Below are 72,089 nucleotides of genomic sequence, written 5' to 3'. Positions count from 1 at the left end.
AGTCCGGCGTTGGAGCTTGGACACAGTCTGGCGTTGGAGCTTGGATATATTTCGGCATTGGAGCTAGGATACATTTCGGCGTTGGAGCTCGAAAGCAGTCCAGCATTGGTGCTCGGCTGCAAAAAATACCTCGAATGCAATCCGGCGTTAGAACTCGGACGCAAGAGGACACTGCCTCCCGGGAACAACTTCAAACCCGAGGTGTGGCATAAAAATAACAAGGCATTGATAAAGGCCGGAAACTTAAAGGGGCTCCTCGGATACCCGACGTGTAAACTCGTCGAATGCATTTAGGCAATCCTCAAGATCGAAGATGAGAAGATTTGTTGAACCAGTTTTCAAGACCGACAACTGAAGATGAAGAACAGTTCGGAAGAATCGAGGAGCGTCCCTAACTTGAAGACCGGTTCAGGGGGCTACTGATGGTGTCCTGGACTAGGGGGTACTCACCACGTCATCTCCCGGTCTGTTAGATTGGGCCGAGGACCCCCATGGCCGTATACTCATGGGCCAGTTCGGACAGTTGCCGCATACATGGAAGATTCCACAAGACTTGGTGATCAAGACAAGGACTCCTCCCCACATCCGTATTCGGCTAGGACTCTTGTTATCCTAGGCCTCTGGTGCATTATATAAACCGAAGCCAGGCTAGTCGATAGATATATACAGACAATCATACCATAGGCTAGCTTCTAGGGTTTAGCCTCTCCGATCTCGTGGTAGATCAACTCTTGTACTACCCATATCATCAATACAATCAATAGGAGTAGGGTTTTACCTCCATCGAGAGGGCCCAAACCTGGGTAAAAACATTGTGTCCCTTGTCTCCTGTTACTATCCGCCTAGACGCACAGTTCGGGACCCCCTACCCGAGATCCGCCGGTTTTGACACCGACAATAATCCTCACAATATGCATCCTAGTCAATGCCTTTATAAGTTTGAAAACCATATTAGAAAACAAGATCACTTCAATACAAATGTTATGAAACAATTGAAATATAATTCTGATATGATAGCTCGCTTGAGTGACTTGTTATTTAGAATCCCAAATGATGTTAGAGGTGTTGGAAAACATGCTTCTATGGTTCAAACTCAATTAGAACAAGTTGCTAAATCTCAAAGAGAATTGCTTGATGAAATGAATCATAATATGAATGACTTTGCTGTTAGAGTTGCAACTAGAGGAGGTAAAATGACTCAGGAACCACTTTATCCCGAGGGACACCCTAAAACAATTGAACAAGATTCACAAAGAGCTAACACTAGTGCACCTAGTCCTTATAGGAAGAAAAATAAAAAGAAAAATGATAAGACTTTGCACACTCCTAGTGAACCTGAAATAGAGAAACCTCCTGATAATGATAATGAAATTTCTATCTCTGATGCTGAAACTCAATCTGGCAATGAACACTCACCTACTGATAATGAAAAAGTTAATGATGAGATTCATGAAGACTCTCAACCAACGAATGATAAAGAACCAGATAATGATGTTGAGATAGAACCACATGCTGATCTTGATAACCCACAGGCTAAAAATAAAAGATATGACAAAAGAGACTTTGTGGCTAGAAAACACGGTAAAGAAAGAGAACTGTGGGTTCAAAAACCTATGCCTTTTCCACCCAAGTCAACTAAAAAGAATGATGATAAAGAATTTGAACGCTTTGTTGAAATGCCGAGGCCAGTCTTTTTGCGTACTTGCTTGACTGATATCTTGAAAATGCCTCCTTATGCAAAATATATGGAAGACATCATCACAAATAAGAGAAAAATACCGGAAGATGAAATCTCCACTATGCTTGCTAATTACACTTTTAAAGATGGAGTACCTAAAAAACTTGGAGATCCGGGAATACCAACTATACCTTGCTCTATAAAAAGAATTATGTCAAAATTGCTTTGTGTAATTTAGGAGTTGGTGTTAGTGTTATGCTCTTCTCTTTATATAAAAGACTTGACTTGAATAAACTCACACCTACTGAAATATCTTTGCAAATGGCTGATAAATCAACTGCCATACCTATCGGTATCTATGAGGATGTGCCCGTTGTCGTTGCTAATGTTACTATTTTGACTGACTTTGTTATACTTAAGATGCCCGAGGATGACAACATGTAGATTATCCTTGGTAGACGCTTCTTCAATACTGCAGGGGCTGTTATTGATTGCAATAAAAGCAATGTCACTTTTCATATTAATGGTAATGAGCATACGGTGCACTTTTCGAAGAAACAATTCCAAGTGAATGGTATTAATGTTATTAAAAAATCTCCAAAAATCACTATTGGAAGTTTTCAAATACCTCTACCTACTGTCAAAAAGAAATCTATAATGCTTATTGTTGGGGAAATGCATATCCCCATTGAGGTAACTTAGTGATTTACGAAAGTTCTTCGGTTTCATGCTAATCGAAAGTGGTTGTTAATGAGACTTGATCAACCTTATTAATGGATCATTTTTGAACGGTATGAAGTTGATGAATTTAGTAAGCACTACTTTTTGTCCCTACTTTTTATTCTCTGTTTTTATTAGTTTAATAAAATAAAATGCCATGTTTTGTCTATTTTCTGAATTTCCCGTGCAATAAAAAAATGACCCAAAATAGAAGTTCTCAGAATGTCCTAAAAATTTAATACGATTTTTTCTGAATATTTGAGAATTTTTGGTGCAATAAACATCACAGGGAGGTGCACCAGGTGGGCACAACCCACCTGGGCGCGCCAGCACCCCCAGACGCGCCCTAGTTGGTTGTGGTCCCCACGTGGGCCCCCTCACTTACCTCTTCATACCACATCATCTGTTACCTCCAGAAAAATCCCCGTTGCTCTCTTTCCCGTGTTCTTGAGATCAAACCCACGGATTTCAATCTCTTTGCTCGAAGCTCCATTTCTGAAACTGCAATTAGTTTTTGTTTTAGTGGCTTATACTTTGAATAATTAGCTACTCTTGCTGTTGTTGTAGATATGCTTGCATGTTGAGTTCTTAATGTTCTAAGTAGTTTGAATGCTTGCTATGGCTTCTATGTATCCCTATGAGTAGTTGCTATCAATCTTACAAAGTTTTGTTGACAAATTTTTGTCATTCCAAAATTTTTATTTTTAGCAAATTGTACGCGGACATGAATATCTTCAGGAAGTTTGGCTCTAAGAAGAACTCGAAGGGTGTTATTGGGGAGTCTTCTGACAATGATCTCCACCCTTGGAGGTTGGCGAAAGTATGGCCGTGCGAATGGCCGCACACCTCGTTCCTGCAAGAGGCTGGAATTCTTGAGGAGTTCATGCAATATATTGCTAATTCTGGCCTCACCGACTTCATGGCAGATGAGTGTGACCAGCACCACATCCTTTCAAACATCTTTGTTGAGAGCTTTAATTTCTTGCCTAGAAATAATCCTCCTGAAGTGAGCTTTGATTTATATGCTGAAAACCATCAGATACCACTTACTGAGTTTTGTGACATAAGCATGATCCCGTCTGATGGGAGCTTGGCTGAGCCTAGGCCGGCCGAGTTTGAGGCCTTTTATTGCACTCTGACAGTGGATGATGAGAGAGGGGTGTCAGCCATCACCGTCGTTGGCTTACATTTTCCCACTGTTTGTTACTTTACACTTTTTATTACCAAATGCTTGCTTGCTAGGGAGAAGGTGGGTGCACTTAGTTCACCAGACCTTACTGTTTTACGTCGTGCACTGGAGGGCGACAACACGCATAGCTTGGGAGCTATTGTGGCTCGTCGCCTCCATCTTAATAAATCTAAAGAAAAAATACATGGTGGGATTTTTGCCACTCGTTTAGCACCTCATTCGAGGTAGCGATACACCCTCATGATTACCCTATGACTAAGGTTTACCTAGATCGTGCAGCCATGGATCACCATCACTTTCTTGCACATGATCGTCCTGACATTGCCATTCCCTACAACTTGGACTATAGTGTTGAAACTTGTGATGTTATTCCATTTCCTGCTCCTACTTTGTTTCATTCTGTTGCCAGGGGCGGATACCGAATAATGCTTGCACACATCATCGCCTACTGGAACACTCACGCTGCTGCAGAGGCTGCGGAGGCACCTCCATAGTGGGATTAATGGATGCCCGCTCCTCAAAAGTGGGATGAGTGGATGCCTACTCCTTAGGATCCATACTACCTTCCAAGCTACTGATCGACTACCAACTTAGGCCAAAATCCTAAGCTTGGGGGAGTACGTGTCTCTCACCGAATTTACATTCATGTCCACTTATTCCAATTGTCGGTGTTCACACTTTTTCATTGTATCATCCATGCTTAGATTCATTTTCTTGCTTTCTTATTGTGTGTTTGAAAAACTTTAGAAAAACCAAAAATATTAGTTGTAGTTAATTTACTTTCTATGCATGCTTCGTAGTAGTACTAAAAAGAAAATCCAAAAAGATTTCCTTGTTCTTCTTTTGCTTGTTGGGAGCTTTCCCGTGTAAATAGTTTTTCTTGTTTTTGCTTTTCCCTTTATTTGCTTGCTAAATAAAACCAAAAACTCCAAAAATATTTCAGTGTGTTTCTCTAAATTCATTTTCTTTTATTCGAGTTGTACCTATGAGAAGACCACGATGAAAATGTTGAGTGTCTCTCATTTGAATAATTGTTGAACTAATAGAGAGCCCATTTTACCTTGTCTTCTCCTGTTGAATAAAATGTTTTGCATATTCCAGCTTAGTCCATGGCACTCTTGCACTATTATTATTTTCATATCATTCGGTCGTGCAAGTGAAAGGCAATAATGACGACAATCAATGAAATGGCGGTGGCAAAGAGAAACGGGTATGAACTCGACATGTTCTGTTTGTGTAAATATGTTTAACCTAGTATCCATGATTCAGCCCATTATGATTAAACATGATTGCAATTTCAATTAGAGATTATAGTTTCTCATGCCATGCATAAGTAGTTGGGAGTTAATAATGATTTATCTTGGATATCAACATAGTGTCAAGATGATTGTGATGTAGTATGATGATATGGTATCCTCCTCTGAATGTTCAAGTGGCTTTACTTGGTACATGTTCATGCATGTAGTTGAATCAAAACCAACATAGCCTCTATAATGTTTATGTTCATGGTGTTCATATCCTACTTATGCTAGTGTCCAATGTTACTTTTGCATAATGCATGGTTATGATTGTTGTTGCTCTCTAGCTGGCCGCTTCTCAATCTAAATTGCTAGCCTTCGCCTGTACTAAGTGGGGACGCTGCTTGTACATCAAAACCTTGAACCCAAAGTTATTCCAGATGAGTCCACCATACCTACCTATATGCGGTATTACCCTGCCGTCCTAAGTAAATGTGCATGTGCCACCTCTAAAAACTTCTAAAGATTATACGTTTTGTGTGCTTGGATCGTTCATAGAACGACAGGGGGTGGTCGATATCTTCCATGCTAAGTGGGTTATTCTCAGGTCGAGTGTTTATTCACTCGCCATCGCACGAGAAAATGGGCGGTAATAGGGATTCCCAGTCCTGAACTAAAAAATGCAAATAATTAAACAAAACTCCCCTGGGACTATTGTTGGTTTGGACGGAACCCGTTGTTTCGGACAAGCCGTGGAGTGTGATCGTTGGTGGAGGAGGAGTAAACCTTTACTTTTATCGCTTGGGAACTACCACTAGCGAGCTTAGCATGAAAGATGTTGATAACTGATGGACGCGGAGTAAATGAGAAAGGTGCATGTCTCAAAATATAATTTATCTCTGTTTTAAAAACTGAGCTCTGGAACCTCTACAAATCACTGCTTCCCTCTGTGAAGGGCTATCTATTTACTTTTATGTTGTGTCATTACCTTCTAAAACAAGCGCCGGAAACTGAGTAGAGCACATTGGTCATGATTTATGCATTGTGTGTAGCAAATGTTGGGTGCATCATGACTGGATCTTTTCTACCATGAATTACAATGTTTAGTCACTGCTTGAACTTTGGAGGTGCTCTGCATTTATGTTTTGCGGTCTCAGAAAGGGCTAGCAAGATACTATTATTGTCATATTATATCATTGTTGTTTTGACAACGTGTTGCCGTTTGAGGTATCTTATTATTGCTCGCTAGCTGATTATGTCATAGATATGAGTCATTTTAATCTTTAAGAGTTATTGTCAACATGGTTAGTCATAATGTTGGCTAAAAACCTAGGTGTTGTTTAAGCTTATTTATGCAAACAAGAGCAAAAGAGTTCATAAAAGTTTTTCTTTCTCACTTTCAGTTTATCAACTGAATTGCTTGAGGACAAGCAAAGGTTTAAGCTTGAGGGAGTTGATACGTCTCCAACATATCTTCTTTTTCTCACGCTTTTCCTCTTGTTTTGGACTCAAATTTTCATGATTTGAATGAAACTAACCCCGGACTGACGTTGTTTTCAGCAGAACTAGCATGGTGTTGTTTTTGTGCAGAAATAAAAGTTCTCGGAATGGAACGAAACTTTGCGAGGATTTTTTACATCAATAATAAGAATTTCTGGAGCCAAGACCTACCGGAGAGGGGCCCTTGGGTAGGCACAACCCACCAGGGTGCGCCCCCCTCTCCTGGCGCACCCAGGTGGGTTGTACCCACCTGGTGGCCCCGTAGACCTGAACCCTGGCACTAAATTCTTATTTTCAGAGAAAAAATATGGGAGAAAGAATTATCACGATCCACGAGACGGAGCCGCCGCCAAGCCTTGTTCTTCCTCAGGAGGGAAAATATGGAATCCGTTTGGGGCTCTGGAGAGGGGGGTCTTCGTTCTTCGTCATCACCAACCCTTCTCCATCGCCAATTCTATGATGCTCCCCACCGGGAGTGAGTAATTCCTTCGTAGGCTCGCTGGTCGGTGAGGAGTTGGGTGAGATTCATCATGTAATCGAGTTTGTTTTGTTAGGGACTGTTCCCTAGTATCCACTATGTTCTTAGATTGATGTTGCTATGACTTTGCTATGCTTAATGCTTGTCACTTTGGGCCCGGGTGCCATGATTTCAGATCTGAACCGTTTATGAATTCATCATCATATCTATGTTCTAGATCCGATCTTGCAAGTTATAGTCACCTACTACGTGTTATGATCCGGCAACCTCGGTGTGACAATAACCGGGCCCACTCCCGGTGATGACCGTAGTTTGAGGAGTTCATGTATTCACTATGTGTTAATGCTTTGTTCCATTTCTCTATTAAAAGGAGCTCTTAATATCCCTTAGTTTCCAATATGGACCCCACTGCCACGGGAGGGTAGGACAAAAGATTTTGTGCAAGTTCTTTTAATAAATCATGTATGACTATTTACGGAATACATGCCTACATTATATCGATGAACTTGAGCTAGTGTCGTATCGCCCTAGGTTATAACTGTCACATGATGAATATCATCCAACATGTCACCGATCCAATGCCTACGAACTTCTCATTATTGTTTCTGCTAAGTTACTACTGCTATTGTCATTGTTACACTTGCTACAAAAGTACTGCTATCACTGTTACTGTTACTATTGCCGTTGCTACTACTATCAAAACTATCAAACTACTTTGCTACTGATCACTTTGTTGTAGATAATTAATCTCCAAGTGTGGTTGAATTCACAATTCAGCTGCTAATACCTTCAAATATTATTTGGCTCCGCTTGTGTCGAATCTATAAATTTGGGTTGAATACTCTACCCTCGAAAACTGTTGTGATCCCCTATACTCGTGGGTTATCAGGTGCATTGCACCGGGTGCACCTAGCACTTCCATTTATTTTTGAAATATAAATAACTCCAAAAAATAGAAAATGTTTAAAACTTTAGAAAATCATATAAAATAATATATAAGTAATGTGAAAATAATTTATATATGAAAGTTGCTCAAAACAATATATCAAATCTGAATATGCTATCCATTCATCTCTCTCATGCCTTTGAACATGGATCCTTCCCCTCTGATTCATCTGTCCGAAAAATGCCAAACGTCGGGAAAACATTCCCAGATGTTTTCCTGCTTCGTCTATATCGTGTAGCACTGGGTCACCCCTAGAACTGCATATTGTCATGTCATGCATCGTGATGCATCTGTTTGCTTTTATATTTATTGTTCTTCACCTGCTTCTCTCCGATAGACATCGAGACTAACGCTGCAATCTATGACTACACCCCTAACGTTTAGCCACTCTGAGGAGAGCTTCCAAGCAAGAAAAAACCCCTTGATCATTCCTATATCGCTCATTCCTTCTCTCTCATGCTTGCATTAATTTTGCTATTGTTGTTTGTTTGTACCTATTCTGATGCATGCTCTGATTTTGTAACCTGCTATTGTTACCTACCTGCTTATCCTATATGCTTAGTATAGGTTGGTTAGTGATCCACCAGTGACCCCTACCTTGTCCCTGTTTACCCCACTTTATGACTGAATGCTCTCTGACTATGGTGCCAGAAAAGCTCCTGTCTGCTAGGACTACGTCGGTATTTCCACAAAGAGGAAGGGATGATGCAGCACAGCGATGGTAGGTATTTCCCTCAGTGAAGAAACCAAGGTTATTGAACCAGTAGGAGAACCAAGAAACACAACATAAACAACACCTCACACAAATAACAACACCTCACAACCCGATGTGTAAAAGGGGTTGCCAATCCCTTTCGGGTAATGATGCCAGAAATTTGTAGTAGATTGAAATAATAGATCGCAAATAAAATAAAGTGCAACAAGGTATTTTTGTATTTTTGGTAATACATATGAATAAAAATGCAAAGGAAAAGTAGATCGCAAGCAAATATATGAGGAAGAAGACTCGGGGGGCGTAGGTTTCACTAGTGGCTTCTCTCAAGAAAGATAGCAAACGGTGGGTAAACAAATTACTGTTGGGCAATTGATAGAACCTCAAATAATTATGATGATATCCAGGCAATGAACATTAAATAGGCATCCCGTCCAAGATTAGTAGACCGACTCCTGCCTACATCTACTACTATTACTCAACACATCGACCGCTATCCAGCATGCATCTAGTGTATTAAGTTCATGGGAAAACGGAGTAATGCAATTAGAACAATGACATGATGTAGACAAGATCTGTTTATCTATTGCGTATATATAGATCCCATCTTTTTATACTTAGTAGCAACAATACATACGTGTCGGTTCCCTTTCTGTCACTGGGATCAAGACAAAAAAAGTAACGAATGGGGTATAAAGATAGGGGTAAATAGAGAAGACAAAAAAGTAAGAAAGTCTCACATCGATGCGGCTAACCAACGGGCTATGGAGATGCCCATCAATCGATATAAACGTGAGGAGTAGGGATTGCCATGCAACGAATGCACTAAGCGCTATAAGTGTATGAAAGCTCAATATGTAAACTAAGTGGGTGTGCATCTAATCCTACAATGAAAAATTCCCACTAGTATATGAAAGTGACAACATAGGAGACTCTCCATATGAAAAACATGGTGCTACTTTGAAGCACAAGTCTGCTAGAGGATATTAACAATGCCCTTCTCTCTTTGTTTATTTTTATTATTATTATTTTCTTTTTCTTTTTTTTTCTCTCTCATTGTCCGGAGCCTCATCCCAACTTGTGGGGGAATCATAGTCTCCATAATCCTTTCCTCACTGGGGCACTGCTCTAAAAATGAATAATGATGATCATCACACTTCTATTTACTTATAACACAAAAAGAAATAAAAATTACAACTCGATACCTATGACAAAGTATGACTCTATATGAATGCCTCTGCCATGTACCAAGATGTGCAATGATCTAGCGTACCATGTATGAAAAATGATGAACGTTGGCTGAGCCACAACTACTATGTCAGCTATATGATCATGCAAAGCAATACGACAGTGAATGCTCAAGCCATCAAACGGAAGCGGTGGAAGTTGTATGGCAATATATCTCGGAATGGCCATGGAAAAGCCATAATAGGTAGGTATGGTGGTTGTTTGGAGGAAGATATAATAAGTCTTATGTGTGATAGAGTGTATCATATCACAGGGTTTGGATGCACCTGTGAAGTTTGCACCATGTCTCGATATGAGAAAGGGCAATGCACGGTACCGTAGAGGCTAGCAAATTGCGAAAAGGTAAGAGTGCGTATAATCCATGGACTCACATTAGTCATAAAGAACTCATATACTTATTGCAAAAGTTTATTAGCCCTCGAAGCAAAGTACTACTATGCATGCCCCTAGGGGGATAGATTGGCAGGAAAAGACCATCGCTCGTCCCCGACCGCCACTCATAAGGAAGACAATCAATAATAAATCATGCTCCAACATCATAGCATAACGAGAGACTATACGTGCATGCTTCGGGAATCACAAAACTTAACACCAATATTCTTACATAATTACTCATCAAGATGACTCACATATCACATCATCATATCTCAAAACTATTACTAAGAATCAAGTTTATTTTGTCCAATGATCTTCATGTCATTTTCTTTTTCTTTATCCTTCTTGGATATGTATCACTTTGGGACTAATTTTCATGTATTGCTTTTCATAAGCTCAAACAAATATAAGTGAAGATCATGAGAATAACAAATTTTCCTTCTCTCAAAATAATTGAAGTGAAGCAAGAGATAATTTCTTCAAAAATACTAAGCACACCATGCTCAAAAAGATATAAGTGAAGCACTAGAGCAAGTCCTAGCTCATAAAAGATTTAAGTGAAGCATAGAGAGCAATTCTAACAAGTCATGACATAATTTTGGCTCTCTCAAATAGGTGAGTCCAGCAAGGGATCAAGACTTAAAAAACAACAAAACAAGCAAAGACTCATTTCATAAAAGACGCTCCAAGCAAAACACATAGTATTTGACGAATAAAAATATAGTTTCGAGTAAAATACCGATGATCGTTAGAAGAAAGAGGGGAGGCCACTCAGGGGCATCCCCAAGCTTAGTTGGTTGCTCATTTTTGGATAATAGCTTGGGATGCCAGGGCATCCCCAAGATTAGGCTCTTCCACTCCTTATTCCTTCATCCATCATAAGATAACCCAAAACTTGAAAACTTCAATCACACAAAACTCAACAAAACCTTCGTGAGTTCCGTTAGTATAAGAATAATAAATCACTATTCTTGTATCAAACCAATTCATATTTTGTTCTTGTATTATATCTACTGTATTCCAAATTTTCTATGGCAAAAACTCATCAAAAAACGTAGAGCCATGAAAATAAGCACAGAACACAAAGAAAACAGAATCTGTCAAAACAGAACAGTGTGTAGCAATCTGATTATTTCGAATACTTATGTAACTCAAAAAATTCTGAAAAATTAGGACGGCCTGAGAAATTTGTATATTGATCTATTGCAAGTGGAATGGTTATTTTATTGCTCTCTGGTAAAAAAATGAAAATGATTTTCGTGAGTGCAAAAGTTTCTGTTTTTTCAGCAAGATCAAACAACTATCACCCAAGAAGATCCTAATGGCTTTACTTGGCACAAACACTAATTAAAACATAAAAACACAATCATAACAGTAGCATAATTGTGCTAACACTCAAAAACAGGAAGCAAAAATAAAAAATAAAAATTATTCATTGGGTTGCCTCCCAACAAGCGCTATAGTTTACGCACTTAGCTAGGCATAAAGCAAGGATCTAAGTTTTGTCTTCCAAAGTCTTAGCAACTTTTGTCCTTAGGACACGGCACCTTTTCAATAGCATCAACTTTAGCTTTATCAACTTCAATACCTCTTTCAGAAATTTTATGCCCCAACAGAATACCTTCATTAACCATAAAGTGGTACTTCTCCCAATTCAAGACAAGATTAGTTTCTTCACATCTCTGCAAAACTCGATCAAGGTTGCTTAAGTAATCATCAAAAGAAGTTCCATACACGGAGAAATCATCCATGAAAACCTCAACAATCTTTTCACAAAAGTCAGAGAATATAGCAGTCATACATCTTTGAAAGGTAGCAGGTGCATTACATAAACCAAAAGGCATACGTCTATAAGCAAAGGTACCGAAAGGGCAAGTAAAAGTGGTCTTTTCCTGATCCTCTTTTGACACAGGTATTTGAGAGAAACCAGAATAACCGTCTAGAAAGCAAAAATGTGTATGTTTGGATAATCTTTCTAGCATTTGATCAATAAAAGGTAAAGGGTAATGATCCTTTCTAGTAGCTTTATTTAATTTGCGGAAATCAATTACCATTCTATAACCTGTAACAATTCTTTGTGGGATCAATTCGTCTTTATCATTAGGAACAACAGTAATACCTCCCTTCTTAAGGACACAATGGACATGACTTACCCACTGACTATCAGGAACAAGATAAATTATACCTGCCTCCACAAGCTTTATTATTTCATTTCTTACCACCTCTTTCATCTTAGGATTTAACCGTCGTTGGTGATCAACAACCGGTTTAGCATCTTTCTCCAATTTTATTTTGTGCTGGCATAGAGTGGGACTAATGCCCTTAAGATCATCAAGAGTATATCCAATAGCAGTACGGTGCTTCTTTAGAGTTTTCAATGATTTCTCTTCTTCCTACTCTGAAAGGTTAGGACTAATAATAACAGGATATATCTTCTTTTCATCAAGATAAGCATATTTAAGAGTACCAGGTAATGATTTAAGCTCAAACACAGGATCACCCTTGGGTGGAGGAGCATACCCTAGAATTTCAACAGGCAAGTTTTGTTTCAAAATAGATCCATGTTTAAAGAATAATTCATATATTTCCCTTCTTTCATTCATAAACATATCATTTCCATGGTCTAGCAAATATTGTTCTAAAGGATCATTAGGAGGCACGACAATAGAAGCAAGCCAATAATTTCATCTTCACTAGGCAATTCTTTATCATGGGGTTGTCTACGAAATTTAGAAAAATTAAAATCATGAGACACATCCCCTAAACCAACAGTAACAATATCCTTTTTGTAGTCTATCTTAGCATTAACAGTATTCAAGAAGGGTCTACCAAATATAATGGGACAAAGGTCATCTAGTGGGGGAGCAAGAAAAAGAAAATCAGTAGGATATTTAATTTTCCCACACAAGACTTCAACATCTCTAACAATCCCAACTGGTGAAATAGTATCTGTATTGGCAAGCTTAATAGTAACATCAATATCTTCTATCTCAGCAGGTGCAATATCATGCATAATTTCTTTATCACATATGCCATGATATGGTATTTCACTGACACTAGCACCCATATCACATAAGCCACGATAACAGTGATCTCCTATTTTAACAGAAACAACAGGCATGCCAACAACAGGTCTATGTTTATTTTTAGTATCAGGTCTAGCAATTCTAGTAGCTTCATCGCAGAAGTAAATAACATGCCCATCAATATTATCGACCAAGAAATCCTTAACCATAGCAATACTAGGTTCAACTTTAATTTGCTCAGAGGGTGTAGGTGTTTTAGCATTACTCTTACGAACCACAGTTGAAGCTTTAGCATGATCCTTTATTCTAACAGGGAAAGGTGGTTTCTCAATATAAGTTGTAGGAACAATAGGATCAACATTATAAGTGATAGTATTTTCTTCAACTTTAATAGGTTTGACTACTTTTACTTCAATGTGAGGATGATATTTAAACCACTTCTCCTTAGGGAGATCAACATGAGTAGCAAATGATTCATAGAAAGAAGCTACTATCTCAGAGTCAAGTCCATATTTAGTGCTAAATTCACGAAAAGCATCGGTATCCATAAAAGATTTAAGACAATCAAACTTAGGTGTTATACCTGACTCCTTACCTTCATCGAGTTCCAAATCTTCAGAGTTGCATTTAATTCTTTCCAATAAATCCCATCTGAATTCAATAGTCTTCATCATAAAAGAACCAGTACAAGAAGTATCGAGCATGGAGCGATTATTGAGAGAAAGACGAGCATAAAAGTTTTGAATAATAATTTCTCTTGAGAGCTAATGATTGGGGCATGAATATAACATTGACTTAAGCCTCCCCCAAGCTTGAGCGATACTATATCCTTCGCGAGGCCAAAATTATCTATATAATTACGATCACGATGAACCAAATGCATAGGATAAAACTTTTGATGAAATTCCAATTTCAATCGGTTGTAGTTCCACGATCCAATATCATCGCATAGCGTAAACCATGTCAACGCCTTTCCCTTCAAAGATAAAGGGAATACCTTCATCTTGATAACATCCTCGGGCAGACCTGCAAGCTTAAATAATCCACAAACTTCATCCACATAGATTGGGTGCATATCGATATGTAGTGTTCCATCTCCTATAAAAGGATTAGCTAGCAGTTTTTCTATCATACCCGAAGGAATTTCAAAGTAAACATTTTCAGTAGGTTCAGTAGGTCAAGGAGCAACTCTTTGCTCTACTGGTCGGGGTGAAGATACCTCGAACAAGCCCCTCAAAGGATTATTTTCCATAGCAACAAGTGACAGTAAATTTCAGCACACTATATAAATTTTTCTTACCAAATTCCACCTACCAAAGGCACTTCACTCCCCGGCAACGGCACTAGAAAAGAGTCTTGATGACCCACAAGTATAGGGGATCTATCGTAGTCCTTTAGATAAGTAAGAGTGTCGAACCCAACGAGGAGCAGAAGGAAATGACAAGCAGTTTTCAGTAAGGTATTCTCTGCAAGCACTGAAATTATCGGTAACAGATAGTTTTGTGATAAGGTAATTCGTAACAGGAAACAAGTAACAAAAGTAAACAAGGTGCAGCAAGGTGGCCCAATCCTTTTTGTAGAAAAGGACAAGCCTGGACAAACTCTTATATAAAGGAAAGCGCTCCCAAGGATACATGGGAATTATCGTCAAGCTAGTTTTCATCATGCTCATATGATTCACGTTCGTTACTTTGATAATTTTTTATGTGGGTGGACCGGTGCTTGGGTACTGCCCTTCCTTGGAACAGAATCTCACTTATGATTAACACCCCCCCGCCCCCTCGCAAGAATTCGCAACTACGAAAGAAGAATTAAGGTAAACCTAACCATAGCATGAAACATATGGATCCAAATCAACCCCTTACGAAGCAACACATAAACTAGGGTTTAAGCTTCTGTCACTCTAGCAACCCATCATCTACTTATTACTTCCCAATGCCTTCCCCTAGGCCCAAACAATGGTGAAGTGTCATGTAGTCGACGTTCACATAACACCTCTAGAGGAAAGACAACATACATCTCATCAAAATATCGAACGAATACCAAATTCACATGACTACTTGTAACAAGACTTCTCCCATGTCCTCAGGAACAAACGTAACTACTCACAAATCATATTCATGTTCATAATCAGAGGGGTATTAATGTGCATAAAGGATCTGAACATATAATCTTCCACCGAATAAACCAACTACCATCAACTACAAGGAGTAATCAACACTACTAGCAACCCCCAGGTACCAATCTGAGGTTTTGAGACAAAAATCGGATACGGGAGATGAACTAGGGTTTGAGAGGAGATGGTGCTGGTGAAGGTGTTGATGGAGATTGACCCCCTCCCGATGAGAGGATCGATGGTGATGATGATGGTGACGATTTCCTCCTCCCGAAGGGATGTTTCCCCAGCAGAATAGCTCCACCAGAGCCCTAGATTGGTTCCGCCAAGGTTCCGCCTCGAGACAGCGGCGCTTCGTCCCGAAAGCTTCCTTCTGATTTTTTTCCAGGGCAAAAGACACCTTATACCAGAAGATGGGCATCGGGGAGCTTCCAGGTGGCCCACGAGGCAGGGGGGCACGCCCTCTACCCTCGTGGACAGTGGGTGGCCCCCCTCTGGTGCTTTCTTCGCCCAATATTTTTAATATATTCGTAAACTGACTTTCATGGAGTTTCAGGACTTTTGGAGTTGTGCAGAATAGGTCTCTAATATTTGCTCCTTTTCCAGCCCAGAATTCCAGCTGTCGGCATTCTCCCTCTTCATGTAAACCTTGTAAAATAAGAGAGAAAAAGCATAAGTATTATGACATAATGTGTAATAACAACCCATACTGCAATAAATATCGATATAAAAGTATGGTACAAAATGGACGTATCATAAACCACTACTATAAGTGTTGTATAAAACAAATTCATGTTTTCTTTTTATATTATATCTACTGTATTCCAACTTTTCTACGGAAAAAACTCATCAAAGAAAACCATAGAGCCATCAAAATAAGCACACAACACAAAGAAAACAGAATCTGTCAAAACAGAACAGTCTGTAGCAATTAGACTATTTCGATAGGACATCATCAATTCTTCCCATAGGCTTTTTAATAGTAGAATCCGCCAAGTGCAAATTGAAAGAACATTATTCAAGATTAGTAAGACCAAGCACATCACATAAAGATTTCGAAATTGTAGAAACACTAGCACCCAAGTCACACAAAGCAAAACACTCATAATTTTTAATCTTGACTTTGATAGTAGGTTCCCATTCATCATGCAAGTTTCTAGGAATTGATACTTCTAATTCCAATTGTTCTTCCAAAGCTTTCATCATAGCATCAACAATATGTTTAGTAAAAGCTTTATTTTGTTCATAAGCATGGGGTGAATTTAGCATGGATTGCAACAAAGAAATACAATCAATCAAAGAGCAACTATCATAATTAAAGTCTTTGTAATCCAAAAGAGTGGGTACATCACTAGCTAAAGTTTTGACCTCTCCAAACCCACTTTCATCAATTTTCTCAACAAGATTTTCACCCTCCGAAATATTGGGACGCCTTCTACCTAAAGTTAACTCTTATGCAGTCCCTTTTTCATCAATATTAACTTTATTAAACAAGGAATCAATAAAATAAACACCAATAATTTTAAGATCTTCATCACTTTTGCGAAACAAATCACTAGAAAATGCTTTTTCTAAAAATTCTCTTTATCTCTAAGCATAGCGGTTATTTTCTTACTTTCATCCATAGAAACATAAAGGGCTTTTATTTCTTCATCAACCTTAGGCACATAAATTTTCAACTTGAGATTTTCCACATCACGAGCAATTCTATCAACACTTCTAGACAAATCATCAATCTTATTCAACTTTTCTTCTATGGAAGTGCTGAAAACTTTTTGCGTGTTGACAAATTCTTTAATATTATTCTCAAGATCAGAGGTGCTCCTATTATTATTATAAGATTGATTTCCACAGGAATTACCATAATTATTAGAGGAATTACTAGGAAAAGGCCTAGGATTAAAATTACCTCTATAAGCATTGTTGTTGATATTATTTCGAGAGATAAAATTCACATCTATGGCATCACTATTTTGCTAAATCAAAGTAGACAAAGGCATATCATTAAGATCAATAGGAGAACTTCCACTAGCAACCAATTTCACAAGAGCATCAACTTTTTCACTCAAAGAAGAAATTTCTTCAAACGAATTAACTTTTTTACTAGTAGGAGCTCTTTCGGTATGCCATTGCGAATAATTTTCCATAATATTCTCAAGAAATTTGGTGGCTTCCCCCAAAGTAATTTCCATAAAAGTACCACCCGCGGCGGAATCTAAAAGATTAGGAGAAACAAAATTCAACCCCGCATAATATTTTTGTATGACCATCCAAAGATTTAACCCATGAGTTGGGCAATTCCTTAGCATCATTTTCATCCTTTCCCAAGATTGTGCAACATGCTCATGTTAAAATTGCTTGAAACTCATGATATGGGTTCTAAGGGAAATAATTTTTGCGGGAGGAAAATACTTAGTGATAAAAGCATATTTGCACTTATTCCAAGAATTGATACTATTGCGAGGCAAAGAAGAGAACCCTTTTTTTGCAGAATCACGCAAAGAAAACAGAAATAATTTCATCTTGACCACATCATTGTCCACATCTTTTTTATTTTGCATATCGCATAATTCCATGAAGGTATTAAGATGGGACGCGGCATCCTCATTAGGAGTACTAGAAAATTGGTCTTTCATAACAAGATTCAGCAAAGCAGTATTAATATCACAAGTCTCCTCACTAGTGGTGGGAGAGGAGAAAGCGGAGTGCCAATAAAATCATTGTTGTTGGTATTTGAGAAATCACATAACTTGGTGTTCTCTCGAGTCATGATGATTACACTACAAGATTGCACAGACAAAACAGATCCAGCAAGAAAACAGCGAACGAGAAAAAGAGGCGAATAAAATGACAAATTTTTGTGAAGTGGGGAGAGGAAAACGAGAGGCAAATGGCAAATAATGTAAATTGCAAGGACATGATATTTGTGATTAGGAACCTGGTTATGTAGAAGATCCTCCCTGGCAATGGCGCCAGAAATTCCTTTTGATTGCTCTCTAACGATAGCGCCAAAAAAGCTCCTGTCTGCTAGGACTACGTCGGTATTTCCCCAAAGAGGAAGGGATGATGCAGCACAACGGCGGTAGCTATTTACCTCAATGAAGAAACCAAGGTTATCGAACCAGTAGGTGAACCAAGCAACACAATGTAAACATCACCTGCACACAAATAACAACACCTCGCAACCCGACGTGTTAAAGGGGTTGTCAATCCCTTTCGGGTAACGATGCCATAAATTTGTAGTAGATTGAAATAATAGATTGCAAATAAAATAAAGTGCAGCAAGGTATTTTTGTATTTTTGGTTTAATCGATCTGAATAAAAATGCAAAGGAAAAGTAGATCGCAAGCAAATATATGAGGAAGAAGACCCGGGGGCCGTAGGTTTCACTAGTGGCTTCTCTCGAGAAAGATAGCAAACGATGGGTAAACAAATTACTGTTGGGGAATTGATAGAACCTCAAATAATTATGACGATATCCAGGCAATCATCATTACATAGGCACCACGTCCAAGATTAGTAGACCGACTCCTGCCTGCATCTACTACTATTACTCCACACATCGACCGCTGTCCAGCATGCATCTAGTGTATTAAGTTCATGGGAAAACGGAGTAATGCAATAAGAACGATGACATGATGTAGAAAAGATCTGTTTATCTATTGCATAGATATAGATCCCATCTTTTTATCCTTAGTAGCAACGATACATACGTGTCGGTTCCCTTTCTGTCATTAGGATCAAGCACCGTAAGATCAAACCCACTACTGGGCACCTCTTTCCATTGCAAGATAAATAGATCAAGTTGGCCAAACAAAACCCAAATATCGGAGAAGAAATACGAGGCTATAAGAGATCATGCATATAAGAGATCAAAGAAACTCAAATAACTTTCATGGATATAAAAAGATATGACTGATCATAAACTCAACGTTCATCAGATCCCAACAAATACACCGCAAAAAGAGTTACATCATATGGATCTCCAAGATACCATTGTATTGAGAATCAAGAGAGAGAGAGAGATGAAGCCATCTAGCTACTAACTACGGACCCGAAGGTCTACAAAGAACTACTCACGCGTCATCGGAGAGGCACCAATGGAGGTGGTGAACCCCATCCGAGATGGTGTCTAGATTGGATCTGGTGGTTCTGGACTCTGCGGCGGCTGGATGAATATTTCATCGACTCCCCTAGGGTTCTGGTATTTTTTGGGGTATTTATAGAGCAAAGAGGCGGTCTGGGGGCACCCGAGGTGGACACAACCCACCAGGGAGCGCCTTGGCCTCCTGGCGCGCCCTGGTGGGTTGTCCCCTCCTCGAGACTCCCCCAGGTGCAACCAGGCCCCAACATGTTCCTTCTAGTCCATAAAAATCTTCCTAAAGTTTCGTGGCATTTGGACTCCGTTCGATATTGATTTTCTGCAATGTGAAAAACACGGAAAAAACAGGAACTGGCACTTGCCACTATGTCAATAGGTTAGTACCAACAAGTGATATAAAATGACTATAAAATGATTATAAAACATCCAAGATTGATATCAAAACAACATGTTACAATAAAAAATTATAGATACGTTGGATACATATCAATGACTTATGAATCGATCAACTTGATCGGCGTCCTGAGCCCGACACATCACATCACATGCCCTTAGTTGTATGACACTACAGGGTTACTATCGAGTGCCAATGATGATACCTCGTATAGCATTTCTGATGAGATTTCTATAGTGTAGTTAATCAACCGTGGTCTACGGAGGGTTATTCCTCCTTCACCACTCTCGATGACGACTCTGTCATGCAACACATCAAGAGTGAACCCCCGAGGGTGATTCCTCCAAGTTCACCTTGATGGTTACATCAAGTGGAATCCATCGAGGATGATCCATGGGATTCCCCCTTGGTGTTATGAACACACGGTTACTATGACTTTACCCCAGAACCATGATGGCATCGAGTTGGCCTCGAGGGGTACCTGCGAGTGATGTGAAGTAGGGTTTACCTGGAGGTACATGCGAGATAACTACGTGGCACGGTCAGGAATTCTTAGCCCTTTCCATAAGTCTGTGAGACGGGGCGACAGGACCACTCATGTCGCTTGAGATTGCGTCGGTATTTCCCCAAAGAGGAAGAGATGATGCAGTACTGTGATGGCTCGTGTCCGCGTCAGTTTTTCCACGAATAGGAAGGGATGATGCAGCACAACTATGGTAGGTATTTCCCTCAGTGATGAAACCAAGGTTATCGAACCAGTAGGAGAACCAAGCAACACTATGTAAACGGTACAAGCACACAAAGAACAAATACTTGCAACCCGACGCGTAAGAGGGGTTGTCAATCCCTCCCGGGTAAAAGATTGGTAAAGATATAATTTGGTAGATGCAAATAGAATAACAACAAATAAAATTTAGTGAGGTATTTTTGGGTTTTTGATAATATAGATCTGAAAATAAAAGATGCAAACAAAAAGGCAAATTGCAATATAGATCTAAAAATATATGATGAGAAAATAGACCCGAGTGCCGTAGATTTCACTAATGTCTTCTCTCAAGAAATAGCATATGGTGGGTAAAGAAATTACTATTGGGCAATTAATAGAACTTCAAATAATTCTGACGATATCCACGCAATGATCATTATATAGGCATCACGTCCAAGATTAGTAGACCGACTCCTGCCTACATCTAATACTATTACTCCACACATCGGCCGCTATCCAGCATGCATCTAGTGTATTAAGTGTAAGGGCATATTTATCCCTAAGGTGTTTTGGTGATTGATGAGAATGCTTTTGCGGACTAATCGTGCGCCTTGAGTTTCCCAGACGTTTCATCGCTAGGCACAAGACGGTTTGGTGCCCCTCAAAGACTATTGAAGACGGCATTTTTCTATGTTTCTTTTTGGTGGATTTGAGTCGTAGGAAAGCCGTACTATTAAGAGGGGGTCCGCGTCGGAAAGGTTCGGGTGGAATCATCACATACACGTTTTCTTCCTTGTCTCCACCTTTCCCATACGCATTGGAGCATCCTCCGTTTATCCTCTTTGCTTTGTCCTAGGTTGCTGATGTTGGGCTTGTGGTAGTACTTCTCCCTGGAGCGGTAGTACCGCAGGCACCAGCGGTAGTACCGCAGGCACCAGCAGTAGTACCGTACTTCGGCGCGTTAGTACCGCAGGAGCCCACGGTAGTACCGCTCCTCCAGAGCCGTAGTACCATGGCCCCCAGGCCAAGTGTCGCTTCTTCGCGGTAGTAGGGGCGGATGTAATTTTTTACATCCGCGCCTCCGCGGTAGTACCGCACCCCGTGCGCGGTAGTACCGTGCGCGACCTGGCTCAGCTGCCAGGCGGTAGTACCGCTCCTCAGCGGTAGTACCGTGTCGAATTTTTGCATCGTCTGTTTTCCAGCGAAAGTAGGCACGGATGTATTTTTATTCATCCGGGGCTCTTCCCAGGCTAGGAGTTTCATGCCTTTCGGTAGTATCGCAAGGGGGAGCGGTAGTACCGCGCCTACGGTAGTACCGCCCTCAGCCCTTGTGGACACGTCTGTCCTAGCTCCTGCTGTTGCTGCAGTAGTACCATGGTCCCTCACGGTAGTGCCGCATGGCCTTGCGGTAGTACCGCTGGTCAGGGGCGGAAGTACCGCATGGCCTTACGGTAGTACCGCTGGTCAGGGGCGGTAGTACCGCATGTCGTGGGCTGGTTCGGTGGATAATGGTTGGATTTTGTCCACAACTATATAAGGGGTGTCTTCTTCCTCTAGTTGACCACCTCTTCCAACCCTAAGCTCCATTGTTGCTCCAAGCTCCATTTTCGCCCGATCTCACTCCCTAGCCAATCAAACTTGTTGATTTGCTCGGGAGTGGTTGAGAAGGCCCCGATCTACACTTCCACCAAGAGAAATTTGATTCCCCCCACTAATCCCTTGTGGATCTTGTTACTCTTGGGTGTTTGAGCACCCTAGAAGGTTGAGGTCATCGCGGAGCCATAGTCCATTATGGTGAAGCTTCATGGTGTCGTTGGGAGCCTCCAATTAAGTTGTGGAGATTGTCCCAACCTTGTTTGTAAAGGTTCGATCGCTGCCTCCAAGGGCACCAATAGTGGAATCGCGGCATCTCACATTGTGTGAGGGCGTGAGGAGAATACGATGGCCCTAGTGGCATCTTGGGGAGCATTGTGCCTCCACACCGCTCCAACGGGACGTACTTCCCTTCAAAGGGAAGGAACTTTGGTAACACATCCTCGTCTCCACCGGCTCCACTCTTGGTTATCCCATGCCTTTACTTGTGCAAGCTTATTTGTGATATATCTCTTGCTTGCTTGTGTACTTATCATTGTTGCATCATATAGGTTGCTCACTTAGTTGCATATCTAGACAACCTACTTTGATGCAAAGTTTAAATTGTTAAAGAAAAGCTAAAAATTGTTAGTTGCCTATTCACCCCCCCTCTAGTCAACTATATCGATCCTTTCAATTGGTATCAGAGCCTCGTCTCTTTATTAAGGACTTTACCGTCCGAAGAGTATGGTTGACGTTGTAGAAGGTGAGGAGGAGCACTCCGGTGCAAATCCGGTATCTTCTACGGGAGATGGGGGAACCGCGGTCTCTCGTGAGGAGTTCAATGTGGCGTTGGAGACATTCAAAACCTCCATGACGACCGAGGTCAAAGGCATGTTTAATGAATTCTTAGAAGGGCTTAAACTTTCCACCGCACCATTGAAAGTGGGTGATCCCGCCAACAAGGTGATGGATGCTACCTCCGACAAGGGGGAAGCTACTAGCGAGAAAGCCCTTCCTTCTAGTGGTAAAAGTGGCACCGACATCTTTGCCCATGTGGAACCTCCACTTGTCTATGGTGGACCTCTCCCTTCCACTCATTTGAATCATGCCAGCCCGGCCCCTAAGATTGAGAAGAATGTAGAATTTGATTCTTGGGTCTATCGTTTTAAGTGTCATTTAAATCATGTGAACACTAACCTTTGGAGAATCATTGAAGAAGGTTTCTATCCGCATGACCGAAGCAACTTCACTCCTAGAGAAGCCGTGGATAATCAATTCAGTGAGAATGCTCTCTTCATCATTCAAGAAGCTATCCCACCCGAATACCTTCCTCATCTCCGGCCCTACTCCTTGGCCAAAGATGCTTGGCGCCAAGTGGTTTCCCTCTACCTGGGAAGCGCAAGCATTCAATGCTCCAACTATGAAGTGGTGCAAGATGAAGCCGATGAGTTTGCAATGAAAGAAGATGAAGAACCTCGTGAGCTCTATCGGAGGGTAACCACACTCGTGGTCTCGCTCCAAGATCATGGAAGCAAGGACACAGATGACAATTGGATCAAGTGCAAATTCCTCAAGGTAATGATGCCCTACCACAAAGCCATGTCCTCCGTCATTCGTCAAAGGCCGGACTTCCACACCTTGTCCTCAAGTGATGTGTTGGATGAGTTCGTTGCTATGAGCATCTTGGACAAGACCGCCGACAATGCGGTACTTCGCTCTCAAAGAGTAAAGAAACCCAACCTTGCTCTAAAGCCCAAGGTTAGTATGGAGGAAGAGGATGAAGAGGAAGAAGAGGAGAGCAACCTCGAAGATATGAAGTATGCCTATCATGAACACATGGCCCTTGCTTCAAGGCAATTTTGGAGCAAGAAGAACTCAAGGCCCAACTTCAACAAGAACAATTCAAGTGGCGCAAAGGGCAAGCAACGAGTGAGGACTTGTTTCAATTGTGGCAATGTAAGCCACTTTGTTGCGGAGTGCCCTTATGAGAAGAGGGAATACAATGGTGGCAAGCTCATCCGAAAGGACAAGGCCAAGTCGTTCCCCAACAAGAGAAACTTCACCAAGAAGACTCCTCCCAAGGCATTGGTGGTACAAGAAGAGTACAATGAGGATGATGACGATGATGAAGATGGGGAGTCGGTTTCCATGGCCTCCGTTGCCATTGCGATGACTCCACGGGTGTCTCTCTTCGACTCACCCAATGAGAGCATCACCGCCAAGTGCCTCATGGCTAAAGCCACCAACAAGGTAACCCCCAACATCAAAACTACCATCATTAATCATCCTTCTTCGACGGATAGAAGTGATGAACATGAGGGAACTAATGTGGAGGTGAATGAGTTTGAGGCCTTTATGGGTAAACTCAAGGGTAAATCCAAGAAGCACTTTGTTGCTCTCTTGGAACAACTTGGTGAAGCCAATGACATGATCGAGGCTCATGAAGATACCATCTCTAAGATGGAGGGGCATAGTCATGACTATGCCGATGAGATTTCGGATCTTTCCAATGCTCTTGAGGAAGAGTGTGGTCTTCATTTGGCTTTCGAGGAGTCTCACAACGATGATCATGCTAAATTAAAGAAAGATCTTGATCATGCTCTTGTTGTTTCTTGTGTGCTAAACTCCGAGAAGGCAAAGCTTGGGGTTTATCTTGCTAGACTCAAAGAGGAGTTTGACATTCTCGACAAGGCTCACAAAGTCTTGAAGGGTGTTCATGCTACCCTCAAGGAGTCTCATGATCAACTCCAAGTGAAGCTAACCAGCTAATGCATGCGAGGACGACTCCCCTCCATGATGTTGTCGTATCAATTTAGTACATCCGGGGAGACGATGGCGCTTCGGTCTGGCAACCCGGGGGGCGACTCGGGGGGCGACGCCGCCCGCGGCCCCGCGGCGGAGGCGGACGGCTGGACGGAGGTGCGGCCCGCTCCGGGGTGCCCGTGGCGGCGCTCGCCGCCTAGGGCGGGGCCCCCTGCCCCGTCCCTCTCCAGCAGCAGGTTCTGGGCTCTGGTGGGGTGCGATTCCGACGACGACGACGACGAGGTAAGGAGTGAGGTAAGTGCAGGTGGCGGTGGTGGTTCGCCGAGGCCCCGTGCGGGGTGCTCGGTGGGTGACTTTGTCGCCCGAGCGGAGGAGCTGGGGGGCTCTCTCATGGCAGGTCGCCGGCGCGCGTTCGCCCCTGGTGGACGCGGCGGCCGTGGACTGGCCCCGTGGATCTGGCGCCCGCCAAGGGGTGTGGACGCGGGCCCGGAGGGGCGCTCGAATGCCCGGCCGGCGGTGGCGCGCCTCGATCTGACGTTGGTCGCGCCGCCAGCAGGTGCGGCGTGCTCGCCGGAGTCGACAGGGGTCGACGACGGCGGCGGGGCGGACTCTGCAAGGGAGACGCAGCCCGCGGCTAGGGTTTCGGCGTTGGCAGCGCCCGGGCTGGACGCCTTGCTGGGCTTGTCGGAATGGCCCAGTTTGCCTGTTAGCGGGCCGGGAGGCCCAGTGGTCGAACCTAGTGTGCCAGCGCCAGCAGGGTCGCAGGGGCGCCCCCCTGTGCTTGGGCCTGGTCGGCCTGGCCCGGCCGCCTCAGGCCCGCAAGGGAAGAGGCCTGGGCCCATCGCGACGGGGGATGAGCGGCCGCCCCAGCCTATTTATAGGTGGCTGTGGCTGCCGAAGGGTGCCCTAGATCTGTCGCTAGGGTTTCCCGCATCCCCCTCGCAGGTGCGGCGGCTCGGGCATCGCGCGCGTCGCCTGCGCCGCTCCGCCTCTCCACCTCCACTCACTCGCTCGTTCGCCACCGCGGTGAGGATGGGCTCCCGCCGCGTGGAGAAGCCACCCATGTCGCCTCCGATCCCGGCGGCGGAGAGGCAACGCGAGCAAGATCTGCGGGCGAAGGCGCTCGCCAAGGTCTCGTCGCCGCCGGCGGGCGAGGCGGGCTGGGGGCCGCCGCCTCCCTGGTGGCTCGCGGAGCAAGAGCGGAAGAAGGAGGAAGAGCGTGAGCGCAAAAGGAAGAAGAAAGAGGAGTACCGGCGCCGTGGGCTTGAACAGAAGAAGGAGCTCAAGAGGAAGGAATCCCTCCTTCCTCTGAGCGGCGAGCGGGCTGGGGATCCTCTCGCCAAGAAGCAGAAGCAGAAGGGGGCAGGCTCGGCGCTCCCACTGCTGGCTGCCGGGCCGTCGGCGTCGAAGGGCTCGGCTGACGCCCCGATCCCAGTGGAGGAACTCGATGGGCCAGAGTGCTTCAAATGCGGGAGGGTGGGCCATTACCAGAATATGTGCCATTTCAAGCCTCTGTGCGTCGTCTGCCACGAGGAGGGGCACGCATCGGCACACTGCCCCACGCGCGGTCGGCCTCTGCAGATGCAGATCATGGGCAACGCCATCCCCGGCGAGGGCTTCTTCTGCCTGCCCTTCGTGGAGTCGGCGGGCGAGGAGGTCAGTGCCCCGGCGGTGGCGGACGCGGCGCTCATCTCGGCGGCACCGGGCAAGCTGTCAGTCTCGATCTTGGAGGCGGAACTCCCCCACCTCTTCGAAGGGGATTGGGACTGGCAGGTGGTGGACGTCGGGGACGACTTGTTCTCCGTCGTCTTCCCCGACAAGGCCATGCTGCGAATGGCGACGCGCAGTGGCAAGCTGTACCTCTCCCTCAACGACATCATGGCAGAGATCAAGGAAGCTGTTCTGGAGACTCCCAAGGCCGAAATCATGCCGGATGTGTGGGTCAAACTTTGGGGAGTGCCACCCAAGCATCGCCGCGTGGACCGTCTCATGGCGGGGACTGTGATGATCGGGCGCCCGATGGAAGTGGACAAGGCGTCGTTGGCGGGGCTGGGTCCTGTGCGGATGCGTTTTGCGTGTCGCTCCCCGGCCAAGATCAAAGGGTTTGTTCAAATCTGGTTCAACAGCGAGGGCTTTACCATCCAGATGGAGGCCGAGGCGGGTGGCAGGCTGGGAGGTGCCCCCCCTCCCCCTCCCCCGGCTAGCAAGGACAAGGGCCCTGATGACATGGACAAGGACATGGACAAGGAGAAGGACGCGAGCATGGGGGATGACTCCATTGACACTGCGACTTGGGATAAGCTGGGCCTCAAGGACAAGACTTCGAAGGCCGTGGCCCCATTTGCAGGGGCTGCGAAGGACCTGGAGGAGCGTCAAGTTGGTGTGGGCAGCAACGAAACGGGCTTCAATCAATACGGCTCCAACATGTCCCTCGGCCTCGACCTCGACAAGGGCACCTCGGCTTCGTGCGACTCGGAGGGCCGTTCCATGCTCATCTCCCCGGCTGCGGAAGAAGGCGGGCTTCCCACGCCCGTGCGCGGTCTGGCGATTGGTGGGGGGGCAGCTCCATAAGAAGACGGCGGGCTGCAAGACCCCCCCGGTGGCGCCAACGAGTCCCCCCTCGGTGCGGGCGGGCACGCCCATTTCGCACCGGACGGCGGTGATGGCGTTGGCTTCCCCTGGCGGTGCGGTCGGGGGGCACGGGCCGACGGATCCCCCGCCTCCCTCCGACACTCTCCGGGCGGAGGTGACCAAGGCGGCTCCCATCTCCACGGCCAAGCGCTCCAAGGCGGTGGTGACGACCCCGGTGGCGCAGGAACGGGTCAGCTCCCGGCCAAAGGGCGCCAAGGGCAACCTCCCTGCTCTCCAACGCGCGCAACTCTTGCTGGCCCAGAAGAACATGGAGACCCAAGGTAACCCCCTACCCCGTTTTACGATTTTCGACGATTACTCGGATGAGTGCCTTGGTAGTATTTTAGGGGATAGTGGGGTTGATCTGTCTGATGAGGGAGAGGCCCGAGAGCTCCTGTCTCTCATTCGCTCTAAGGAGATCGCGCAGGCCGCGCTTGCCCAGGCGGCGGCGGCACGCGCTGCGACGGCACCAGAAGAGGCAGGGGCTTCTCTGGTCCCGGTCGCCCGGCCCGATCGGGCGGACACAGCAGCAGGGGCTGCACTGTCCCCCCCAGCCCGTGGTCCTGTGAGGACTCGGCGAGTGGCCAAGGCGGTTACCGCTCGTGGTATCCGCCTCCGCAATCGCATAATCTAAATGCGTTTCCTCTTCTGGAACATCCGAGGCTACGGCCACGTTGGGAGGCGGACCCAGCTTAACGAGTTCATTCGCGGCGAAAACATCGATGTAGTTGGTCTGCAGGAAACCATCAAGGCTGATTTCTCTCACCGAGACCTGCTCGCCATCGACCCGCTCGAACGCTTCGTGTGGCACTGGGTGCCAGCGATTGGCCACTCTGGGGGTATGCTACTTGGCATCAGCCATGTGTGCTGCGAGGTGGTGGCTTGGGACGCCGGCCGGTTTTTCGTGTCGGCTCACGTCCGCCATCGTGCGTCTCTCCGCGAGTGGGAGATTATAGTGGTCTACGGCCCGGCAGATCATTCACACTCGCATGAGTTCTTGGGGGAACTTCAGGAAAAGGTTGCGGCCTTGGGTGTTCGCAACCTACCCCTCATCGTGGGAGGGGATTTTAACCTTATCCGTTCGGGAGCGGATAAGAACAACGGGATTATTAACTGGACAAGGGTGTCCATGTTCAATAATGCGATTGCTTCTATGGCCCTTAGGGAAGTGGCCCGCGTGGGCGCACGATATACCTGGACAAACAAGCAACTCTCACCGGTCCGGTCTGTGCTGGACCGTGTTTTTATGTCCGCGGAGTGGGAGATGCTCTTTCCTATGTGCTCACTTCACGCTGAAACGAGGATCGGGTCGGATCACGTCCCTCTAATCCTCTCCTCGGGGGAGGACCGGTTAAAACGAAGCCCACGGTTTTTCTTTGAAACTGCTTGGTTTGAAAACCCGGAATTTGAACAAATCTTCCTCTCCAAATGGGAGTCCTGTGTGGCCCGGATCCGGCACGCGAGAGGGCCCATGGATTTCTGGATTTCCGCAGGGGCGGGGTTGCGCGCGGCCCTCAAAGGTTGGGGGGCCAACCAGGGTCGAGAGGATAAGCTGCTCCGAGCCCGTTTGGTGACGGACCTCGCCCGTATGGACGCGGCTGCGGACGTACGGGTTTTCTCGGAGCAAGAATGGGCCGAGCGGTACGCGGTTGAGGCCCAGGTTGAGGCCCTCCTCCGTGCCGAGGAGGAGTACTGGCGTAGGAGGGGCGGAATAAAGTGGACGCTCAAAGGGGACGCAAACACAAAATACTTCCATGCTTATGCCAACGGCCGGCGTCGTAAGTGTGCCATTCTGAGGTTGCAATCGGAGCAGGGGCTCCTATTGCGCCAACAGGACATAGTCCGGCACATTTACGATTTCTACATCGAGCTGCTGGGCTCCAGGGAGGAGTCCAGGGCTCGCCTACGGGCGGATATCTGGGATCCCGCTCTGCAGGTCTCGGATGAAGAGAACGAAGGCTTGGGCCTCGCCTTCCTTCCTCAGGAAATCGACCAGGCGATCCTGGGGATGAAATCTGACACGGCACCCGGCCCGGATGGGTGGCCGGTGGCGATGTTCAAAAAATGTTGGCAAGTCCTCAAGGGCCCAATTTTCGAGGTGTGTAACGGGTTTATGCGTGGCACTGTAGACATCTCGCGCCTTAACTTTGGGGTTCTTTCGCTTATCCCCAAAGTTCAGGGCGCGGACAATATTAGACTTTTCCGCCCCATAGCGCTTATCAACGTCCCGTTCAAAATCTGCTCTAAGGCTTGTTCTTCGCGCTTGTCTCCGGTGGCCCATCGTATTATTAGTAGGAATCAAACGGCGTTTATTCGTGGTCGCAACATTTTGGAGGGCCCGTTGGCCCTCCAAGAGATCGTTCACTCGCTCAAGCGTAGCCGCCAGCCGGCAATACTTCTGAAATTAGATTTCGAGAAGGCGTACGACCGAGTGAACTGGGAGTTTCTCCGACAAATCCTTCTGGATCGAGGGTTTTCGGCAGTGTGGGTTCACCGTATGATGCAATTGGTCTCGGGAGGCCAAACGGCGATTGCGGTGAACGGAGAAGTAGGGAACTTCTTCCGCAACAAGCGTGGGCTGCGTCAAGGGGACCCAGCCTCACCGTTGCTTTTCAACTTTGTGGCAGATGCATTGGGTGTCATGCTAGACAAAGCTCGCGTTGCTGGCCACATCAGGGGAGTGGTCGGCAATCTGATCCCTGGAGGGGTGTCGCACCTTCAATATGCCGATGACACCCTACTCCTTTTTGAGCCGGACACTCACAGCATAGCAACGGTTAAGGCCATCTTGTTATGTTTTGAACTAATGTCCGGACTAAAAATTAACTTCCACAAGTGTGAAGTGGTGTCCATAGGGCTGGGCGCGGCCGAAAGCGAACGGGTGGCCAACTTGCTAAATTGCAAGCTTGGAAAGTTCCCGTTCACCTACCTTGGCCTCCCGATCGCAGAGAAGAAATGCTCGATTGCCGATTGGGAACCTCTCAACACTAAGGTGGCGGACCGGGTATGTCCATGGAGAGGTCGATTTATGTCATCAGGGGCACGACTAATCCTTACTAACTCTAGCCTCTCGTCCCTACCCATGTTCGCCATGGGTATGTTCTTGTTGGCGGATGGAGTCCATAAGAAAATGGACACTCCCCGGGCACGTTTCTTTTGGGAAGGTGCGGGCCCTAAACGGAAGTACCACATGGTTAAGTGGCATGCCGTTTGTAGACCTAAAACCCAGGGGGGTCTCGGGGTCATCAACTCTAAGCTGATGAACATTGCACTTATGTGCAAGTGGATCTGGAAGCTGTCCCAGGGAGGGACCGGCCTCTGGATTGACCTCCTTCGCGCCAAGTACTTCCCACATGGGAATTTCTTTGAGGCGTCTCCTCACGGGTCACCTTTCTGGACCTCCATCCAATCCCTCAAACCGTACTTCGCCAGGGGAGCGAGGTTTACGGTTAACAACGGCCGCTCCACCCGGTTTTGGCACGACGTGTGGATTGGCCAGCAACCCCTTTGGTCGGAGTTCCCCCACCTCTACGCCATCGCGGTTGAGCCCAATCAACTGGTGGCGTCGGCCCTCAGTGCCTCCCCGCCCCCCATATACTTCAGAAGGGAGCTTGTGGGACCGGAGCGGGCCGAGTGGGATCACGTGCGGGCTTTGACTGCGACCGTCCGCTTATCGGACTCCGCAGACGAGGTCTCTTGGAGACTCTCGGGCTCTGGCAAGTTCACTGTCAAGTCAATGTACAGGGAGTTGTGCCGCGGGCATGCCCCTATGGCAGCCTCGGGGCTTTGGAAGGCGCGAATCCCGCTAAAAATTAAGGTCTTTCTTTGGCAATTATGTCAGGATCGCCTTCCTACCTCTATTAATATAGCCAAGCGCAATGGCCCTGCTTCCGGACCGTGCGCTTTGTGTCATAACGCGGAAGATGCTGACCACGCGTTTTTTCGCTGCCCTTTGGCGCGGTTTGCTTGGAGTGCGGCCAGGGAGGCCGCTGGGGTGGATTGGGATCCACGCTCACACTCTGAGCTTGTGTCTTACTTATCTGCAATCCCGGGCTCTTTGCGCCGGATAATGTGGACGTGTGCTTCGGCCTTGCTATGGGCCTTATGGCATATTCGTAACAAGTTTACTATTGAGGGAGCGTTTCCCTCTCACCCTGCTGATGTTATCTTCAAATGCATCTTATTCTTGCAGCAGTGGGCTACGCTGGGAAGGCAACAGGATGCTGATCTCCATCGACATGCCATCGCTCGGCTCCGCACAGTCTAGTCGGTGTCTCGGGCCCCGTCGCCTCCTCCGTCTGCTGCCTTATAGGGATAGGCGGCCCTTTTGGTCCTGCTTTCTTTGAGCCTGCGTGCTCGCTCTTCTGGCTAGCTATGCCATGTAACGCACTTATGACCGGTCTCGCCTTTTGGCTCTGCTTCGAAACTTGGCTGTCTAGCTTCGGTTCCGTTTAGTTTGGTCTTGATACTTTGTTTGCACGCTGCCTATTGTTGTGGGCTTTATTAATTTAAAGCCGGACGTCTCTGACGTCTATGTTCTAAAAAAAGTGAAGCTAACCAAGGAGAAAGCCACATTTCCTCGTATGGTGTCAATTGATAATGCAAATGCTACTAACACTTATTGTGAGCATGTGCATCTTATTGAGGAGAATGTTAAGTTGAAGGAGCAACTTGAGAAAGGCATTGTGTCATGCATACAAGGTGAGAAGAACCTAAACAACCTTTTGAGAAATCAAAAGGAAGTTGTGGCCAAGGAGGGGATTGGGTTCGCACCCAAGCCCAAGAACAAGAAGAAGGATAACAAGACCAAACGACCTCCACCTCTCAAGCAAACTTTTGTGAAGGAAGGAGAGAGTGCTTCCTAGGAGAAGAAGAACAATGCGAAGGGTGGCGGTGTCAAAAAGGGTAATGCCACCCCTCCCAACAAAGCCGGCAACTTTAATCCTTCTTATGTGTTATGTCGTGCTAGTGATGGGCATGTTTATGCCAAATTTATTGGTTCTCCTCATGAGTACATTGAATGGTCTATTTGGGTTCCTAAGACCCTTGTTACTAACATCAAAGGACCCATTACAAAATGGGTACCTAAAACCAAGCATTGATCTCTTGTAGGTGTTTGCTTCCGGTGGGGGATCATGGTTGCTCGATAGTGGAGCTACAAATCATATGACCGGAAGCAAGGACTTGGTGGTGGATTTGCACAAGATTCCATCTATGCCCATCAATGTCGATTGGGGTGATGCCTCATCTTCTAAAGTATTGGGACTTGGCAAGGTTGTCGTCTCTCATTATCTCACGATCGAGAAGGTCCTGCTTGTTGAGTCCCTTGCATACAATTTACTTTCCGTTCGTCAACTTGCAATCATGGGCTTTGCCACTTTCTTTGATATTGATACCATGGCCCTCTTGTGGAGCAAGACTCTTAAAGTAGCCTTTGTTGGGCATGTCGAGAATGGTCTATATATGATTAACTTTTCGGAGCGACCCACTAAGACCGCGACCTGCCTAATGGCTAAAGTTGATGTGGGATGGCTTTGGCATCGCCCTTTAGCCCATGTCAACATGAGATCTTTGCAAAGTCTTCTCAAGGGGGACCATGTCCGTGGACTAATGAATGTTATTTTTGCTAAAGATCGTGCTTGCAGTGCTTGTATCGAAGGAAAGCTTCATGAGAAGGCTCACCCTCCCACGACTATCATTTACTCGAAGAGGCCTTTGGAGCTCCTTCAGTTGGATCTCTTTGGGCCTCCATCCTTTGATAGTCTTGGGGGTAGGAAGTATTGCTTGGTGATTGTGGATGACTATTCAAGATATACTTGGGTGTATTTCTTCAAGAGGAAGAGCGAGACCCAACAAACCGTCATTGACTTTGCAAATGAAGCACAACGTCAACACAATGCAAAGATCTTGACAATAAGAAGTGACAACGGCACCGAGTTCAAGAACTACACCTTGGATGAGTTTCTTAGTGATGAGGGGATCAAGCATCAATATTCTGCACCCTACACCCCTCAGCAAAACGGTGTTGCGGAGAGGAAGAACCGGACGTTGATGGATGCGGCAAGGACCATGATGGCGGAGTTCAAGTCTCCATACAACTTTTGGGCCGAAGCCATCAACACCGCATGTCATGCATCCAATCGGCTCTACCTCCGCAAGGGCTTGAACAAGACTCCATATGAGATACTCACCGGTAACAAGCCCAACCTCAAGTACTTTCGGGTGTTCGGGTGTAAGTGTTTCATTCTCAAGAAAGGTGTTCGGTTGTCTAAATTTGAGGCTAGAGCTTATGGGGGCATATTTGTTGGTTATGCTACAAACTCTCATGCTTACCATGTCCTCAATAAATCCACGGGACTTATTGAGGAGATGTGTTACATGGAGTTTGATGAGAATAACGGCTCCCAAGTGGAGCAAAGTGGCACTTGTGATGTAGGTGATGAAATTCCTCCTCAAGCCATAAGAAGAATGGGTGTTGGTTTTATCCTACCCATTGAGGAACCCCTTGTGGCCGAAGGAGAAGGACAATGCTCCACTCAAGTTGAGCCATCACCAATCCAAGGCCCACATGCTTCCGAAGAACAAAGTGAAGGCCCTCATCCTCATGACAAGACCAAGGGCAAGATCATGCTCAAGACGGTGTTGACACACCAAGTGATGCCCAAGGTCAAGTTCTCTCCTTCAAGCAAGTTCAAGATCAAGAACAAGCTCAAGACGTCACTCAAGATGATCAAGTGACCGCTCCTCAACTCACCACCGAGGAGGAATTGGAGCGTCGTGCCGCCAAGATTGCTTCCAAGCTCTCCACCAAGGGTTATCTCATGAAGAATGTACTTGGAAGCATTCAAATGGGGGTAAGCACTCGTAGACAATTGGCAAACTATTGTGAACATCACGCGTTTGTCTCTTCTGTTGAACCCCAAAAGGTATATGAAGCACTCGAAGATCCGGATTGGCTTAATGCCATGCATGAAGAACTCAGCAACTTCGAGTACAACAAGGTGTGGAGATTGGTGCCAAGGCCAACGGGGAACCACAATGTCATTGGAACCAAGTGGATATTTAAGAACAAGCAAGATGCTCATGGGACCATCATTCGCAACAAGGCAAGATTGGTGGCACAAGGCTACTCCCAAGTCGAGGGTATCGACTACGGTGAAACCTTTGCTCCTATTACTCGCCTTGAATCCATTCGTTTGTTGATTGCTTATGCTTCTCATCACAACTTTAAGTTGCAACAAATGGATGTGAAGAGTGCTTTTCTTAATGGTCCTATTAATGAGTTGGTCTATGTCAAGCAACCCCCCGGGTTCGAGGATCCCTACTTTCCCGATCATGCGTATCAACTCGATAAGGCAGTCTATGGGCTTAAACAAGCCCCACGTGCATGGTATGATCACCTTACCGAGTTGTTACAAGATCGTGGGTTTGAAGTTGGGCTAATCGACCCCACTCTTTTTACTAAGAAGGTCAAAGGGGAGTTGTTTGTATGCCAACTATATGTTGATGACATTATCTTCGGTTCCCCTAACAAAGCTTTCAATGAGGAATTCGCCGCTCTCATGACCTCAAAGTTCAAGATCTTCTTCCATGGGAGAGTTGAAGTTCTTTCTAGGATTCGAAGTGAAGCAAAGAAGAGAAGGAACCTTCATCAACCAAGCCAAATACACTCAAGACATGCTCAAGAGATTCAAGCTAAGTGATGTCAAGCCGACTTCCACTCCAATGCCCACCAAGTGCCAACTTGACATCGATCCCAATTGTAAAGTGGTGGATCAACTTGCTTTACCTTTGTGCATCTAGACCTGATATCATGTTGAGTGTGGGAATTTGTGCACGGTTTCAAGCCGCACCTAAGGAAAGTCACTTTGTGGCGGTCAAGTGAATCTTTCGATATTTGGCTCATACCCCAAACTTTGGCTTATGGTACCCAAGAGGAGCAAACTTCAAGCTTGTAGGGTATTCGGACTCCGATTGGGCGGGATACAACGTGGATAGGAAGTCCACTTCCGGAGGGTGCCAATTCCTTGGTTGCTCTTTGGTAAGTTGGTCTTCCAAAAAGCAAAGTTGTGTGTCTCTCTCGTCCACCAAAGCGGAGTATGTAGCGGCCGGTAGTTGTTGTGCACAACTCTTATGGATGAAGCAAACTTTAAAGGATTACGGTGTCATTTGTGACAAAGTGCCTCTTTGGTGTGACAATGAATGTGCCATCAAGATTTCTCTCAACCCGGTGCAATACTTCAAGACGAAGCATATTGAGATTTGGTATCACTTCATCCGGGATCACATTAGGCGAGGGGAGATCGAGCTCAACTATGTCACCACTCATGATAACCTTGCAGATATTTTCACGAAGCCGTTGGATGAAGCAAGATTTCACGAGTTAAGGCATGAGCTAAATATCATTGATTCGAGCAATGTTGCTTGAACCCTTGCACACCCCACCATACTCAACTTGTTGTCTTGTTTAGATGTAGGCATGGACATAGGGGGTGTGTTGTTCTCTCAATGAACTCTCCCTCCCCCCATTATGCATAAATTGATCAACTCTTCCACATTAGCCTTTTTTGATGGTACTTGTGCTTCAAAGACGAGTTTTGGTCATGGGCCCAAGGATAGTTCTTCGCGGTGCCATACCAATTGACTCAAACATAGGTGGCTCCGGCCACCGCCCTCTCTTTGGAGAGGTTGTGTTTCGAGGTTGTTTCTCGTTGTCTCTTGCCTTTCTTTCTTTGTGTTGAGCGTGTTCTTGTGGTGTCTTGTTGGCTTGAAGATTCGGTGCGAAGACCTCCTTTTTCTTGTTTGAAATGTGTAACTTCTTGAGCGCGCGGTACTACCGCGGCCAGCCACGGTACTACCGCGTATGGGGTGCATGGCACTACCGCACCTATCGCGGCAGTAATTTTTACTGCCGGCTGGGAGAGCGGTACTACTGCTCAGGTGCGGCACTTCCGCCGAGCGGTACTACCGCAATGAAGCGCGATACTACCGCGCTGACAAGCGCGTGTGGGGTTATGACTCGAGCAGGGGAGTTCCAACTCCCCATACCCATTCACTTGTCTCTCTCCCCATCGTCTGTCTCTCTCTCGCTCAAGAACGGCGCCGGAGGTCCTCGTCGGATCTCCGTCTCCGGCCACTCTCCTCAGATTCCGACCGGTGGGATCGTTCCCCACCACTTCCTCTTTCCATGGAACAAGGTTTCTCCCCCAATCCCTCTCTTTCTTGGTTGTTCTTTCGCTTCTAGGTTTATGGGGAGATGTGTGTTGTTCTTGCGATTTTAGGCCAAATCTTTGCAAGAGTAGGGTGTAGGAGAGTCATGCTGCGTAGAAATTATACTTGATATGTTGTCCTGTGGTAGATTTGATCAACCGTAGTACCACCGTGGTTTCGCGGTTCTTCTCAGATTCAAAAGTTGTTCGGATCTGACGTGGTGCGGTACTACCGCCTGTCCAGTGCGGTACTACCGCATGTGCTGTGGCACTAAGCTCTTACTACCGCTCCAAGCCACGGTACTACCGTGACCTCACACGGTACTACCGCGACTAGGAGCGGTACTAAAATTTTAGTACCGCACGACCTGGCAGTACTACCGTTGGTGTCCAATCTCTCTCATGGCAATTACCACGGATGCTTTCTACTTGTTTCTCTTGTTTTGCTAAGGTCTTTGCATTGATTCTTCTTGCTCTTTGTGTGTGCTTTCTCTTTTTTCTTAGGTGGTGGCTCTCGCCGTTCCAATCCCGGTCGTGACACTGGCTCCAAGCGACTGCGCAATCATCAAGATGAAGCACCAGAGGGCTCCAGTGCCCCCAAGCGCAATGTCAAGACCACCGCTAGCAAGAACAAGGAACCCGTTAAGGGCATGGACGAGATTCCCCTTGCTGAGTACGTCCATCGCTGGAAGACCAACCCTTATGTAAATGCTCGTGCTATCCTCAAAGGCTGTGATTTGTTTTGGACCAAGCAGCAGACTCTCTTTTATCTGGATGTAATCAAGAACAAGCAAATTACCTACGTGGATGTCAAGTGGATAGATATGAATCACTTGAGGAAGGACAAGTTTCGTGAGTACTTTGGAGAAACTCTGGATTTGGTGGAGTAGTTCGGTATTGAACATGTGATCTCTTTCCACCTTGACTAGACCCTGAGCTTATCTGTCAGTTCTTTGCCTCAGTTTACTTTCACCCCGGGGAGGAGCGGAGGATGACCTGGATGACCAATGGCCGTCAGTTGACTGCTACCTGGAAGGAGTTCATGGATCTGCTCCAAGTTCCTGATGACGGGCTCACCACACCCGTTGGTGTTCGCCCCCATGCCAATCCTGAGTATGCTAGCAAGAACAAGATACAGCCGTTCAATGTTGAGAAGGTGCTTCCCAGTGGCAAGTCGACATGGGTGCTGAACTCCTTTCTGTATATCATGTATCGCATCTTCCGCAACTCTCTGTTCCCTCGCATTGGCGACAAGGACAAGGTTCATGCCTATCTGGTGGATATGATGCTCTTGTGCGAGGAGGCACGTGTGTCTCAGACTCAGCCACTTGATGTCTCACACATCATGTGGTGTGAGCTTCGGTTTGCGGTGTTCAACCGCAAGGTACCTATCTATGGACCATACCTATTTCTATTGATCTCCAAGACTTGGGAGAAGCTGTACCCTAGTGATGAGTTCCTTGCTCCAGACTGGATTCGGCATGAGCCCATCAGTCTCCGTGTCAAGCCCAACTGGGCCAACACTACTACTCGTGCTGAGGCGTCTGCTGCTAGGAGGGATGTTGATGAGGAGGAGGCTAGAGCAGAGGATGTTGCTGAGGACCGTGCTGCTAGGTCTCCCCATCCTTCCTCTGAGCCCTCGTGGGCCAAGAAGTTGAAGGACAAGATGAATACTCTTTTCTGCATGCAAGCAAAGGGGCTATACATGACTCACGTGGCATCCAAGGAGAGTCGTTGCTGCGACAAGAAGATTATGAGGGTCTTTGGAGAGGACGTCTCTGGCAGTTCTGAGGAGGTCATCACATCGGAGGCTGCATGGATGGCGAAGCAAGGCTACAAGTGGACTGATTCTGAGGAGGACATCGAGGAGACCGTCCCCGCCGCTGAGTTTGACGTGGAGCACGAGGAGAGTTGGGATGATTTCTCTGCCTGAGCCACCCCTTGAGTGTAGGTGTCCTCTCTACCTTTTTGGTGTCTCGATGCCAAAGGGGGAGAGAGTGTAGGGATTTGCGTGCTTGCGAGTCGTGTGTCATGTTTGGTGTGTTTGCTTTGTCGTTTGGACCTCGTTTGCTTTGGTTTGGTTTGCACCTTTGAGACTTATCCTTCATATGGTGATAACAACGCAGGTCCTGTTGATAAATTGTTGACCGGGCCACTGCTAAGTCTCTTTCTTCATCCAACAAGTCAAGTGCATCCTATCTGGCTTTTTCGATGTTAGCTTCAACATAAGCCGCCACACGGGGCGATTCATGACGGATGTCACTAGGTAACACTACTTCTGCTCCATAAAGGACACACTGGGTGTAGTATTGGGTGTAGTATTGATGCTCCATAACACTGAAGGTAATTCCTCCACCCAACAACCCGGCGTTCGCTGTAAAGGAACCATAAGCTGGGGTTTTAGCCCTTTCAAAATTTCCTGATTGGCTCTCTCAGCTTGTCCATTGGACTGAGGATGAGCCACAAAAGACACATCAAACCGAATGTGCTCTCGCTGACAAAACTCTTCCATAGCTCCTTGAGACAGATTGGTGCCATTGTCCGTGATGATACTGTGTGGAAAACCGAAATGGAAGATCACTTTTTTCATGAACTGAACCATCGTAGCTGCGTCACACTTACTCACAGGCTCCACCTCAACCCACTTAGTGAACTTATCAACTGCTACTAGGAGGTGCGTCTTTTTATCTTTAGACCTTTTGAAAGGTCCCACCATGTCAAGCCCCCAGACCGCAAACGGCCAAGTGATTGGAATCATCCAGAGTTCTTGAGCCGGCACGTGCGCTCGTCGTGCGAACTTCTGACATCCATCACATCTACTGACTAGATCTTCTCCATCAGCGTGAGCCGTCAACCAGTAAAAACCGTGACGAAATGCCTTGGCCACTAAAGATTTTGACCCGGCGTGATGACCACAATCGCCTTCATGGATCTCACGAAGGATTTCTTGACCTTCTTCAGGGGAAACACATCGCTGAAATGCTCCAGAAACACTGCGATGAAACAACTCTCCATCTGAAATCGTCATGGACTTAGACCGCCAGGTTATCTGTCGAGCCAGGGTCTCATCCGCTGGCAACTCTCCCCGTGTCATGTAAGCCAAGAACGGCACCGTCCGATCTGGTATGACATGAAGAGCCGCTACCAACTGCGCCTCCGGATCAGGAACAACTAAATCTTCTTCGGTGGGCAATTTGACAGAGGGGTTATGCAAAACATCCAAAAAGGTGTTAGGTGGCACCGGCTTACGCTGAGACCCCAGCCGGCTTAAAGCATCAGCTGCTTCATTCTTTCGACGGTCAATGTGTTCCACCTGATAACCTTTAAAATATCCTGCAACAGCATCAACCTCTCGGCGATAAGCCGCCATGAGAGGGTCCTTAGAATCCCACTTACTAGATACCTATTGAGCCACTAGATCCGAGTCACCAAGACATCTGACTCGGCTCAAGCTCATCTCGTTTGCCACTTGAAGACCATGGAGCAAGGCTTCATACTCTGCTGCGTTGTTAGTACAAGGAAACATCAACCGTAACACATACCAAAATTTGTCACCGCGTGGGGAAGTTAGCACGTCCCCAGCCCCCGAGCCTTCCAATTGCCTGGACCCATCAAAATGAATAGTCCAATATGTGTTGTCTGGCTTCTCTTCTGGCATCTGCATCTCTGTCCAGTCATTGATGAAGTCAACCAGGGCTTAAGACTTAATTGTAGTACGTGGAACATACTTCAAACCATGAGACCCAAGCTCAATTGCCCACTTGGCAACTCGCCCAGTGGCTTCTCTGTTTTGAATAATGTCTCCTAAAGGAGCAGAGCTAACCACAGTGATGGGATGTCCCTGAAAGTAATGCTTAAGCCTCCGGCTTGCCATGAACACCCCATAAACAAGTTTCTGCCAATGTGGATATCGTTGCTTAGACTCAATTAGCACTTCACCGACATAATAAACCGTCCGTTGAACCGGATGCTCCTTGCCATCCTCCTTGCGCTCTACCACAATAGCCACACTAACAGCCCGTGAGTTGGCAGCCACGTATAACAATAGCGGCTCTTTCTCAATTGGAGCAGCCAGGACCGGCGGTTCAGCCAGCTGTGCCTTCAAATCTTCAAAAGCAGCGTTCGCAGCATCACTCCAAACAAAAACATCCGTTTTCTCCATCAACTAATACAGAGGCATAGCCTTTTCCACTAACCGGCTTATGAAACGGCTCAAAGCAGCCACACGACCCGCCAACCACTGAACATCATTGACGTAGGTTGGTTTGGCTAAGGATGTAATTGCCTTGATTTTCTCCGGGTTAGTTTCATTACCTCGTTTAGACACCAAAATCCCAAGAGCTTGCCGGCTGGCACTCCAAAAACGCACTTGGCCAGGTTAAGCATCATTTTGTAGACCCGGAGATTATCAAAAGTCTCCTTCAGGTCCGTGACCAAGGTTTCCTCTTCCTTGGATTTCACCACTATATCATCCACATAAGCATGAACATTGCGTCCAATTTGATTATGAAGACAATTCTGTACACACCGTTGGTAAGTCGCATGGGCGCTCTTAAGCCCAAAAGGCATAGACACATAGCAGAAAGCTCCAAAAGGGGTTATAAAAGTTGTCTTCTCTTGATCCTTGACTGCCATCTTAATCTGATGATAACCAGAATAAGCATCCAAGAAACTCAACCGTGCGCAACCCGCCGTAGCATCAATGATTTGATCAATACGGGGGAGAGCAAAAGGATCAGCCGGACAAGCTTTGTTTAGATCTGTGTAATCCACACACATACGCCAGGTGCCATTCTTCTTGAGAACAAGCACCGGGTTAGCCAACCACTCTGGGTGAAAGACCTCCACAATGAACTTGGCTGCCAAGAGCCGGGCCACCTCTTCCCCAATGTCCTTGCGCCTTTCTTCATTGAACCGTCGGAGAAACTGTTTGACAGGTTTGAACTTTGGATCGATGTTAAGAGTGTGCTCAGCGAGTTCCCTCGAGACACCCGGCATGTCTGAAGGTTTCCATGCAAAGATGTCCCGGTTCTCACGGATGAACTCGATGAGCGCGCTTTCCTATTTCGGATCCAAGTTTGCATTGATTATGAACTATTTGGATGAGTCACCAGGTACAAAGTCAACCATCTTGGTGTCATCAGCTGATTTGAATTTCAACTCCGGCTCATGCTCTGTTGTTGGTTTCTTTAATGACGACATGTCTGCCGGGTCAACATGATCCTTGCAGAATTTTAACTCCTCTGTTGCACAAACAGATTCCGCATAGGCAGCATCACCTTCTTCACATTCCAAGGCTATCTTATGGCTCCCATGTACTATAATGGTGCCCTTATGACCCGGCATCTTGAGCTGCAAATATACGTAACACGGCCGAGCCATGAACTTGGCATAAGCCGGTCGCCCAAACAGAGCATGATATGGGCTCTTGATCTTAACCACCTCAAAGGTTAATTTCTCCGCTCTGGAATCATACTCATCCCCAAAGGCTACTTCTAGCTCGATCTTACCAACTGGGTATGCCGACTTACCAGGTACCACCCCGTAAAAAACAGTGTTGGATTGTTTAAGATTCTTATCCGTCAATCCCATCCGGGGGAATGTCTCATAGTAGAGGATGTTGATGCTGCTGCCCCCATCCATGAGTACCTTAGTAAACTTGTATCCACCAACCTGAGGTGCCAATACCAAAGCCAAGTGACCTGGATTATCAACCCGGGGCGGGTGATCCTCTCTGCTCCACACAATAGGCTGCTCTGACAAACGTAGATAACGTGGAATTGCCGGCTCAACGGCATTGACGGCCCTCATGTGAAGCTTCTGGTCCCTCTTGCATAAACTGGTAGTAAATACATGATATTGTCCACTACTCAATTGCTTCGGGTTGCTCTGATAACCGGATTGCTGCTGCTGATTCCCTTGGCCGGGTTGCTGATTATATCCGCCTTGGTGACCAGGATGACCTTGACCGTGAAAACCTCCTCCACTTGAACCGGTGCCCGGGCCATGAAAGCCGCCGCCACCTGAACCGCCACCTAGGACGTGTCCTCCATCAAACATGTTTGAATTTTTAAATGCCTTCATGACCATGCAGTCCTTCCACAGGTGGGTGGCCGGCTTCTCGCGGGTGCCGTGTTTCGGACAATGTTCATTCAACAGTTGCTCAAGGGTAGGGCCTGACCCGCCTAATCGAGGGGGTTGTCTGCCCTTGCGCCGCTGATTACCACCCTGTGCATTAGTATTAGCAACAAACTCATCAGCTTTACGCTTATTACCTCCCTGATTCGCCAGGTTATGCTGGTGATTCTTGCCGTTCCCGTTCTTCTTTCCCTTCGTTGCCTTTTCTTCGTCAGACACCGGGTCCTTGGTGGTATCAGAATAAGCGTACTTGACAAGAGCCGCCTTCAACGTTCCCATGTCATTATGGTCATGTTTAAGCCGCCCCAGCTTCTGCTTCAGAGGTTCGAAATGGCAATTTTTCTCCAACATCAAAACTGCTGAACCGGCATCCATCTTATCAGATGAATGTATTATCTCCTTGACCCGGCGCACCCAATGGGTTGTAGATTCAGCATCCTATTGCTTGCAATTGGTTAGATCCACAATCAACATTGGCTCCTTACACGTGTCTTTAAAGTTCTGGATGAACCATGCTTTCAACTCCGCCCATGAGCCGATAGAATTGGGTGGCAATCCCTTCAACCAAGTCCGAGCTGTTCCATCTAACATCATGGTAAAAATACTTGGCCATTGCAGCGTCGCTCACCTCCAATAGCTCCATAGCCATCTCATAACTCTCAATCCAAGCCCCCGGCTGTAGGTCGGCCGTGTAGTTAGGCACCTTACGAGTCCCCTTGAAATCCTTTGGCAACCGCTCATTGCGTACGGCTGGTACCAAGCAAGGCATGCCTCCGGTTCTCGTGGCCACCCCTGCCTCAACCGAGGTTGTTGGTTAAGCCGGAAAGGTTTGGTGAGGCGCCTATTCTGCCGCTATTGGAGCTGCTCGCTCCGCCTCTTGACGAATCCTCTCCTGATCCGTCAAGTTAAGGGCTCCAGCTCGCACCGGCTCATGCTTGTATGGCCGGTTGTGGCGTTGACCATTACTTGAAATTTCTGCAGACTCCATGTGCCTACTGTAACTCGGGCTCCGGCTTGGGCGAGGAGTTGAATGAATCATGTCCCGACTGTAAGAGTATGCATCCTGCTGGGCCAGAGCTGTCTGAAGTAGTTCTCTCATCCTCCGGGTTTCAATTGTTGTTGGCGAGTCACCTTCCATTGGGAGAGCCGCCAAACGAGCCGACGCTGCAATGAGGTTTTCTAAAGGGTTGGAGAAGTGACCCGGAGGTGTTGATACATAACGAGGAGGAGCTGTATTTATACGAGGTGGCTCCATAGCGCGTGGCTGAATTGGTGCACCGGGTGTCATGACCCGGTTTGCCTCCGGCGGGTTGCTCCCCCCAGCCCCGGGTGTATGGAACAGGTTCCTCGGATCCAGCGTTAAAGGTAGACGCGACTGAGTTTTCTGATGCCTCCTCCTCATGATCTCGTTTGATGCATTAAGATCCACTGCCGGTGTCAAAACCGGCGGATCTCGGGTAGGGGGTCCCAACTGTGCTCTAGGCCGGATGGTAACAGGATGCAGGGGACACGATCTTTTACCTAGGTTCGGGCCCTCTTGATGGAGGTAAAACCCTACGCCCTGCTTGATAAATATTGATGATATGGGTAGTACAAGAGTAGATCTACCACGAGATCAAAGAGGCTAAACCCTATAAGCTAGCCTATGGTATGATTGTTGTTCGTCCTATGGACTAAAAGCCTCCGGTTTATATAGACACTGGTGAGGGTTAGGGTTACACAGACTCAGTTATAATGGGAGGAGATCTACATATCCGTATTGCCAAGCTTGCCTTCCACGCCAAGGAAAGTCCCATCCGGACATGAGACGAAGTCTTCAATCTTGTATCTTCATAGTCCAACAGTCCGGCCAAAGGTTATAGTCCAGCTATCCGGACACCCCCTAATCCAGGACTCCCTCAGTAGCCCCCGAACCAGGTTTCAATGACGACGAGTCCGGCGCATAGATTGTCTTCGGCATTGCAAGGCGGGTTCCTCTCCAAATTCCATGTACATGTTTAAATAGTGTCCGGCTTCTTGTGAATGTTGCGCTCCTTGGCTTCCACGCCCAATAATGGCCACTTTCCACGGGTCGAGCGAATGTGAAGAGCCAGGGTGTTTTTACTTTTACCCTCCTAGCTGTGCGAATGAGCTGCATATTAAAGAGACGAGGATTCAGATCCAAATCACACCATCCTCCCTTGGCGAGCCTTCATCGGAGCGCATCCGACAGAGATCCATTCCAACATGGCTGGTCGACGCAGCTCCTACTCTCGCTCCCCTAGCCCCAAGCCCGGAGATTGGGAGAGATGTTCCATCCCGCACGACAAATTAGTGATGCTTCAGGCCAAGGGATTTCTTCCCCCAGCATACATGGTTCCGGTTCGAGCCGGGCTCGCCACCTATAATGGAGGAGAGCAAGCGGAGAGCCTTCCCAATCCCTCCAAGGGAGAGCGGGTATGCCTTGTCCCTCATTTGGTAAGAGGGCTCGGATTTCCAATTCATCCGTTTCTCCGGGGGCTCCTGGAGTTCTACGGCCTCCAGTTGCACAACCTTACGCCTGCCTCCATATTGCATATCGCGGGCTTCGTAGCCCTTTGCGAGCTGTTTTTGGGCTGTGAGGCTCATTTCACGCTGTGGAAAAAGTTGTTCTACCTTGTGCCCCGTTCTCAGGAGGGGTCAATACATCAAGTGGGCGGAGCCGAAGTGTGGCGTATTACCGGGACCGGATATCTATCCGGAACCCCAAAGAAGATGTCTGAATACTGGCCTTCAGAATGGTTTTATATAGAAGACGTCCCCCTCCCGGACCCTATTCGAATCGGCCTCCCTGAGTTCGACAACGCCCCTTTGAAGAAGCGCCGGAGCGGGCGTCCACGGAGCCCCCGGGAGGAAGATGACAGGGACGTTCTTTACCTGATGAGCCGGATAAGTTTGTTAGCTCGATCTGGATTGACCATGATCGAGGTCATGGACACATGTATCATGCGGGGGGTGCAGACGCTTCAGTATAGAGGCCACCCCATGTGGGATTTCAACGGGGAGGATGACACCACCCGCTACGGCCGTAAAGGGCCAAAATTGGTTGCCGATCTAATAAAGATCTTATCCACTTTTTACAAGGGAGAAGAGGAGGAATTCCTCCGCGTCAATCCGCAGGGCGGATTTTCTATGTACAATCCTCCGAGCTGGGTAAGCAGACACTTTTTCTCGCCCATCCGTTTCATATTCCCATAGTTAAGTATTCAGTCTAGCGATTTCAATGTAGGAGCTGTGCCAGGCTGTAAGGGAGATAAACAGCCCTCCTCCACAACCCGAGGACCCAGAACGGTCCCTTGACCCGGCCTCCCAAGAGGATGCGGACATATCCGTGAAGCTGATCGATGGGGTATTCTACCAATTGAGCAGTGACAACGCCCCGGTGGCCATTATGGCCGATTACCCTGGGCTACTTCCAGCCTCACAGGTAACTGAGACCGAAGTCCCAGTATTTTGAAAAGGGATCCGTCCTTGCGTGTTTTTGATTACCGTATAACAACCGTGTTTTGCAGGGGAGGTCCTCGAGGCGGAAGGCCGAGCCTGCGGCGACTAGCCTACAAAGGGCCACGAGGCCAGGCAGGCTGAAAAGACATGCAGTCCGGATTGAGACACCGGCGCAGCGGTACGGCGCGCCGTTTTTATTCCGAGAAATTATTCTCAGAGGCATACTAACGCCCATGCCTTCTTTTTAGGAAGAAGAGCACCCACCGGACTATATACGGAGAGGCTACTAAACGCGCCTCCAGCAGCCAGGCTCCAAGGCGAGATTCAGAGGCGGGAACAAATACGAGGCATGCGCCGAGCGCTCCTCCGACAGAGGATGCGGATAAACTGTCCGCCACCAATTTCGAGGTGAAAAGTGCCATGAACCACAGGCGTCGCCGGACTGTTCTTCGTGACACTTGTTTCTCCCAAGAGGCATTGGATGCCTTCAACTCGGGAGATGCGTACCTCTGTGCCGCTCAAAATGGTCTAGCCAGAGACACGGAGCAGTATGTAAAAGACATAAGGGTGAGAAAATTTGGTGATTATATATATCAGTAGCCCCTGAGACTTGAAACAGTTAGAATAACTGATTTAAGGATAATTTGTTATGCAGGTTCTTACAGAAAAGAATACCCAACTGTCCCAGGAGCTGGAAGTGTGCAAAGCCCAACTTCAGGCCGCACTAGCCGCAGCACAGGAGCCCAAAGAGACCCCCTCTGGTAATATCCTTCAAATGATAGGTATCATATAAAGTGAGGCGTATATGCAGATCTGACGGTAAAATTGCAGATGACGCTGGAGTAAATCCGGATAAGCAATAGCTCCTACGCCAGCTAAAGGCCGGTGAGAGCGTGCTTACGAGGGTGAGGCAGGAGAAGAATGATCTCCTAGATGCCAACACCAAGCTAAGCGTGGAACTAAAGGATGTTCGTGCCCAACTGTCGGACTCCATTAAGGAGAATCGGCGGCTTCGACGCGGCATATTTAGTAAGTGCTTGAACGAACTTTGAAAAAGAGTTCGGCGAGGAAGTTGGCTTACAGAGTTATGTCTGTAGGTATGCTAACAGGTCGTCCTGCAGAGGAAATGCCCGGTTCTACAGGTGACCTTCTTCTCGAGCACTCACAACTGCACGAACGAGTTCGGCAGGTGATGCAAGGCGTCGCCCAGGCCTTGTGGCCATCCATCTCCATGCCCAAAGCCCTTGGAGAGCTTGCAGAGAAGCTGAAGGGAGCACGGCGGCGCTTCCGATTATGGAAGATATCGGCCTGCCGTCAGGGCGCCAGGGAAGCCTGGGCCATGGTGAAGACACGGTACACGAAGGCCGACCCAAACCACATGGCCGAGGTCGGACCTGTGGGGCCCGATGGGAAGGAGATCCCTGTGAGCTTAGTGTACGGCCAAGTACAATTGGCCGCAAAGTATTCCCAACAGGACTGTAGACTAGACAGCCTATTGGATGGTATTGAAGAGGAATTCAGCCAGTCAAATTGACTATGTAATTTAAAGTGACATGTATAATGCCTTCTAGCCGAATTGTAGATCGTTTGTCGTGGCGGACCTTTTCGCTTCGACCTCGGGACCCGACAGTCCGGAGTGTATCCGAATACCCTCTCGGTTATGTAAGAACCGGGGCATGCATGGAGACCAGGCGTAGGGGTCATTAGTGATTCAACAGACAAGTGCCCAACTAGTTATGTTATATTACATGGTTAGTAAGAAACATCTTCCAGGGAGAATAGTTCCGTTAGGGGTTCCTTTCCCTGGGAGGCATGCCCTAAAGTGCATGTCCGGACTGCGAGAAGAGACGCAGAAAAAACGCTTGGGGGCGGATAAGTAAATAAGTGAAAATTCATCTTTAGTTCACCGACCGAATATTTCCTTAAGAATGCTAGCTTTCGGCTTCACCTAGTCTGAGGTACACATCCAGCTGACCCAGTGGTAACAATCGCAGAGGTGCTCCCCTTATGCCCTAGCCGAATTAACGGGAACGTAGGGCATAAATACAAGTGCTAGGCAACCCAGCTTGGCCAAAACTTAAGTCATATCGATGCATATAATGGTGAATAAAGGGTACATGCGGAAGGATGACACATGTGTTGAGCATAAAGCCCGTATCCCCGAGGTATAATGAGCGCGGATAGCACGTCAGTTGCATGCAAACAAGGCACGAATGGGCCCCTAAAGGTTGTGAGAGAAAAGAAAGGGAGAAGGAGAAAAATACAAGACAGATAGTGTATAAAAAATGGACAGAGGAAGGAGACGAACACAGAGTCCAGCATTAGGCGTAGAATCTTCGGAGTCGGGCTGCGTTCCATGGGTTCAGCTCGAGTCGATTATCCGATGCATCCCGCAGACGGTACGCTCCACCAGTCAGGACTTGGTCAATGATGAAGGGACCTTCCCATTTGGGCTTGAGTTTGTCCTTTTTCTTATCCGGCAGGCATAGAACTAACTCGCCAACATTGTAGGTTTTGGCCCGTACTTCTCTGCTTTGGTATCTTCGAGCCTGCCGTTGATAGAATGCGGAACGGGCTTTTGCCATGTCACGCTCTTCCTCCAAGGCGTCCAAATTGTCCTGCCGATCGAGCTCGGCTTCTCTTTCTTTGTACATGCGCACTCGAGGTGAGTCATGAATAATGTCGCAGGGAAGAACCGCCTCTATGCCGTATACCATAAAGAATGGTGTGTATCCGGTAGTGCGATTCGGCTTGGTCCGCAGCCCCCAGAGTATGGAGTCGAGCTCCTCTACCCAATGCGTGTTAGATTCCTTGAGGGACCGCACTAATCTAGGTTTGATGCCGCTCATGATAAGACCATTTGCTCGCTCGACCTGACTGTTAGTTTGTGGGTGATAGACTGAAGCATAATCGAGCTTGATGCCCATGTTTTTGCACCAGAGTTTTACCTCGTCGGCCGTAAAGTTCGTGCCGTTATCAGTGATGATGCTGTGGGGACGCCGTGATGGTGTATTACCCCGGATATGAAGTCTATCACCGATCCGGATTCGGCCGTCTTAATAGGCTTGGCTTCTATCCATTTGGTGAACTTATCCACCATGACCAGTAAGTATTTTTGCTTGTGGGTTCCTCCTTTAAGGGGTCCAACCATGTCAAGCCCCCAGACCGCGAAGGGCCAGGTGATGGGGATAGTATGAAGGGCGGTGGGTGGCATATGGCTTTGGTTTGCAAAAAGCTGGCAACCAACACAACGTTGGACTAAGTCCTGAGCGTCTGCCCGGGCCGTCGGCCAATAAAAGCCTGTACGGAAGGCCTTGCTTACAAGGGCCCGAGCTGCAGCATGGTGACCGCCGAGTCCGGCATGAATTTCCGCCAGAAGATTCCGCCCTTCCTCTCCGGAGATGCACCTTTGAAGGACTCCGATGGTGCTTTTCTTATAAATCTCTCCCTCATGGACTTTATAGGCTTTAGATCGCTGCACTATGCAGCATGCCTTGTTTTGGTCCTCAGGAAGTTCTTGCCTAGTTAGGTAGGCTAGGAATGGTTCTGTCCATGGGGTGATGACTGCCATTATTACGTGGGCTGAAGATGTTATTTCATTGGCAGAGCCTCCAATTGTGTCAGAATGTTCGGTGTCGGGCAGTGCGGTTGGGTCCGGGCTGTTATTTATGGGTTCCCCTTCCCATACTATGGATGGTTTGAACAGCCTCTCCAAGAAGATGTTGGGGGGACGGCGTCGCGTTTTGCGCCGATGCGTTCCAGGACATCTGCTGCCTGATTGTTTTCCTGGGCTATATGGTGAAATTCGAGCCCCTCGAACCGAGCTGACATTTTTAGGACGGTGTTGCGATAAGCTGCCATTTTCGGACCCTTGGCATCAAAGTCTCCATTTATTTGGGATATCGCGAGGTTCGAATCCCCGCGCACCTCTAGGCGTTGAATGCCCATGGATACTGCCATCCGGAGACCATGTAGAAGGGCCTCATATTCGGCTGCGTTGTTGGAGTCCGTATACATTATCTGGAGTACGTATTGAACTGTATCTCCTGTTGGGGACGTCAAAACGACGCCAGCCCCCAGTCCAGCCAACATTTTGGAGCCGTCGAAGTGCATGATCCAGTTGGAATATGTGCCGTCCTCTTTAGGGAGTTCGGCTTCCGTCCATTCGGCGACGAAGTCGGCCAAAACTTGCGACTTAATAGCTCGTCATGGCTTGTAAGTTATGTCGAACGGGAGGAGCTCAATGGCCCATTTGGCAATCCGGCCCATCGCGTCGCAGTTGTTTATAATATCGTTAAGTGGTACTTCCGAGGCTACAATTATCGAACACTCTTGAAAGTAGTGTCGCAGCTTCCGGGATGCCATAAATACCGTGTACGCTATCTTTTGACAATGCGGGTACCGTGACTTGCATGGGGTAAGTACAGTGGACACATACTAAACCGGCTTTTGATGGGGGAATTTGCGTCCGTCCGTCTCTCGTTCGACGACGAACACTGCGCTTACAACTTGATGAGTTGCCACAATGTATAATAGCATTGGTTCGCCAATGTTTGGCACGGCTAGGATTGAGTTTGTTGCCAATATGGCTTTTATTTCATCGAGTCAGGCTGTGGCGGCATCCGTCCACTCGAAGTGTTCGGTGCACCGGAGGAGGCGATAAAGGGGTAATTCCTTTTCTCCCAAGCGGGAGATAAAGCGGCTAAGAGCCGCCACGCATCCGGTCAATTTTTGTATTTGTTTGAGGTCCTTTGGGATGTCCAATTGTGACAGAGCTCGGATCTTGTCTGGATTTGCTTCAATTCCTCTACCGGATACAATGAAGCCCAAGCACTTTCCGGCTGGTACGCCGAAAAGCATTTTTCCGGGTTGAGCTTGATGTCGTATGTTCGGAGGTTATCGAATGTGAGCCTCAAGTCGTCTACTAGAGATTCGACATGCTTGGTTTTGACGACCACGTCATCTACGTATGCCTCCACTATTTTGCCGATCTGGTTTGCCAGACATGTCTGAATCATGCGCTGATATGTTGCGCCGGCGTTTTTGAGCCCGAAGGGCATTGTGTTGAAGCAGAATGGGCCGTATGGTGTGATGAATGCCGTTGCGGCTTGGTCTGGCTCTGCCATCTTAATTTGATGGTAGCCGGAGTATGCGTCGAGGAAACACAATGAATCGTGTCCTGTGGTAGCGTCGATAATTTGGTCGATGCGGGGGAGGGGGAAGGGATCCTTTGGGCAAGCCTTGTTGAGGTCCTTAAAATCGACGCACAAGCGCCAGGATTTGTCCTTCTTTGGTACCATCACCAGGTTTGCTAGCCAGTCCGGATGTTTTATGTCTCTGATGAATCTGGCCTCCAATAGCTTGGCTAGTTCCTCTCCCATGGCTTGTCTCTTAGGTTCGGAGAAACGCCGAAGAGCCTGCTTGACTGGCTTGAATCCTTTTAGGATATTGAGGCTGTGCTCGGCTAGCTTGCGTGGGATTCCTGGCATGTCTGAAGGGTGCCAGGCAAAAATGTCCCAGTTCTCGCGTAGGAACTCTCGTAGTGCAGCGTCTACATCAGGGTTTAATTGTGCCCCGATGGAAGCTGTTTTTGTAGGGTCCGTTGGATGGACTTGGAATTTGACTATTTCGTCCGCCGGTTTAAAGGAGGTGGACTTGGATCTTTTATCGAGTATCACGTCGTCCCTGTTCACCGTGGAGCACAGCGCAGTCAGTTCCTCGGCCGCTAGGGCTTCGGATAGTGCCTCGAGGGCCAGTGCGGCTGTCTTATTTTCGGCGCGGAGTGCTATGTCCGGATCACTAGCAAGAGTGATGATTCCGTTGGGCCCGGGCATTTTGAGCTTCATGTACCCGTAATGGGGTATGGCTTGGAAGATTGTAAACGCCTCCCGCCCTAATAGAGCGTGGTATCCGCTACTGAACGGGGCCACTTGGAACGTGACCTCTTCGGACCTGTAATTATCCGGCGTGCCGAACACCACATCTAGTGTGATTTTTCCTGTACAGCGCGCTTCCCGACTGGGGATCATTCCTCTAAAGGTTGTGCTGCTTCGCTCAATGCAGTTCTAGTCTATTTCCATTTTTCGAAGGGTTTCCTCATAAATGAGGTTCAATCCGCTGCCACCGTCCATGAGTACCTTGGTGAGTCGAAAGCCGTCCACTATTGGACTTAGGACCAATGCGGCTGGTGCTCGGGCAGTTTGGAATTTAGGTTCGTCACCGGCATTAAAAGTAATAGCCGTGTCACTCCATGGGTTTATTGTTGCCACTTGGTAGACTTCGGCAAGGCTGCGGAGTGTTCGTTTTCGCATATTATTTGATACAAAAGTCTCGAAGACTGTTAATACCGTACCGTATCCTTGGGCTGGTGTTCTGTGGCTTTTGGGGTTCAAAGATCTTCGCCACTTTTGGCCACCTGCCGGAGTATCCAACATGCTCTAAGGCTATGAGTTGGTGTGGCGCCCTCTGCACTGTGAATTTTACAGGGTCCATTGAGCCATCCCTCCAGGACGGTTCCATGCCCTGTAGAGGGTTTTTGCTTTTTGGTGTTTAACCCGGGTGTCTGGCGATAATGCACCCTTTTATTTCGGATTGGGTTTGTATTTAGGGTAGATTATCCCAAAATTTTATTTCGGTTTTCCAGGCGCTTTCCATCGCATAGTACTTTTGTACTATGGACGCCAAGTCGGCAAAGCATGTAATTTCACGACGACTTATTGCGTTGAGGATTCCCTTGTCCATGCAATTATTACAGAAGAATGAAATCGCGTCTTCCTCGCGACAGTCCTTTATCCTGTTCATGACCAGGAGGAATCTGGCCCAGTAATGGTATACTGTTTCTTCAGGCTCTTGCCTAATTTGGGATAGATCGCTTATGTTTGGGTGGGTGGGTGGTATTAAATTTGAAACCTCACCCAATCTGAGATTCAGGGGCCAAGGAGTTTCCGAACTCGGAAGTTTGGATTCTTGGATGTTTTCCACTGAATCTAGCCCGCTGCCTGACTCTAGGTTCAGGTCTTGAGTAACGTCCTCCCCTCCGCGGGTATCCGGCTTGGAGGGATCGGGAATCCGGACATAGCTAGTCCTTAAGATAGATGAAGGGTCGCCGCATTGTTCCTCCACCACTGCAACGTGATGGGTGACCTGGGAAGAGTTGATCTCTCTCAGATCGGGTTTAGGCCCAATCTGATCATAGTCTATGGCGACTCCCAGAGCGGCGATGCGATCCAAGAGCTCGTTTAGGGAAGAGAGCTCCATTGGATCTAACTGCTCGGGGAGTTCCGAGTTTATGTGAAGATTGTTTTTGATGACTCGAGAAGTCATCGTTGGCGCAGCGGCCGAACAGGCGGTCATAAGAAAACCACCTAGTCGGAGAGTTTGGCCGACAGCCAAAGCTCCCTTAGCAACAGTGCCGTCTTTAAAGACGGGATGAGGCATCCTTCCTGCTGGCGACGGCACAGCGGAATTCTCAATGAAAGCACCAATGTCGGTGTCAAAACCGGCGGATCTCGGGTAGGGGGTCCCGAACTGTGCATCTAGGCCGAATGGTAATAGGATGCAGGGGACACAATGTTTTACCCAGGTTCGGGCCCTCTTGATGGAGGTAAAACCCTAGGTCCTACTTGATTAATATTGATGATATGGGTAGTACAAGAGTAGATCTACCACGAGATCAAAGAGGCTAAACCCTAGAAGCTAGCCTATGGTATGATTGTTGTTCGTCCTATGGACTAAAACCCTCCGGTTTATATAGACACTGGAGAGGGTTAGGGTTAGACAGAGTCGGTTACAACGGGAGGAGATCTACATATCTGTATTGCCAAGCTTGCCTTCCACGCCAAGGAAAGTCCCATCCAGACACGGGACAAAGTCTTCAATCTTGTATCTTCATAGTCCAACAGTCCGGCCAAAGGTTATAGTCCGGCTATCCGGACACCCCCTAATCCAGGACTCCCTCATCCACCGAGAGCTGGAAAGTTTCTGCTTGAAGTTGCTGAGCACGAGCATCCAGAGCTGCCCATTCTGCTGCCATCCGGGTTTCCTCCGCGGCTAGATTTTCCTTAGCTTGCACCATCTCCTCCCGCACGTGTGCCACTTCTGCGTCGTGTCGGGCTTTATCGGCCGGTTCTACCACAGCGGTTAACAGAGTCGTCAGCCTGTCCATGAGGTCCATTAGAATCTGAGCCGGGGGGCGCACGGGGTCTCCTGACCCGGCTGCTGCCGACCTGGTAGCTGCTGCTGCCGCTGCGGTGGAGTTCTGCCTGGGCTGCGTCCCCGCCATGAAGACTCCGGCCCAACTCGGTGGCTCAAGGGGGTCCAGAATGCTGCTGCCAGCGAAACAGCCCCCAAGTATGCCGTCTTGTAGTTGGTACAACGAGTCCGTCTCACCTGTTGACGAAGCAGTATCAGAGCAGATGGGTGTTTCCCTGCCTTCCATCGATCCTTTGGAGTATTCACCGCCATGGATGCAGACTACAAAGGCATGTTTCGTGGCAGATTGAACATGGGTGGTCCTGGCGCGCTCAGCCGTTTCGATGAGGTTGGTGTGGACGTCCGGCTCAGGGCCTGACTTGCCGATCCGGCGGATGAAGATGTGAATTCCGCCGAAGGGGACCCGGTACCCGTACTCGATTGAGCCGGCCTCGGGGCCCCAGCCTTCGTCATCGATGTAGAGTTTGCCACGACGACTCTTGGTCATCCGGCCCACAGCGTATCCCTTGAGCCCTTCGAAGTTGCCCTTCAAGAACTCAAATCCACCATGCGCTGGCCCCACGGTGGGCGCCAACTGTCGTGGAATTGTCACGGCAGATGTCCTAGAGCAAGGACTTAGTCGTAGGGCCATCGCACTAGGAAGCTTAAAGGGGTTAATCGGGACAAAGGACACGAGAGGGTTTTTATACTAGTTCGGCCCCTTACGATGAAGGTAAAAGCCTACGTCTAGTTGGGATTGGTATTGCTGAGGTTTCGATCTCCAAGAGGCTCAACTCGCCGGCTTGGTTATCGATCTATTGTTTCTTCCCAAAGCCGTCGCTGGGTCGTCCCCTTATATACATGGGTTGATGCCTGGCGGCCTACAGAGTCCCGGCCGGCTCATAATCGTGTCCGGCTCGGTGACTTCCTTTACATGCCTTTCTTTACAAGTCTTTCCTTTCATACAGCGGTTTACAATAACGGGCCTTAAGCCGGCCCCAGGCCTTTGGGCCTTCTATATGTTCAATAAACTATCATCTTGCATGTATATTGGGCTTCTTATGTAAACCGCCATTAGGGTTGACCCAGCCCCTCCTGGGCGGGTCATACTGGTAGTAATATCCCCGACAGTGGGTAAACAAATTACTGTTGGGAAATTGATAGAAGATCGAATAATTATGACGATATCCAAGGCAATAGTCATTACATAGGCATCACGTCCAAGATTAGTAGACTGACTCCTGCCTACATCTACTACTATTACTCCACACATCGATTGCTGTCCAGCATGAATCTAGTGTATTAAGTTCACAGAGAAACATAGTAGTGCAATAAGAACGATGGCAAGATGTAGACGAGATCTATTCATGTAGGAATAGCCCCCATCTTGTTATCATTAATAGCAATGATACATGTGTGTCTTGCTACCCCTTCTATCGCTGGGAAAGAACTCCGCAAGATCGAACCCATCGCAAAGCACCTCTTCCCATGGCTAGAAAATCGATCTAGTTGGCCTAACTAAACCAAATATTCAAAGAAGAAATACGAGGCTATAAACAATCATGCATCTAAGAGATCAAAGAATACACAAATAATATTCATGGATATAGATCTGATCATAAACTCAAAGTTCATCGGATCCCAACAAACACATCGCAAAAAGAGTTACATCAAATAGATCTCCAAGAGACCATTGTATTAAGAATCAAAAAGAGAGAAGAAGCCATCTAGCTACTGCCTACAGACCCATAGATCTATTGTGGACTACTCACCCATCATCAGAGAGGCACCAATGAGGATGATGAACCCCTTAGTGATGGTGTTAGATTGGATTGCGTGTTTCTGGAACTTGTGGCGGCCGGAATTGTGTTTCTTCGACTTCCCTAGGATTTCTGGAATATTTGGGAATTTATAGGGCAAAGAGAGGTGCAAGGGGCTATGTGGGGGGCACAACCCTCCTAGGCGCGCCTGGGCTCTTAGGTGCGCCCTAGAGGGTTGTACTCCTCACAGGCCTCCCCTCTGGTACTTGTTGGGCCCATACGATGTCTTCTGGTCCAAAAAAATCTACAAAAAGTTCCGCTGCATTTGGACTCCGTTTGGTACAGATATTCTGTGAAGTAAAAAACAAGCAAAAAAACAGCAACTGGCACTCGACACTATGTCAATAGGTTAGTCCCAAAAAATGATGTAAAGTTGCTACAAAAAGAATATAAAACATCCAAGAATGATAATATATGAAGGAAATATGCCCTAGAGGCAGTAATAAAGTTATTATTTATTTCCTTATAATCATGATAAATGTTTATTATTCATGCTAGAATTGTATTAACCGGAAACATAATACATGTGTGAATACATAGACAAACAGAGTGTCACTAGTATGCCTCTACTTGACTAGCTCGTTAATCAAAGATGGTTATGTTTCCTAACCATGAACAAAGTGTTTTTATTTGATTAACGAGGTCACATCATTAGTTGAATGATCTGATTGACATGACCCATTCCATTAGCTTAGCACCCGATCGTTTAGTATGTTGCTATTGCTTTTCTTCATGACTTATACATGTTCCTATGACTATGAGATTATGCAACTCCCATTTACCGGAGGAACACTTTGTGTGCTACCAAACGTCACAACGTAAATGGGTGATTATAAAGGAGCTCTACAGGTGTCTCCAAAGGTAGATGCCGGGTTGGCGTATTTTGAGATTAGGATTTGTCACTCCGATTGTCGGAGAGGTATCTCTGGGCCCTCTCGGTAATGCACATCACTTAAGCCTTGCAAGCATTGCAACTAAATGAGTTAGTTGCGGGATGATGTATTACGGAACGAGTAAAGAGACTTGCCGGTAACGAGATTGAACTAGGTATAGGAATACCGACGATTGAATCTCGGGCAAGTAACATACCGATGACAAAGGGAACAACGTATGTTGTTATGCGGTCTGACCGATAAAGATCTTCGTAGAATATGTAGGAGCCAATATGGGCATCCAGGTCCCGCTATTGGTTATTGACCGGAGACGTGTCTCGGTCATGTCTACATTGTTCTCGAACCCGTAGGGTCCGCACGCTTAAGGTTACGATGACAGTTATATTATGAGTTTATGCATTTTGATGTACCGAAGGTTGTTCAGAGTCCCGGATGTGATCACGAACATGACGAGGAGTCTCGAAATGGTCGAGACGTAAAGATTGATATATTGGAAGCCTATGTTTGGATATCGGAAGTGTTCCGGGTGAAATCGGGATTTTACCGGAGTACCGGGAAGGTTACCGGAACCCCCCGGGAGTTAAATGGGCCATGATGGGCCTTAGTGGAAAAGAGAAGAGGCAGCCCTACATGGGCTGCGCGCCTCCCCCCTCCCCCTAGTCCTATTAGGACTAGGAGAGGTGGCCGGCCCCCTCTCTCTCTTTTCCCCCTCCGCGAATCCTATTCCAACTAGGATTGGGGGGAATCCTACTCCCAGAGGGAGTAGGACTCTCCTGGTGCGCCACACTTGGCCGGCCAGCCTCCCCCCTCTAGTCCTTTATATACTGAGGTAGAGGCACCCTAGAACACACAAGTTGATCCACGTGATATATTCCTTAGCCGTGTGCGGCGCCCCCTGCCACCATATTCCTCGATAACACTGTAGCGGAGTTTAGGCGAAGCCCTGCTGCTGTAGTGCATCAAGTTCGTCACCACGCCGTCGTGCTGACGGAACTCTTCCCCGACACTTTGCTGGATCGGAGTCCGGGGATCGTCATCGAGCTGAACGTGTGCTCGAACTCGGAGGTGCCGTAGTTTCGGTGCTTGATCGGTAGGATCGTGAAGACGTACGACTACTTCCTCTATGTTGCGTCAATGCTTCCGCAGTCGGTCTGCGTGGGTATGTAGACAACACTCTCCCCTCTCATTGCTATGCATCACCATGATCTTGCATGTGCGTAGGAATTTTTTTGAAATTACTACGAAACCCAACAATATAACCACATGGAACAATAAAAAATTATAGATATGTTGGAGACGTATCAACCACATATCGTGGATCATTGATTGTTACCGCGCGCTCCCAAGACACTAACGGTTTGGATATGTGATCTGAGTAGGCCTCTCTCCTTTTCGCACTAACCACCATGTGGGAATAAGTATGGGTACTCTGCGCCGTACGATTCTCCGAAAGCTCTTCGGATGTCAGGGATTGACCGACACGCGCCCGGGTGGTCTGTGTAAGCACCTGGTTTGCATAAGGAGGTAGCCAGGACTGGTCCCGACCGTCTATCCAACGTGGATGAGTGAAAAAGGCGATGGGCCCAACACCCCTGCGCGCATAGGATGTAGGCTGGCAAGCTGGCCTCTCTATTGAGCCTAGGTAGGACTACGACGTGTCGATCAGCCGAGGCGGGGCATGACCCAGGAAAGTGTGTTTGGCTAGAGTTAATCGACCATGTTGGGTAAGTTTGTCCAGACCTGCAGGGAAGTTAATCTATTCGAATAGTCATGTCCATGGTAACGGACGCTCGGAGTTGTGTCACGATCTATACAACTAGAACTAGAGATGTGAAATGGATATGATCGCTTCGGGATTGCTTTGTTGCAGGGCGTTGAGAAAGGATCTCTGGGCGTTACTACAATATACTTGCTACTTATATTATGCAAATCTGCACTCTTCTAGTGATGCAAGATGCTTCAAGTTGTTAGTTTTCCATAGGCTAGGCTTTCCCTTCTCTTCGGGCATTTCTGCAGTTTAATCCAAATATGTAGCCCCATTCCTTTAATACTAATGCGTACTTAGCATAGATCTGATGTAAGTCTTTCGAGTACATTGAATGAGTACTCATGGTTGCTTTGCTATCGCTTTTTCCCTTCTACATGTTTGCTGCGATCAGATGACGGATGTGTAACATCCTGGATGTAACATTCCATAATCGTAACTCCAACTCTTGCCATTTCCGGCAATGTTATATGTTATATCCTCTGTGGTTGGGTTTTGTCCTTGTTTTGCATTTTGTTCATGTCATGCATTTCATATCATGTCATCATGTGCATCTCATTTGCATTCGTGTTCGTCTCTTGCATCCATTCATTTTCCCCGTTGTCCGTTTCGGAATCCGACACTCACACATGCATCTGTTGCACCTCTCATATCTTGTTTTGTGAGCGGGAGAAAAACATTCTCGGAATGGGCCGAGATTTGTCGAGTGGCCTTGGTACATCATCAGTAGGCCGCCTGTCAAATTTTGTTCCATTTGGAGGTCATTTGATGCCCCAACGGTTGACCGTGTAACCGCCGAAACCCCCCTCTCTTTGCAGCCCAGCACCCCTCCACAACAGCCCACTAGCCCATCTAAACCCCCTCCATGCTCTTCGCGTTGGATCATGATCATGTGGGCGAAAACCGCACCTCAAAACTCCTTTCCTATCTCCCTCTAGCTATAAAAACACCCCTCCCCCGAAATCAGGGCAAACCCTAGCCTTCCCCTTCCTCCGCGCGCCGGACACGTCCGCCCGGCGCCGGACGCGTCCAGTCGCCGCCCCGCAGCGAACCAGGGCGCGCCACGTGGCACTCCGCCGCCTCCCTCCACCGCCGGCCCGCGGAGCCCAAGCCAGGCCCGCATGCCGTCGCCGCTCGCCCGAGCGCCTCCCCGTGCGAGGGCCGAGCCGCCCGCATCGCCCGCCTCCGCTACCGTCCACCGCCGCCCTCCACGGCGTCGGCTGTCGCCAGCCCCGCCGGCCACGAGCCCCGCTCCCGTACTGCGCCGCCCGCACCGCCGGCAAGCCGCACTGCGCCGCCTCGTCGCCGTCTCCGGCCGGATCCGGTGAGATCCGGTTCGGATCCGCCGTCCCCGACCATCTCCGGCGCCCTCCGCCCTTCTCCTTTGCCGGAGAGATCCGCCGCTGCTTCCAAGCTCCTCCACCGTGCCTGGTCCGGCCTTCCCGATCTGCTCCGTTGACCTTTGTGGGGTATAAATTTCGCCCAAGTATTTTTTTGAAAATCTTCATGTATGCTTGTTTGACCATCCATAACGCCGTGCTCGTGGCTCCGTTTCACGCATTTGATATATCAAAATGTTCATCTCGTGATGTTGGTGTAGTTTGCTTGCATGTTACTGTCTATCTTGATGCCCTAATCATCGTTGCAAAAGTGCTAAATAATGGTGTCTGCTGGAAACTATCATAACTTGCTGATTTGTCTTTTTCATAGCATTTTGTGTGTTTATCTTTTGAGCATCATGTAAACATGTTTCAGGAGAATCTTCATGCCATATTTACAGTGGTGCTATCCATGTATTTTTATGTGCCCTGTGGCGACTAGCACATGCATGCAAAGTAGGGTACTTGCTGTTGCTGATTTCAGTGACTTGGTGTTTTCTGCTAAGTCCGAACCTGCTACATTATGTTGCCCTGTTAACTTGATGCTACAAGTGAATCCATGCATACGTTGTAGATGCTCAGTAAGGATGTTTTGTAGATCTTGTTATGCTTTGTCCATCCATGTCATTGGTTGCAATTATGGGATACTATAGCTTGTCATTTCCATGCTCTCAAGTTGCTAAATAATGTTGCTGCCAGTCTTTTAACAGTAAGTTCATTTTTGCCATGTGAATAGCTAGTGCTCTATGCATTCTATGACCATGCTCTTGCCTTGATTAGCTTCATAAATGTGTCTTCTTACTGTTGGTTGCATTACTATGCCATGATATGCACTGTGATGAGTGCCACAAGCTTGTAAACATGCCTACATGAATCTATTTTGTCATGCCATGCATATTCTACTAAGTCTGAATTCAGTCCTATCACTTGCCATGTTTGCATTGGTGCTATCATCATTTTTGTAGATCTTTGGAACAAGTTCAATAAGCGAGTTTTGTTAATTGTGGTTAGTGCTAGCATGCCATGCTCAACTTTGCCATAATATATTCCTGTAGCATATAGTTTACTAGGCATAAACTTTGCAACCCGATGTTGTTTCTGTCATGTCCAGTATTTTCACTATGTCTGTAGGACTGTTGTCATTTGCATTTTTGCCATGCTGTTTTAGTCATCTTCTAGTGAGTTCTAGCAGTAGCTTAGTGTTCATGATTTGTAGATCTTCACCTGTACTTCACTGCCATGCCTTTTGTTTTCTTGTTTGGATGCTGTAGCATGTTTAAACTATGCATCCAAGTGGTCATGTTGCTGTTTTCAACAGATTGCATTGCATCTTGTTTGGCTTGTCTTTACCAAACCGTGCATCCGTTTCCGGTGATCTTTATATCGATTTCGACCGAAATCTTCTTATCTATCCAGGGGGTGCTTGGTTTGCCAAGTTAATGCCATGATCATCTTTCCCCTTCCGGAGTACCCATATGCATTGCACATCATATCGTGCATTCCATGCCATGTCTTGCATCATGTTGCTTGCCCATTGCACCGTGATTTATTGTTGTTTTGTTGCTTGTGTTCTTGCTTTGGGTAGAGCCGGGAGATGAGTTTGAGTACGAGGACCCTGTCGAGTAAGTTCACGAGGAGCAAGCTTTCGACAACCCCGAGAACATTGTAGGCAAGATGAACATTAACCCCAATATCACTTCTATCTTTGCTTGCTAGTTGTTCGTTCTATCGCTATGTCGCACTACTACCACTTGTTTATCAAGCCTCCCATATTGCCATGTCAACCCTCTAACCCACCTTCCTAACAAACCGTTGTTTGACTATGTTACTGCTTTTGCTCAGCCCCTCTTATAGCGTTGCTAGATGCAGGTGAAGTGCAGTTTGTTCCATATTGGAACATGGACATGTTGGGATATCATAATATCTCTTATTTAATTAATGCATCTATATACTTGGTAAAGGGTGGAAGGCTTGGCCTTTTGCTTGGTGTTTTGTTCCACTCTTTCCGCCTTAGTTTCCATCATACCGGTGTTATGTTCCTTGATTTTGCGTCCCTAACACGGTGAGGGTTTATGGGCCCCTCTTGACAGTTCACGTTGAACAAAACTCTTCCAGCAAGGCCCAACATTGGTTTTACCATTTGCCTAATAACAACTAAAATTTGCACAGGGAGTAATTAACCCGAGGATTCTTAATCAACAACCCGGGCCAGTGCTCCTCATGAGTGTTGGTCCAACCTGTCAACCGCCAGTGGCCGCCAGGGGCAACTCTGGATTGGCCTACCGGAAGTTTGGACAATCCGATTGCGGCCTAAGACGAGATACACGCGGCTACTGTCAGGGTGTCGGCATGTCGAGGGGTCTTGCTGGTTTTGTTTTACCATTGTTGAAATGTCCTGTGCACTGATAACCCATTAGTATAGGGGATCGCAATAGTTTTCCAGGGTAGAGTATTCAACCCAAATTTATTGATTCGACACAAGGGGATCCAAAGAATATTCCCAAGTATTAGCAGCTGAGTTGTCAATTCAACCACACCTGGAAACTTAATATCTGCAACAAAGTGTTTAGTAGCAAAGTAATATGATAGTAGTGGTAACGGTGGCAAAAGGTAATGGTAGCAAAAGTAATATTTTTGGTGTTTTATAGTGATTGTAACAGTAGCAGCGGAAAAGTAAATAAGCGAAGAACAATATATGGAAAGCTCGTAGGCAATGGATCGGTGATGGAGAATTATATCGGATGTGATCAATCATGTAATAGTCATAAACTAGGGTGACACAGAACTAGCTCCAGTTCATCAATGTAATGTAGGCATGTATTCCAAATATAGTCATACGTGCTTATGGAAAGAACTTGCATGACATCTTTTGTCCTACCCTCCTGTGGCAGCGGGGTCCTATTGGAAACTGAGGGATATTAAGGCCTCCTTTTAATAGAGTACTAGACCAAAGCATTAACACATAGTGAATACATGAACTCCTCAAACTACGGTCATCACCGAGAGTGGTCCCGACTATTGTCACTTCGGGGTTGCCGGATCATAACACATAGTAGGTGACTATAGACTTGCAAGATAGGATCAAGAACTCTCATATATTGATGAAACATAATAGGTTCACATCTGAAATCATGGCACTTGGGCCCTAGTGACAAGCATTAAGCATAGCAACATCAGTCTCAACACATAATGGATACTAGGGATCAAACCCTAACAAAACTAACTCGATTACATGATAAATCTCATCCAACCTATCACCGTCCAGCAAGCCTACGATGTAATTACTCACGCACGGTGGTGAGCATCATGAAATTGGTGATGGAGGAAGGTTGATGATGATGATGGTGACAGATTCCCCTCTCTGGAGCCCCGAACGGACTCCAGATCGGCCCTCCTGAGAGAGTTTAGGGCTTGGCGGCGGCTCCATATCGTAAAACGCAATGAATCTTTCTCCATGGGTTTTTCCTCCCTGAAAGTGAATATATGGAGTCAGGGTTGAGGTCGGTGGAGCGTCAGGGGGGCCACGAGGCAGGGGGCGTGCTCCCCACCCTCGTGGACAGGTGGAGGCCCCCCTGACGTGGATCTTCCTTCCAGTATTTTTATATATTCCAGAATAATTCTCTGTTGATTTTCAGGTCATTCCGAGAACTTTTATTTCTGCACAAAAATAACACCATGGAAATTCAGCTGAAAACAGTGTCAGTCCGGGTTAGTTCCATTCAAATCATGCAAGTTAGAGTCCAAAATAAGGGCAAAAGTGTTTGGAAAAGTAGATACGATAGAGACATATCAACTCCCCCAAGCTTAAACCTTTGCTTTTCCTCAAGCAATTCAGTTGATAAACTGAAAGTGATAAAGAAAAACTTTTACAAACTCTGTTTGCTCTTGTTGTCGTAAATATGTAAAGCCAGCATTCAAGATTTCAGCAAAGATTATGAACTCATATACACAATAACATTTAGGTCTCATGTCTACTCATATCAATGGCATAATCAACTAGCGAGCAATAATAATAAATCTTGGATGACAAAACTTTCTCAAAAAAATAATGATATGATATAACAAGATGGTATCTCGCTAGCCCTTTCTGAGACCGCAAAACATAAATGCAGAGCACCTTTATAGATCAAGGACTGACTAGACATTGTAATTCATGGTAAAAGAGATCCAGTCAAGTCATACTCAATGTAAACTACCAGTAATACATGCAAATGACAGCGGTGCTCTCCAACTGGTGCTTTTTAATAAGAGGATGATGACTCAACATAAAAATAAATAGATAGGCCCTTCGCAAAGGGAATCAGGGATTTGTAGAGGTGCCAGAGCTCGATTTTGAAATAGAGATGAATACTATTTTGAGCGGTATACTTTCATTGTCAACATAACAACTGAGAGATCTCGATATCTTTCATGCTACACACATTATAGGCGGTTGCCAAGCAGAATGGTAAAGTTTATACTCCCCCACCACCAACAAGCATCAATCCATGGCTTGCCCGAAACAACGGGTGCCTCCCACTAACAACAATCCTGGGGGAGTTTTGTTTGCAATTATTTTGATTTGATTTGAGCATGGGACTGGGCATCCCGGTGACCAGCCATTTTCTCGTGAGTGAGGAGCGGAGTCCACTCCTCTTGAGAATAACCCGCCTAGCATGGAAGATACAGACAGCCCTAGTTGATACATGAGCTATTCGAGCATACAAAACAGAATGTTTATTTGAAGGTTTAGAGTTTGGCACATACAAATTTACTTGGAACGGCAGGTAGATACCGTATATAGATAGGTATGGTGGACTCATATGGAATAACTTTGGGGTTTATGGAATTGGATGCACAAGCAGTATTCCCGCTTAGTACAAGTGAAGGCTAGAAAAAGACTGGGAAGCGACCAGCTAGAGAGCGACAACAGTCATGAACATGCATTAAAATTAATCAACACCGAATGCAAGCATGAGTAGGATATAATGCACCATGAACATAAATATCGTAGAGGCTATGTTGATTTTGTTTCAACTACATGCGTGAACATGTGCCAAGTCAAGCCACTCGAATCGTTCAAAAGAGGATACCACCCTGTCATACCACATCACAACCATTTTAATAGCATGTTAGCACACAAGGTAAACCATTATAAGCTCCTAGCTAATTAAGCCTGGCATAAGCAACTATAATCTCTAATTGTCATTGCAAACATGTTTATTCATAATAGGCTGAATCAGGAACGATGAACTAATCATATTTACAAAAACAAGAGAGGTCGAGTTCATACCAGCTTTTCTCATCTCAATAAGTTCATCATATAATCATCATTATTGCCTTTCACTTGCACGACCGAATAGAGTGGAAAATAATAATAGTGCACGTGCATTGGACTAAGCTGGAATCTGCAAGCATTTAATTCAAGAGAGAAGACACGGTAATATGGGATCTTTGTTAAATCAACAATAATGCATATGAGAGCCACTTAGCATTTTCATTATGGTCTTCTCCTCTCGACCCCCAAAGAACAAGAAAAGAAATAAAACTATTTACACGGGAAAGCTCCCAACAAGCAAAAGAAGAACGAGAAATATTTTTGGGTTTTCTTTTAATTATTACTGCTACATGCATGGAAAGTAAACTAGCTGAAAGCTACGACTATATTTTTTTGTTTTTTCTTAAGGTTTATCAAACACACAATAAGAAAGAATAAAAAGGAAAATAAACTAGCATGGATGATACAGTGAAAAAGTATGAGCACCGACAACTAGCATGAGTGTGTGAACATGAATGTAATGTCGGTGAGAAATACGTACTCCCCCAAGCTTAGGCTTTTGGCCTAAGTTGGTGTATGGCCACGGCTGGCCTGGCGGATATCCAAAGTTATAGCTGGGGTCGTACTGAAAGTGCAACTATCCCTAGGTGGTTTTGATAATTCATAACAACATATAGCTCATTGAGCTAATACTATTCCAAGATAATTATTTCAGGAAAGCTCAATGATTGGCATGGCATGGATGTGAAAGTGGAACCCTCAAAATGCTAAGGACAATGGATTGGATCAAGCTCAAAAGCTCAAGACTCTTCATTTTATATTTTAGTGATCCAAGATCACATTGAGTCCATAGGAAAAGCCAATACTATTAAGGAGGGATGAGGTGTTGTTTAGTGAGCCTCTTGCTTCATGTGCTTAGTGATATGCTCCAAAAACCCTCAACTACTTTCCCATATCCACATATGACCTAAACTCTAAGCCAAACTCGGTCCTACCAATTCTTCCTATCCGGCGCCACCGAGTTTCACTTGTCATTAGCCACTGCCAAACCCTAGCAATTTGGTTCTACCGATAAGGATCTCGGTCCCACCGAGATGGGGTTGCAAACTCTCTGTTTCCCTTTCGTAACTTTTCGGTCCCACCGAAAGAGCGAATCGGTCCCACCGAGATTGCAATGTAAACTCAGTGTTTCCCCTTTGTAACTTTTCGGTCTCACCGAGTTGCACTCGGTCTCACCGAAAGAGCAAATCGGTCCCACCAAGTTTGCCTGACCAACTCTCTGGTTAGCTAATTACCAAATTCGGTCTCATCGAGTCTGTGTAATCGGTCTCACCGAGATTACGTTATGCCCAAACCCTAACCAAATCGGTCCTACCGAGTTGCATGTCTATCCCACCGAAATTCCTAACGGTCACTAGGTTTACTATTTCGGTCAGACCGAGTTTTCTGATTCGGTCCCACCGAGATTGGTAAATTGTGTGTAACGGTTGGATTTTGTGTGGAGGCTATATATACCCCTCCACCTCTTTCTCATTCAGTGAGAGAGCCATCAGAACACACACATCATTCCAACTCATTTGTTCTGAGAGAGAACCACCTACTCATGTGTTGAGATCAAGACATTCCATTCCTACCATATGAATCTTGATCTCTAGCCTTCCCAAGTTGCTTTCCACTCAAATCTTCTTTCCACCAAATCCAAATCCTATGAGAGAGAGTTGAGTGTTGGGGAGACTATCATTTGAAGCACAAGAGCAAGGAGTTCATTACCTACACACCATTTGTTACTTCTTGGAGAGTCGTGTCTCCTAGATTGGCTAGGTGTCACTTGGGAGCCTCCGACAAGATTGTGGAGTTGAACCAAGGAGTTTGTAAGGGCAAGGAGATCGCCTACTTCGTGAAGATCTACCGCTAGTGAGGCAAGTCCTTCGTGGGCGATGGCCATGGTGGGATAGACAAGGTTGCTTCTTCGTGGACCCTTTGTGGGTGGTTGCTTCTTCGTGGACCCTTCTGGGTGGAGCCCTCCGTGGACTCGCGCAACCGTTGCCCTTGGGTGGAGCCCTCTGTGGACTCGCGCAACCGTTACCCTTCGTGGGTTGAAGTTTCCATCAACGTAGATGCAGGATAGCACCACCTATCCGAACTACGGGAAAAACATCCGTGTATCCAATAGCGTTTGAATTCTCCAAACCCTTCCCTTTATATTCTTGCAAGTTGCATGCTTTACTTTCCGCTGCCAATATACTCTTTGCATGCTTGGTTGAATTGTGTGATGATTACTTGACTTGTTCTAAAATAGCTAAAATCTGCCAAGAACTAAAATTGGGAAAAGGTTAAGTTTTTATTTGGTCAAGTAGTCTAATCACCCCCCTCTAGACATACTTTCGATCCTACAAGTGGTATCAGAGCTTTGGTCTCCATTTGCTTGATCTCCATAGCTTTTGGTGGTCATAGCCTTGGTTTCACAACCTAGGAGAGTATGGCGTCTAGCGAGGGAAATTATCACCGTAGAGGTCCTTACTTTGATGGTACTAATTTTGCTAGTTGGAAGCATAAAATGAAAATGCATATTCTTGGACATAACCCCGCTGTTTGGGCTATTGTGTGTGTTGGTTTGCAAGGTGACTTCTTTGATGGGAAAGAACCAAACCGTGAAGCTACCGCGGATGAGTTGAAGATGTTGCAATACAATGCTCAAGCTTGTGATATTCTCTTCAACGGATTATGCCCAGAAGAATTTAACAAAATCAGCCGCCTTGAGAATACAAAGGAAATTTGGGACACTTTGATTGATATGCACGAAGGTACCGACTCCGTCAAGGAATCCAAGTTGGATGTGCTTCAAAGCCAACTTGACAAGTTCAAGATGAAGGATGGTGAAGGTGTCGCTGAAATGTACTCTAGGCTTGCTCTCATCACAAATGAGATTGCCGGCTTAGGAAGTGAAGAGATGACCGATAGATTCATCATCAAGAAGATCCTAAGAGCCTTGGATGGAAAATATGATACCGTGTGCACATTGATCCAAATGATGCCCAATTACAAAGATCTCAAGCCAACGGAAGTGATTGGAAGAATTTTTGCTCATGAGATGTCACTTAAGGATAAAGAGGAACTTCACAACAAGTCAAGTGGTGCCTATAAAGCCTCATGTGAAGCTCCTACATCATCAAGTGAGAAACAAGACTTCAATGAAGAATTGAGCTTAATGGTGAAGAACTTCAACAAGTTCTACAAGAGTAGAAGCAAAGATAGAAGCTCCAAGTCAAGGTCCTACAATGACAAAAGATCTTCTAGTCGAGAGAGAAACTGTTACAATTGTGGAAGAACCGGACACTATTCCAACGAGTGTACGGCTCCCTACAAGAGAAGAGAAGATTCTCCAAAAAGAAGAACCAAAGGATCACCACCAAGAGAGAGAAGGAGTAGAGATGATCGTTATGAACGAAGATACTCACGGAGAAGCAAGGATTCGGAAAGGAAGGAAAAATCATCAAGGAGCTACACAAGACAAAGACATCAAGCTCATGTTGGTGAATGGGTATCTGGCTCCGACTCCGACAGCCACTCCGAGAGAAGTTATCACTCCGACTCCGAAGATACTCAAGATGAAGGTGTTACCGGTCTAGCACTTGTGTCAAGCAACTCCTACGACATATTTGACTCACCAAATGAAGGAATTGGAAGATGCTTCATGGCCAAAGGTCCTAAGGTAACACACCCCGAGTATGTTGATTTCGATAGTGATGAAGATGACTTGTTAGGTGATGATTTGCTTGGTGACAACTCTAGTGATGAATACTATGATGAAAGACCAATTAATCATGCTAATCAAGATAAAACAAATGACAATGATAAGGAGAAGATTGAGGCTCTAACTAAAGAACTAAAAACTCTTAAGTTAGCTCATGACACTATCTTCGAAGATCATCGAGAACTTTTAAGAGCTCATGAGAAGCTACGCCTTGAAAAGCTCAATCTTGAGCAAGAGCATGAGTTCTTAAAGGCAATCAATGATGATCTCCGCAAGAAAAGTTCTTCTTACATTGCCAAGCGTTTACTCTTATCCACTTACATGCCTCAAGTCAAATCTAACAAGAAAGATTCTTCCGCTAGTAGTAACAATGATCATGCTAAATCCAATATTGTTGCTTCTAGTAGTTCTCTTGATTCCACTAATGATTCTCTTAGCCAAGTTACACTTGAGCAAGAAAATAGCTTATTGAAGGGAATTATAGAGAAAGGAGTGTACAAAAGCCTTGCCGGGAGTAAGCAATTCGAGGAAATTGTGCACAAGCAAGGAATGCACCGGAAGAATCAAGGTATTGGTTTTGAACAAAAGTTCAATGCCAATGGAGTTGAATGGGAAGAAGATCAATACCCCAAGACAAAGTTTGTCCCTCAACAACAGAAGTTTTTCAAGGGGACACAAGCTCAAGATGATCTTCCACCACAAGACTACGAGCAAAAAGGCAAGGACAAGCTTCAAGAGGAAATTGATGCATTTGCAGAAGCTCCTAAGACCTTAGTCAAGTGGATTCCCAAGACTACCTCAAGTTCCACTTCATCAAGTACGACTACAACTCCAAGGATTCCCATCAAGATGATGTGGATCCAAAAGAAGAAGAACTAGAGAGTTCTTGAGGGTGACTCCGCCAACATACTTCACTCTTATCATTTTGGCAAGAACAAGTGCAATCAACTTCCACATCTTGCACTAGTTCAAGGAGTCACAAACCCTCTTGTTGGTAACACAAGGGACAAGGTAACCTAAAAGTTTTCATGGACATCATATTTTGTGTGCATCACTCTATGTCTATGGATATCCTTGTTTGTTCCTTGTGGGACTAACCCATGTAGGTATTGAAAGTGCAATTCACTCAAATGGATAGCTCCAAGAGATCTACATCAACATTGAGCATCCACGTCTTCAATGTCTACATGAAGTCATCATCGACAAAACCCAAGGTTAGTTCATCCCTCTTAGGGGGGATATCACATCTAGGGGGAGCTTTACTCTAAGACTTGAGCTAAAGCAACTCTAAAGATGTGAACACAACAATGCTTTATGTAAAAGTGGTAACCCCACTTGAGCTTAAACGATGAGTATGACCTACAATCAAGTGTTCTCACTTGACTCCTAAGTCAATACACTCATATATAGATGACCTAGTCATCGCAAATTGCTTGATAGATGCTAGAATTGGTTGTGCATGCTTTGCCACATATTTCATTTGCTATCTTATTGTGTGAGCATGCTGGTTGCATATTTTACTCATTCGAGGACATCCACTTGTTGCTTTGATTGTTCGGCTTTATTGCCAAGTGGATGGACAAGAATGCCTAAGAACCTCCTCTAGCTATCTATGCTTTTCTCGTCTCAAACTCTATTCATGCTGCATCACAAAAATTGATCAAGTCAGATTCGAACCACTCTGTGTGAGGAGCGCTCGGAGTCCCCGATTCGTCATAGACTTAAACTTCCAAAACCTCTTTATGATTCTCGGTCTGACCGATACTCCACTTTCGGTCCTACCGAGATCATTAAGTTGATCTAAGTTTTCAATCTCGGTGCAACCGATTTGAACCTTTCGGTCTCACCGAGTTTCAATAACTGCACGCAGTTATGAATCTCGGTGCCACCGAGTTGTTCCACTCGGTCACACCGACAGGGTCGGGCTATATATAGTCACGGGCAGAATTTTGGAAATTTCTCCGAAACCTCTTCGCCCGCGCAATAGCCTGCTCTGCCCTCGAGGTCTCCGGATCGTCTTCTCGCCGCCAGCAGCCTCCAGTCGCTGGTCTCCATCACCGTCAACGGGATTTCTGCCCCGCCGTTGCCGCCGTAGCAAGTCCACACCGAAGTAGGGTATGGACTTGATCTTTGTGCTATTCCTCAATCTGATTCCTAGCACATTGTGATCACATTGTTTCTGGCCACGTTTGATAATCTTCTATCCAGTCAAAACGCTCATAGATTAGGTTTGATTCGAAAATTCTAGGTTTAGGTTTCCGCCGAAACCATCTCGGACCCACCGAGTTGAAGAACTCGGTCCCACCGATTTGGCTTATGCCATTGCACAAGTGAGACTCGGTCTGACCGAGAATTACTATCGGTGTGACTGATTTTTGAATTCAGTGAAACCCTAGCAGTCTCGGTGCCACCGAACTGTGACTCGGTCCTACCGAGTTCACTAGTTTAGGTTCCAAAACTGCTTCTGTATCACCGAGTTTGAAAATCGGTAGATCCGAGATGATTTCAGTGGGAAACTAAAACTAAGTTTTTGGATCATTCTTTTTGCAAAAATCTCTGCATTTTGTGATGCTCATCCACTCTATCTCTTCTATAATCTATTCACAGGGTCAGCAGTCAGTTTACAGCATGTCAGACCAGAGTGATAGCCAGAATCTGTCAGAGCAGCAAGTGGTCATGAGTGAGGGCACTAGTCCCTCCAGTTCATCTGATGAAGGCAGAAGGAGCACTCCCAGCAATCTGCCTAAGGCTGCCACACGTCAAACGAAGAAGAGAACGTCTGATTCTGAAGATGAGGACTATGTGGCAGAGGAAGAGGCCACTTC

This window comes from Triticum aestivum, chromosome 3A (assembly GCF_018294505.1).
Source record: "Triticum aestivum cultivar Chinese Spring chromosome 3A, IWGSC CS RefSeq v2.1, whole genome shotgun sequence".
In the NCBI taxonomy this organism is placed as follows: domain Eukaryota; kingdom Viridiplantae; phylum Streptophyta; class Magnoliopsida; order Poales; family Poaceae; genus Triticum; species Triticum aestivum.
Note: the sequence above shows the minus strand (reverse complement) of the source record.